Here is a 72,089-nt window from a genome sequence, read left to right as displayed (position 1 = left end):
CCATTACCTGGCTATTGTAAATAGTGCTGCAACGAACATTGTGGTGAATGTGCCTTTTTGAAATACGGTTTTCTCTGGGTATATGCCCAGAAGTGGGATTGCTGGATCAGATGGTAATTCTATTTCTAGTTTTTTTAAGGAAACTCCATACTGTTCTCCATAGTGACTGTATCAATTTACATTCCCACCAATAGTGGAAGAGGGCTCCTTTTGTCCACACCCTCCCCAGAATTGGTTGTTTGTAGATTTTCTGATGATGCCGATTCTAACAGGTGTGAGGTGATACCTCATTGTAGTTTTGATTTGCATTTCTCTAATAATTAGTGCTGTTGAGCAGCTTTTCATGTGCGTCTTGGCCATCTCTGTGTCTCCTTTGAAGAAACGTCTCTTTAGATCTTCTGCCCATTTTTTGGGGGTTGTTTGTTTTTTTAATATTAAGCTGCATGAGCTGTTTATATATATTGGAGATTAAACCTGTGTCCATTGATTCGTTTGCAACGATTTTCACCCATCCTGAGGGATGCCTTTTTCCATTCCCGTTTTTTTTAACAAAAAAGGAAAGAAAGGAAAAGAAGCAGAACACTAATGTGCGTAAAATATGCCTTTTGAAACGGTCGTTTTGAAATATGGACGTCCTTTGAATTTTTTGGTCGATATGTGACCCCAGGATTTGTTTTCAGGGCAGGTGTCATTTACAGGCCTGCAATGATTTTGAATATCAACTGACCATTAGCGTTGGGATTAAAGCTGCTGTTGTGTGAAACGGCCACAAGGTGGCAGCAGTTCACCCTTACCAAATCTGGTTACTAGGGCAAGAGAGCCTCAGTGGAAGTGGTGTTCTAGATTGGAGTTTAGAATGGAATGTACCAGGAGAAAGCCCCTCACGTTTGTCTCACTACTTCTTGTTCGTGTTTTTAATTTAAGTTTTTATTTTTTATTACAGCAAGTTTGATTACAATGTTTGGCTTGTTGTAGGTGTGGAAGATGTGGTTCTTTTACACATATACAGATGACTGTTCTTCTTGGGATCCTTTTCCCATGTACGTTATGACAGAATGTTGAGTAGTCCTCTCTTGGTATTCTGTAGGTCTTTGGTGATTATATATGTCACCTGTGTTTGTATATGTCTGTTAACCCCGATATCGTAATGAAACCAATCCTCACACCTTTCCATTGGTGAACCATAAGTTTGTTTAATGAATCTGTGATTGCCCTTCTCCGTGGAAATATCTGCCCTGGTATCCATTTTTAGGTAACACCTATAAGTGATATGATATGATATGTGTCTTTCACTTTCTGACTTACTACAAGTCACATGATTACTTCTAGACTCATCTACGGTGCTGCAAATGGCATTGTGTCCTTTTTTCCCTTGGCTTCTCTTCTGCCTTAGCGGGGTCCATTTTCAACAATGTGATTCCCTGAGGGTTGTGGATTAGCTGACCTGGGCAGCCTTACCCTGCCGGCCCGCCCTCCCCAGGTGTGCCTCGTTGAGGTCAATATAAACAGCTTTCCAGGCAGCAGTAGCCTCTGAAGCTGTGCCTGACTCCATATTCTCTGCCCTGTCAGCAGTCTCGGGGCTGTGCTGGTGGGAGGGAGTGAGGGGCCACAGCTTTGTGGGTGGCCCGGTGTGAGTGGGGTTCTGCTGGCCTTTCTGCAGGAGTTGCCAGGCTGCCGCCTGTAAAGAAGAGGATGTGTCACCCATACCTTCCGCTGGAATTTCTCTCCGGACAGAGGTGAGGAAGGAAAAAAGCAGTGGGGGCCGGGACAGGATGCGTATCTCAGGCAGGGCAATGGAAAGCTTCTGGAAGAGCGCCGGGGCCAGGACCACGCTGGCTGGCCTGCAGGCACCAAGTTGGCCTGTGTGCTGTCGCTGGTGTGGCTCCACGGTCCTTCCTCTAGGCTTTCAAGCCCTTGTACATATTCAGGTGTTTTACCTGGAAAGGGTGGGAACAGTTCAGCAGCAGCTGGCCTGGGGCTCAGCTCACGTTTACTCACAGATGCCTCGGCACGGTCCCCCAGCTTTGCAATGAGGACGCTCCTTGCGTGGGGGGTGGGTTGCTGGCTGTATGGGAGATGGTTCCCCACCTCTGACCAATTTCAGAATTGTTTACCACTGGAGCAAGTGCCCTGATAGGGTTTTCCTCTGTATAACTCCTGGGTTCAGGTGTTTTTTTCTTTTATGGTTCAAGTTAGATTTTATTCCCCTTTTATGTATTTATAGATATAAGCATGGAAATAATACTTTCCTATAAATACATCTGTGTGATGGGAAGAATTTTTTCTGTTTTATTTTTAAATTTTATTTTTTAAAATTTTGAAATTTAATTTTATTTATTTTTTATACAGCACGTTATTATTAGTTATGTATTTTATGTATATACATGTATACAGGTCAATCCCAAACTCCCAACTCATCCCACCACCACCACCCCATGGCTTCCCACACTTGGTGTCCATACGTTTGTTCTCTACCTCTGTGTCTCTATTTCTTCCCTGCAAACCAGTTCATCTGTACCATTTTTAGGCTCCACATATATGCATTAATATACAATATTTGTTTTCCTCTTTCTGACTTACTTCATTCTGTATGACAGTCTCTCGATCCATCGATGTCTCTACAAATGACCCAGTTTCATTCCTTTTTATGGCCGAGTCATATTCCATTTTATATATGTACCACATCTTTATCCATTCATCTGTCTGTGGGCATTTAGGTTGCTTCCATTACCTGGCTATTGTAAATAGTGCTGCAACGAACATTGTGGTGAATGTGCCTTTTTGAAATACGGTTTTCTCTGGGTATATGCCCAGAAGTGGGATTGCTGGATCAGATGGTAATTCTATTTCTAGATTTTTTAAGGAAACTCCATACTGTTCTCCATAGTGACTGTATCAATTTACATTCCCACCAATAGTGGAAGAGGGCTCCTTTTGTCCACACCCTCCCCAGAATTGGTTGTTTGTAGATTTTCTGATGATGCCGATTCTAACAGGTGTGAGGTGATACCTCATTGTAGTTTTGATTTGCATTTCTCTAATAATTAGTGCTGTTGAGCAGCTTTTCATGTGTGTCTTGGCCATCTCTGTGTCTCCTTTGAAGAAACGTCTCTTTAGATCTTCTGCCCATGTTTTTTGGGTTGTTTGTTTTTTTAATATTAAGCTGCATGAGCAGTTTATATATATTGGAGATTAAACCTCTCTCCATTGATTCGTCTGCAACGATTTTCGCCCATTCTGAGGGATGCCTTTTTCCATTCCCGTGTTTTTTAACAAAAAAGGAAAGAAAGGAAAAGAAGCAGAACACTAATGTGCGTAAAATATGCCTTTTGAAACGGTCGTTTTGAAATATGGACGTCCTTTGAATTTTTTGGTCGATATGTGACCCCAGGATTTGTTTTCAGGGCAGGTGTCATTTACAGGCCTGCAATGATTTTGAATATCAACTGACCATTAGCGTTGGGATTAAAGCTGCTGTTGTGTGAAACGGCCACAAGGTGGCAGCAGTTCACCCTTACCAAATCTGGTTACTAAGGCAAGAGAGCCTCAGTGGAAGTGGTGTTCTAGATTGGAGTTTAGAATGGAATGTACCAGGAGAAAGCCCCTCACGTTTGTCTCACTACTTCTTGTTCGTGTTTTTAATTTAAGTTTTTATTTTTTATTACAGCAAGTTTGATTACAATGTTTGGCTTGTTGTAGGTGTGGAAGATGTGGTTCTTTTACACATATACAGATGACTGTTCTTCTTGGGATCCTTTTCCCATGTACGTTATGACAGAATGTTGAGTAGTCCTCTCTTGGTATTCTGTAGGTCTTTGGTGATTATATATGTCACCTGTGTTTGTATATGTCTGTTAACCCCGATATCGTAATGAAACCAATCCTCACACCTTTCCATTGGTGAACCATAAGTTTGTTTAATGAATCTGTGATTGCCCTTCTCCGTGGAAATATCTGCCCTGGTATCCATTTTTAGGTAACACCTATAAGTGATATGATATGATATGTGTCTTTCACTTTCTGACTTACTACAAGTCACGTGATTACTTCTAGACTCATCTACGGTGCTGCAAATGGCATTGTGTCCTTTTTTCCCTTGGCTTCTCTTCTGCCTTAGCGGGGTCCATTTTCAACAATGTGATTCCCTGAGGGTTGTGGATTAGCTGACCTGGGCAGCCTTACCCTGCCGGCCCGCCCTCCCCAGGTGTGCCTCGTTGAGGTCAATATAAACAGAGCTCCAGGCAGCAATAGCCCCTGAAGCTGTGCCTGACTCCATATTCTCTGCCCCGTCAGCAGTCTCGGGGCTGTGCTGGTGGGAGGGAGTGAGGGGCCACAGCTTTGTGGGTGGCCCGGTGTGAGTGGGGTTCTGCTGGCCTTTCTGCAGGAGTTGCCAGGCTGCCGCCTGTAAAGAAGAGGATGTGTCACCCATACCTTCAGCTGGAATTTCTCTCCGGACAGAGGTGAGGAAGGAAAAAAGTAGTGGGGGCCGGGAGAGGTGGGGTATCTCAGGCAGGGCAATGGAAAGCTTCTGGAATAGCGCCCGGGTCCAGGACCACGCTGGCTGGCCTGCAGGCACCAAGTTGGCCTGCGTGCTGTCGCTGGTGTGGCTCCACGGTCCTTCCTCTAGGCTTTCAAGCCCTTGTACATATTCAGGTGTTTTACCTGGAAAGGGTGGGAACAGATCAGAAGCAGCTGGCCTGGGGCTCAGCTCACGTTTACTCACAGATGCCTCGGCACGGTCCCCCAGCTTTTCAATGAGGACGCTCCTTGTGTGGGGGGTGGGTGGCTGGCTGTATGGGAGATGGTTCCCCACCTCTGACCAATTTCAGAATTGTTTACCGCTGGAGCAAGTGCCGTGATAGGTTTTTCCTCTGTATAACTCGTGGGTTCATTTTTTTTTTCTTTTTTGGTTCAAGTTAGATTTTATTCCTCTTTTATGTATTTATAAATATAAGCATGGAAATAATTCATTCCTATAAATACATCTGTGTGACGGGAAGAATTTTTTCTGTTTTATTTTTAAATTTTATGTTTTAAAATTTTGAAATTTAATTTTATTTATGTTTTTATACAGCACGTTATTATTAGTTATGTATTTTATGCATATACATGTATACAGGTCAATCCCAATCTCCCAACTCATCCCACCACCACCACCCCATGGCTTCCCACACTTGGTGTCCATACGTTTGTTCTCTACCTCTGTGTCCCTATTTCTTCCCTGCAAACCAGTTCATCTGTACCATTTTTAGGCTCCACATATATGCATTAATAGACAATATTTGTTTTCCTCTTTCTGACTTACTTCATTCTGTATGACAGTCTCTCGATCCATCGATGTCTCTACAAATGACCCAGTTTCATTCCTTTTTATGGCCGAGTCATATTCCATTTTATATATGTACCACATCTTTATCCATTCATCTGTCTGTGGGCATTTAGGTTGCTTCCATTACCTGGCTATTGTAAATAGTGCTGCAACGAACATTGTGGTGAATGTGCCTTTTTGAAATACGGTTTTCTCTGGGTATATGCCCAGAAGTGGGATTGCTGGATCAGATGGTAATTCTATTTCTAGTTTTTTTAAGGAAACTCCATACTGTTCTCCATAGTGACTGTATCAATTTACATTCCCACCAGTAGTGGAAGAGGGCTCCTTTTGTCCACACCCTCCCCAGAATTTGTTGTTTGTAGATTTTCTGATGATGCCGATTCTAACAGGTGTGAGGTGATACCTCATTGTAGTTTTGATTTGCATTTCTCTAATAATTAGTGCTGTTGAGCAGCTTTTCATGTGTGTCTTGGCCCTCTCTGTGTCTCCTTTGAAGAAACGTCTCTTTAGATCTTCTGCCCATTTTTTTTGGGTTGTTTGTTTTTTTAATATTAAGCTGCATGAGCTGTTTATATATATTGGAGATTAAACCTGTGTCCATTGATTCGTTTGCAACGATTTTCACCCATCCTGAGGGATGCCTTTTTCCATTCCCGTTTTTTTTTAACAAAAAAGGAAAGAAAGGAAAAGAAGCAGAACACTAATGTGCGTAAAATATGCTTTTTGAAACGGTCGTTTTGAAATATGGACGTCCTTTGAATTTTTTGGTCGATATGTGACCCCAGGATTTGTTTTCAGGGCAGGTGTCATTTACAGGCCTGCAATGATTTTGAATATCAACTGACCATTAGTGTTGGGATTAAAGCTGCTGTTGTGTGAAACGGCCACAAGGTGGCAGCAGTTCACCCTTACCAAATCTGGTTACTAGGGCAAGAGAGCCTCAGTGGAAGTGGTGTTCTAGATTGGAGTTTAGAATGGAATGTACCAGGAGAAAGCCCCTCACGTTTGTCTCACTACTTCTTGTTCGTGTTTTTAATTTAAGTTTTTATTTTTTATTACAGCAAGTTTGATTACAATGTTTGGCTTGTTGTAGGTGTGGAAGATGTGGTTCTTTTACACATATACAGATGACTGTTCTTCTTGGGATCCTTTTCCCATGTACGTTATGACAGAATGTTGAGTAGTCCTCTCTTGGTATTCTGTAGGTCTTTGGTGATTATATATGTCACCTGTGTTTGTATATGTCTGTTAACCCCGATATCGTAATGAAACCAATCCTCACACCTTTCCATTGGTGAACCATAAGTTTGTTTAATGAATCTGTGATTGCCCTTCTCCGTGGAAATATCTGCCCTGGTATCCATTTTTAGGTAACACCTATAAGTGATATGATATGATATGTGTCTTTCACTTTCTGACATACTACAAGTCACGTGATTACTTCTAGACTCATCTACGGTGCTGCAAATGGCATTGTGTCCTTTTTTCCCTTGGCTTCTCTTCTGCCTTAGCGGGGTCCATTTTCAACAATGTGATTCCCTGAGGGTTGTGGATTAGCTGACCTGGGCAGCCTTACCCTGCCGGCCCGCCCTCCCCGGTGTGCCTCGTTGAGGTCAATATAAACAGAGCTCCAGGCAGCAATAGCCCCTGAAGCTGTGCCTGACTCCATATTCTCTGCCCCGTCAGCAGTCTCGGGGCTGTGCTGGTGGGAGGGAGTGAGGGGCCACAGCTTTGTGGGTGGCCCGGTGTGAGTGGGGTTCTGCTGGCCTTTCTGCAGGAGTTGCCAGGCTGCCGCCTGTAAAGAAGAGGATGTGTCACCCATACCTTCCGCTGGAATTTCTCTCCGGACAGAGGTGAGGAAGGAAAAAAGCAGTGGGGGCCGGGACAGGAGGGGTATCTCAGGCAGGGCAATGGAAAGCTTCTGGAAGAGCGCCCGTGGCCAGGACCACGCTGGCTGGCCTGCAGGCACCAACTTGGCCTGCGTGCTGTCGCTGGTGTGGCTCCACGGTCCTTCCTCTAGGCTTTCAAGCCCTTGTACATATTCAGGTGTTTTACCTGGAAAGGGTGGGAACAGATCAGAAGCAGCTGGCCTGGGGCTCAGCTCACGTTTACTCACAGATGCCTCGGAACGGTCCCCCAGCTTTGCAATGAGGACGCTCCTTGTGTGGGGGGTGGGTGGCTGGCTGTATGGGAGATGGTTCCCCACCTCTGACCAATTTCAGAATTGTTTACCGCTGGAGCAAGTGCCGTGATAGGTTTTTCCTCTGTATAACTCGTGGGTTCAATTTTTTTTTCTTTTTTGGTTCAAGTTAGATTTTATTCCTCTTTTATGTATTTATAAATATAAGCATGGAAATAATTCATTCCTATAAATACATCTGTGTGACGGGAAGAATTTTTTCTGTTTTATTTTTAAATTTTATTTTTTTTAATTTTGAAATTTAATTTTATTTATGTTTTTATACAGCAAGTTATTATTAGTTATGTATTTTATGCATATATATGTATACAGGTCAATCCCAATCTCCCAACTCATCCCACCACCACCACCCCATGGCTTCCCACACTTGGTGTTCATACATTTGTTCTCTACCTCTGTGTCTCTATTTCTTCCCTGCAAACCAGTTCATCTGTACCATTTTTAGGCTCCACATATATGCATTAATATACAATATTTGTTTTCCTCTTTCTGACTTACTTCATTCTGTATGACAGTCTCTCGATCCATCGATGTCTCTACAAATGACCCAGGTTCATTCCTTTTTATGGCCGAGTAATATTCCATTTGATATATGTACCACATCTTTATCCATTCATCTGTCTGTGGGCATTTAGTTGGCTTCCATTACCTGGCTATTGTAAATAGTGCTGCAACGAACATTGTGGTGAATGTGCCTTTTTGAAATACGGTTTTCTCTGGGTATATGCCCAGAAGTGGGATTGCTGGATCAGATGGTAATTCTATTTCTAGATTTTTTAAGGAAACTCCATACTGTTCTCCATAGTGACTGTATCAATTTACATTCCCACCAATAGTGGAAGAGGGCTCCTTTTGTCCACACCCTCCCCAGAATTGGTTGTTTGTAGATTTTCTGATGATGCCGATTCTAACAGGTGTTAGGTGATACCTCATTGTAGTTTTGATTTGCATTTCTCTAATAATTAGTGCTGTTGAGCAGCTTTTCATGTGCGTCTTGGCCATCTCTGTGTCTCCTTTGAAGAAACGTCTCTTTAGATCTTCTGCCCATTTTTTTTGGGTTGTTTGTTTTTTTAATATTAAGCTGCATGAGCTGTTTATATATATTGGAGATTAAACCTGTGTCCATTGATTCGTTTGCAACGATTTTCACCCATCCTGAGGGATGCCTTTTTCCATTCCCGTTTTTTTTTAACAAAAAAGGAAAGAAAGGAAAAGAAGCAGAACACTAATGTGCGTAAAATATGCCTTTTGAAACGGTCGTTTTGAAATATGGACGTCCTTTGAAATTTTTGGTCGATATGTGACCCCAGGATTTGTTTTCAGGGCAGGTGTCATTTACAGGCCTGCAATGATTTTGAATATCAACTGGCCATTAGCGTTGGGATTAAAGCTGCTGTTGTGTGAAACGGCCACAAGGTGGCAGCAGTTCACCCTTACCAAATCTGGTTACTAGGGCAAGAGAGCCTCAGTGGAAGTGGTGTTCTAGATTGGAGTTTAGAATGGAATGTACCAGGAGAAAGCCCCTCACGTTTGTCTCACTACTTCTTGTTCGTGTTTTTAATTTAAGTTTTTATTTTTTATTACAGCAAGTTTGATTACAATGTTTGGCTTGTTGTAGGTGTGGAAGATGTGGTTCTTTTACACATATACAGATGACTGTTCTTCTTGGGATCCTTTTCCCATGTACGTTATGACAGATTGTTGAGTAGTCCTCTCTTGGTATTCTGTAGGTCTTTGGTGATTATATATGTCACCTGTGTTTGTATATGTCTGTTAACCCCGATATCGTAATGAAACCAATCCTCACACCTTTCCATTGGTGAACCATAAGTTTGTTTAATGAATCTGTGATTGCCCTTCTCCGTGGAAATATCTGCCCTGGTATCCATTTTTAGGTAACACCTACAAGTGATATGATATGATATGTGTCTTTCACTTTCTGACTTACTACAAGTCACGTGATTACTTCTAGACTCATCTACGGTGCTGCAAATGGCATTGTGTCCTTTTTTCCCTTGGCTTCTCTTCTGCCTTAGCGGGGTCCATTTTCAACAATGTGATTCCCTGAGGGTTGTGGATTAGCTGACCTGGGCAGCCTTACCCTGCCGGCCCGCCCTCCCCAGGTGTGCCTCGTTGAGGTCAATATAAACAGCGCTCCAGGCAGCAATAGCCCCTGAAGCTGTGCCTGACTCCATATTCTCTGCCCCGTCAGCAGTCTCGGGGCTGTGCTGGTGGGAGGGAGTGAGGGGCCACAGCTTTGTGGGTGGCCCGGTGTGAGTGGGGCTCTGCTGGCCTTTCTGCAGGAGTTGCCAGGCTGCCGCCTGTAAAGAAGAGGATGTGTCACCCATACCTTCCGCTGGAATTTCTCTCCAGACAGAGGTGAGGAAGGAAAAAAGCAGTGGGGTCCGGGACAGGAGGGGTATCTCAGGCAGGGCAATGGAAAGCTTCTGGAATAGCACCAGGGTCCAGGACAATGCTGGCTGGCCTTCAGGCGCCAAGTTGGCCTGCGTGCTGTCACTGGTGTGGCTCCACGGTCCTTCCTCTAGGCTTTCAAGCCCTTGTACATATTCAGGTGTTTTACCTGGAAAGGGTGGGAACAGTTCAGCAGCAGCTGGCCTGGGGCTCAGCTCACGTTTACTCACAGATGCCTCGGCACGGTCCCCCAGCTTTGCAATGAGGACGCTCCTTGCGTGGGGGGTGGGTTGCTGGCTGTATGGGAGATGGTTCCCCACCTCTGACCAATTTCAGAATTGTTTACCACTGGAGCAAGTGCCCTGATAGGGTTTTCCACTGTATAACTCCTGGGTTCAGGTTTTTATTTTCTTTTTTGGTTCAAGTTAGATTTTATTCCCCTTTTATGTATTTATAGATATAAGCATGGAAATAATTCATTCCTATAAATACATCTGTGTGACGGGAAGAATTTTTTCTGTTTTATTTTTAAATTTTATTTTTTTAAATTTTGAAATTTAATTTTATTTATGTTTTTATACAGCACGTTATTATTAGTTATGTATTTTATGCATATACATGTATACAGGTCAATCCCAATCTCCCAACTCATCCCACCACCACCACCCCATGGCTTCCCACACTTGGTGTCCATACGTTTGTTCTCTACCTCTGTGTCTCTATTTGTTCCCTGCAAACCAGTTCATCTGTACCATTTTTAGGCTCCACATATATGCATTAATATACAATATTTGTTTTCCTCTTTCTGACTTACTTCATTCTGTATGACAGTCTCTCGATCCATCGATGTCTCTACAAATGACCCAGTTTCATTCCTTTTTATGGCCGAGTAATATTCCATTTGATATATGTACCACATCTTTATCCATTCATCTGTCTGTGGGCATTTAGGTTGCTTCCATTACCTGGCTATTGTAAATAGTGCTGCAACGAACATTGTGGTGAATGTGCCTTTTTGAAATACGGTTTTCTCTGGGTATATGCCCAGAAGTGGGATTGCTGGATCAGATGGTAATTCTATTTCTAGATTTTTTAAGGAAACTCCATACTGTTCTCCATAGTGACTGTATCAATTTACATTCCCACCAATAGTGGAAGAGGGCTCCTTTTGTCCACACCCTCCCCAGAATTGGTTGTTTGTAGATTTTCTGATGATGCCGATTCTAACAGGTGTGAGGTGATACCTCATTGTAGTTTTGATTTGCATTTCTCTAATAATTAGTGCTGTTGAGCAGCTTTTCATGTGCGTCTTGGCCATCTCTGTGTCTCCTTTGAAGAAACGTCTCTTTAGATCTTCTGCCCATTTTTTTTGGGTTGTTTGTTTTTTTAATATTAAGCTGCATGAGCTGTTTATATATATTGGAGATTAAACCTGTGTCCATTGATTCGTTTGCAACGATTTTCACCCATCCTGAGGGATGCCTTTTTCCATTCCCGTTTTTTTTTAACAAAAAAGGAAAGAAAGGAAAAGAAGCAGAACACTAATGTGCGTAAAATATGCCTTTTGAAATGGTCGTTTTGAAATATGGACGTCCTTTGAAATTTTTGGTCGATATTTGACCCCAGGATTTGTTTTCAGGGCTGGTGTCATTTACAGGCCTGCAATGATTTTGAATATCAACTGACCATTAGCGTTGGGATTAAAGCTGCTGTTGTGTGAAACGGCCACAAGGTGGCAGCAGTTCACCCTTACCAAATCTGGTTACTAGGGCAAGAGAGCCTCAGTGGAAGTGGTGTTCTAGATTGGAGTTTAGAATGGAATGTACCAGGAGAAAGCCCCTCACGTTTGTCTCACTACTTCTTGTTCGTGTTTTTAATTTAAGTTTTTATTTTTTATTACAGCAAGTTTGATTACAATGTTTGGCTTGTTGTAGGTGTGGAAGATGTGGTTCTTTTACACATATACAGATGACTGTTCTTCTTGGGATCCTTTTCCCATGTACGTTATGACAGAATGTTGAGTAGTCCTCTCTTGGTATTCTGTAGGTCTTTGGTGATTATATATGTCACCTGTGTTTGTATATGTCTGTTAACCCCGATATCGTAATGAAACCAATCCTCACACCTTTCCATTGGTGAACCATAAGTTTGTTTAATGAATCTGTGATTGCCCTTCTCCGTGGAAATATCTGCCCTGGTATCCATTTTTAGGTAACACCTACAAGTGATATGATATGATATGTGTCTTTCACTTTCTGACTTACTACAAGTCACGTGATTACTTCTAGACTCATCTACGGTGCTGCAAATGGCATTGTGTCCTTTTTTCCCTTGGCTTCTCTTCTGCCTTAGCGGGGTCCATTTTCAACAATGTGATTCCCTGAGGGTTGTGGATTAGCTGACCTGGGCAGCCTTACCCTGCCGGCCCGCCCTCCCCAGGTGTGCCTCGTTGAGGTCAATATAAACAGCGCTCAAGGCAGCAATAGCCCCTGAAGCTGTGCCTGACTCCATATTCTCTGCCCCGTCAGCAGTCTCGGGGCTGTGCTGGTGGGAGGGAGTGAGGGGCCACAGCTTTGTGGGTGGCCCGGTGTGAGTGGGGTTCTGCTGGCCTTTCTGCAGGAGTTGCCAGGCTGCCGCCTGTAAAGAAAAGGATGTGTCACCCATACCTTCCACTGGAATTTCTCTCCGGACAGAGGTGAGGAAGGAAAAAAGCAGTGGGGGCCGGGACAGGAGGGGTATCTCAGGCAGGGCAATGGAAAGCTTCTGGAAGAGCGCCAGGGTGCAGGACCACGCTGGCTGGCCTGCAGGCACCAAGTTGGCCTGCGTGCTGTCACTGGTGTGGCTCCACGGTCCTTCCTCTAGGCTTTCAAGCCCTTGTACATATTCAGGTGTTTTACCTGGAAAGGGTGGGAACAGTTCAGCAGCAGCTGGCCTGGGGCTCAGCTCACGTTTACTCACAGATGCCTCGGCACGGTCCCCCAGCTTTGCAATGAGGACGCTCCTTGTGTGGGGGGTGGGTTGCTGGCTGTATGGGAGATGGTTCCCCACCTCTGGCCAATTTCAGAATTGTTTACCGCTGGAGCAAGTGCCGTGATAGGGTTTTCCTCTTTATAACTCGTGGGTTCAATTTTTTTTTCTTTTTTGGTTCAAGTTAGATTTTATTCCTCTTTTATGTATTTATAAATAAAAGCATGGAAAGAATTCATTCCTATAAATACATCTGTGTGACGGGAAGAATTTTTTCTGTTTTATTTTTAAATTTTATTTTTTAAAATTTTGAAATTTAATTTTATTTATGTTTTTATACAGCACGTTATTATTAGTTATGTATTTTATGCATATACATGTATACATGTCAATCCCAATCTCCCAACTCATCCCACCACCACCACCCCATGGCTTCCCACACTTGGTGTCCATACGTTTGTTCTCTACCTCTGTGTCTCTATTTCTTCCCTGCAAACTAGTTCATCTGTACCATTTTTAGGCTCCACATATATGCATTAATATACAATATTTGTTTTCCTCTTTCTGACTTACTTCATTCTGTATGACAGTCTCTCGATCTATCGATGTCTCTACAAATGACCCAGTTTCATTCCTTTTTATGGCCGAGTCATATTCCATTTTATATATGTACCACATCTTTATCCATTCATCTGTCTGTGGGCATTTAGGTTGCTTCCATTACCTGGCTATTGTAAATAGTGCTGCAACAAACATTGTGGTGAATGTGCCTTTTTGAAATACGGTTTTCTCTGGGTATATGCCCAGAAGTGGGATTGCTGGATCAGATGGTAATTCTATTTCTAGTTTTTTTAAGGAAACTCCATACTGTTCTCCATAGTGACTGTATCAATTTACATTCCCACCAATAGTGGAAGAGGGCTCCTTTTGTCCACACCCTCCCCAGAATTGGTTGTTTGTAGATTTTCTGATGATGCCGATTCTAACAGGTGTGAGGTGATACCTCATTGTAGTTTTGATTTGCATTTCTCTAATAATTAGTGCTGTTGAGCAGCTTTTCATGTGCGTCTTGGCCATCTCTGTGTCTCCTTTGAAGAAACGTCTCTTTAGATCTTCTGCCCATTTTTTTTGGGGTTGTTTGTTTTTTTAATATTAAGCTGCATGAGCTGTTTATATATATTGGAGATTAAACCTGTGTCCATTGATTCGTTTGCAACGATTTTCACCCATCCTGAGGGATGCCTTTTTCCATTCCCGTTTTTTTTAACAAAAAAGGAAAGAAAGGAAAAGAAGCAGAACACTAATGTGCGTAAAATATGCCTTTTGAAACGGTCGTTTTGAAATATGGACGTCCTTTGAATTTTTTGGTCGATATGTGACCCCAGGATTTGTTTTCAGGGAAGGTGTCATTTACAGGCCTGCAATGATTTTGAATATCAACTGACCATTAGCGTTGGGATTAAAGCTGCTGTTGTGTGAAACGGCCACAAGGTGGCAGCAGTTCACCCTTACCAAATCTGGTTACTAGGGCAAGAGAGCCTCAGTGGAAGTGGTGTTCTAGATTGGAGTTTAGAATGGAATGTACCAGGAGAAAGCCCCTCACGTTTGTCTCACTACTTCTTGTTCGTGTTTTTAATTTAAGTTTTTATTTTTTATTACAGCAAGTTTGATTACAATGTTTGGCTTGTTGTAGGTGTGGAAGATGTGGTTCTTTTACACATATACAGATGACTGTTCTTCTTGGGATCCTTTTCCCATGTACGTTATGACAGAATGTTGAGTAGTCCTCTCTTGGTATTCTGTAGGTCTTTGGTGATTATATATGTCACCTGTGTTTGTATATGTCTGTTAACCCCGATATCGTAATGAAACCAATCCTCACACATTTCCATTGGTGAACCATAAGTTTGTTTAATGAATCTGTGATTGCCCTTCTCCGTGGAAATATCTGCCCTGGTATCCATTTTTAGGTAACACCTACAAGTGATATGATATGATATGTGTCTTTCACTTTCTGACTTACTACAAGTCACGTGATTACTTCTAGACTCATCTACGGTGCTGCAAATGGCATTGTGTCCTTTTTTCCCTTGGCTTCTCTTCTGCCTTAGCGGGGTCCATTTTCAACAATGTGATTCCCTGAGGGTTGTGGATTAGCTGACCTGGGCAGCCTTACACTGCCGGCCCGCCCTCCCCAGGTGTGCCTCGTTGAGGTCAATATAAACAGCGCTCCAGGCAGCAATAGCCCCTGAAGCTGTGCCTGACTCCATATTCTCTGCCCCGTCAGCAGTCTCGGGGCTGTGCTGGTGGGAGGGAGTGAGGGGCCACAGCTTTGTGGGTGGCCCGGTGTGAGTGGGGCTCTGCTGGCCTTTCTGCAGGAGTTGCCAGGCTGCCGCCTGTAAAGAAGAGGATGTGTCACCCATACCTTCCGCTGGAATTTCTCTCCGGACAGAGGTGAGGAAGGAAAAAAGCAGTGGGGTCCGGGACAGGAGGGGTATTTCAGGCAGGGCAATGGAAAGCTTCTGGAATAGCACCAGGGTCCAGGACAATACTGGCTGGCCTTCAGGCACCAAGTTGGCCTGCGTGCTGTCACTGGTGTGGCTCCACGGTCCTTCCTCTAGGCTTTCAAGCCCTTGTACATATTCAGGTGTTTTACCTGGAAAGGGTGGGAACAGTTCAGCAGCAGCTGGCCTGGGGCTCAGCTCACGTTTACTCACAGATGCCTCGGCACGGTCCCCCAGCTTTGCAATGAGGACGCTCCTTGCATGGGGGGTGGGTTGCTGGCTGTATGGGAGATGGTTCCCCACCTCTGACCAATTTCAGAATTGTTTACCACTGGAGCAAGTGCCCTGATAGGGTTTTCCTCTGTATAACTCCTGGGTTCAGGTTTTTTTTTTCTTTTTTGGTTCAAGTTAGATTTTATTCCCCTTTTATGTATTTATAGATATAAGCATGGAAATAATTCATTCCTATAAATACATCTGTGTGACGGGAAGAATTTTTTCTGCTTTATTTTTAAATTTTATTTTTTAAAATTTTGAAATTTAATTTTATTTATGTTTTTATACAGCACTTTATTATTAGTTATGTATTTTATGCATATACATGTATACAGGTCAATCCCAATCTCCCAACTCATCCCACCACCACCACCCCATGGCTTCCCACACTTGGTGTCCATACGTTTGTTCTCTACCTCTGTGTCTCTATTTCTTCCCTGCCAACCAGTTCATCTGTACCATTTTTAGGCTCCACATATATGCATTAATATACAATATTTGTTTTCCTCTTTCTGACTTACTTCATTCTGTATGACAGTCTCTCGATCCATCGATGTCTCTACAAATGACCCAGTTTCATTCCTTTTTATGGCCGAGTCATATTCCATTTGATATATGTACCACATCTTTATCCATTCATCTGTCTGTGGGCATTTAGGTTGCTTCCATTACCTGGCTATTGTAAATAGTGCTGCAACGAACATTGTGGTGAATGTGCCTTTTTGAAATACGGTTTTCTCTGGGTATATGCCCAGAAGTGGGATTGCTGGATCAGATGGTAATTCTATTTCTAGATTTTTTAAGGAAACTCCATACTGTTCTCCATAGTGACTGTATCAATTTACATTCCCACCAATAGTGGAAGAGGGCTCCTTTTGTCCACACCCTCCCCAGAATTGGTTGTTTGTAGATTTTCTGATGATGCCGATTCTAACAGGTGTGAGGTGATACCTCATTGTAGTTTTGATTTGCATTTCTCTAATAATTAGTGCTGTTGAGCAGCTTTTCATGTGCGTCTTGGCCATCTCTGTGTCTCCTTTGAAGAAACGTCTCTTTAGATCTTCTGCCCATTTTTTTTGGGTTGTTTGTTTTTTTAATATTAAGCTGCATGAGCTGTTTATATATATTGGAGATTAAACCTGTGTCCATTGATTCTTTTGCAACGATTTTCACCCATCCTGAGGGATGCCTTTTTCCATTCCCGTTTTTTTTTAACAAAAAAGGAAAGAAAGGAAAAGAAGCAGAACACTAATGTGCGTAAAATATGCCTTTTGAAACGGTCGTTTTGAAATATGGACGTCCTTTGAAATTTTTGGTCGATATGTGACCCCAGGATTTGTTTTCAGGGCAGGTGTCATTTACAGGCCTGCAATGATTTTGAATATCAACTGGCCATTAGCGTTGGGATTAAAGCTGCTGTTGTGTGAAACGGCCACAAGGTGGCAGCAGTTCACCCTTACCAAATCTGGTTACTAGGGCAAGAGAGCCTCAGTGGAAGTGGTGTTCTAGATTGGAGTTTAGAATGGAATGTACCAGGAGAAAGCCCCTCACGTTTGTCTCACTACTTCTTGTTCGTGTTTTTAATTTAAGTTTTTATTTTTTATTACAGCAAGTTTGATTACAATGTTTGGCTTGTTGTAGGTGTGGAAGATGTGGTTCTTTTACACATATACAGATGACTGTTCTTCTTGGGATCCTTTTCCCATGTACGTTATGACAGAATGTTGAGTAGTCCTCTCTTGGTATTCTGTAGGTCTTTGGTGATTATATATGTCACCTGTGTTTGTATATGTCTGTTAACCCCGATATCGTAATGAAACCAATCCTCACACCTTTCCATTGGTGAACCATAAGTTTGTTTAATGAATCTGTGATTGCCCTTCTCCGTGGAAATATCTGCCCTGGTATCCATTTTTAGGTAACACCTACAAGTGATATGATATGATATGTGTCTTTCACTTTCTGACTTACTACAAGTCACGTGATTACTTCTAGACTCATCTACGGTGCTGCAAATGGCATTGTGTCCTTTTTTCCCTTGGCTTCTCTTCTGCCTTAGCGGGGTCCATTTTCAACAATGTGATTCCCTGAGGGTTGTGGATTAGCTGACCTGGGCAGCCTTACCCTGCCGGCCCGCCCTCCCCAGGTGTGCCTCGTTGAGGTCAATATAAACAGCGCTCCAGGCAGCAATAGCCCCTGAAGCTGTGCCTGACTGCATATTCTCTGCCCCGTCAGCAGTCTCGGGGCTGTGCTGGTGGGAGGGAGTGAGGGGCCACAGCTTTGTGGGTGGCCCGGTGTGAGTGGGGTTCTGCTGGCCTTTCTGCAGGAGTTGCCAGGCTGCCGCCTGTAAAGAAAAGGATGTGTCACCCATACCTTCCGCTGGAATTTCTCTCCGGACAGAGGTGAGGAAGGAAAAAAGCAGTGGGGGCCGGGACAGGAGGGGTATCTCAGGCAGGGCAATGGAAAGCTTCTGGAAGAGCGCCAGGGTGCAGGACCACGCTGGCTGGCCTGCAGGCACCAAGTTGGCCTGCGTGCTGTCACTGGTGTGGCTCCACGGTCCTTCCTCTAGGCTTTCAAGCCCTTGTACATATTCAGGTGTTTTACCTGGAAAGGGTGGGAACAGTTCAGCAGCAGCTGGCCTGGGGCTCAGCTCACGTTTACTCACAGATGCCTCGGCACGGTCCCCCAGCTTTGCAATGAGGACGCTCCTTGTGTGGGGGGTGGGTTGCTGGCTGTATGGGAGATGGTTCCCCACCTCTGACCAATTTCAGAATTGTTTACCGCTGGAGCAAGTGCCGTGATAGAGTTTTCCTCTGTATAACTCGTGGGTTCAATTTTTTTTTTCTTTTTTGGTTCAAGTTAGATTTTATTCCTCTTTTATGTATTTATAAATAAAAGCATGGAAAGAATTCATTCCTATAAATACATCTGTGTGACGGGAAGAATTTTTTCTGTTTTATTTTTAAATTTTATTTTTTAAAATTTTGAAATTTAATTTTATTTATGTTTTTATACAGCACGTTATTATTAGTTATGTATTTTATGCATATACATGTATAGATGTCAATCCCAATCTCCCAACTCATCCCACCACCACCACCCCATGGCTTCCCACACTTGGTGTCCATACGTTTGTTCTCTACCTCTGTGTCTCTATTTCTTCCCTGCAAACTAGTTCATCTCTACCATTTTTAGGCTCCACATATATGCATTAATATACAATATTTGTTTTCCTCTTTCTGACTTACTTCATTCTGTATGACAGTCTCTCGATCCATCGATGTCCTTACAAATGACCCAGTTTCTTTCCTTTTTATGGCCGAGTCATATTCCATTTGATATATGTACCACATCTTTATCCATTCATCTGTCTGTGGGCATTTAGGTTGCTTCCATTACCTGGCTATTGTAAATAGTGCTGCAACAAACATTGTGGTGAATGTGCCTTTTTGAAATACGGTTTTCTCTGGGTATATGCCCAGAAGTGGGATTGCTGGATCAGATGGTAATTCTATTTCTAGTTTTTTTTAAGGAAAATCCATACTGTTCTCCATAGTGACTGTATCAATTTACATTCCCACCAATAGTGGAAGAGGGCTCCTTTTGTCCACACCCTCCCCAGAATTGGTTGTTTGTAGATTTTCTGATGATGCCGATTCTAACAGGTGTGAGGTGATACCTCATTGTAGTTTTGATTTGCATTTCTCTAATAATTAGTGCTGTTGAGCAGCTTTTCATGTGCGTCTTGGCCATCTCTGTGTCTCCTTTGAAGAAACGTCTCTTTAGATCTTCTGCCCATTTCTTTTGGGATGTTTGTTTTTTTTAATATTAAGCTGCATGAGCTTTTTATATATATTGGAGATTAAACCTGTGTCCATTGATTCGTTTGCAACGATTTTCACCCATCCTGAGGGATGCCTTTTTCCATTCCCGTTTTTTTTAACAAAAAAGGAAAGAAAGGAAAAGAAGCAGAACACTAATGTGCGTAAAATATGCCTTTTGAAACGGTCGTTTTGAAATATGGACGTCCTTTGAAATTTTTGGTCGATATGTGACCCCAGGATTTGTTTTCAGGGCAGGTGTCATTTACAGGCCTGCAATGATTTTGAATATCAACTGACCATTAGCGTTGGGATTAAAGCTGCTGTTGTGTGAAACGGCCACAAGGTGGCAGCAGTTCACCCTTACCAAATCTGGTTACTAGGGCAAGAGAGCCTCAGTGGAAGTGGTGTTCTAGATTGGAGTTTAGAATGGAATGTACCAGGAGAAAGCCCCTCACGTTTGTCTCACTACTTCTTGTTCGTGTTTTTAATTTAAGTTTTTATTTTTTATTACTGCAAGTTTGATTACAATGTTTGGCTTGTTGTAGGTGTGGAAGATGTGGTTCTTTTACACATATACAGATGACTGTTCTTCTTGGGATCCTTTTCCCATGTACGTTATGACAGAATGTTGAGTAGTCCTCTCTTGGTATTCTGTAGGTCTTTGGTGATTATATATGTCACCTGTGTTTGTATATGTCTGTTAACCCCAATATCGTAATGAAACCAATCCTCACACCTTTCCATTGGTGAACCATAAGTTTGTTTAATGAATCTGTGATTGCCCTTCTCCGTGGAAATATCTGCCCTGGTATCCATTTTTAGGTAACACCTACAAGTGATATGATATGATATGTGTCTTTCACTTTCTGACTTACTACAAGTCACGTGATTACTTCTAGACTCATCTACGGTGCTGCAAATGGCATTGTGTCCTTTTTTCCGTTGGCTTCTCTTCTGCCTTAGCGGGGTCCATTTTCAACAATGTGATTCCCTGAGGGTTGTGGATTAGCTGACCTGGGCAGCCTTACCCTGCCGGCCCGCCCTCCCCAGGTGTGCCTCGTTGAGGTCAATATAAACAGCGCTCCAGGCAGCAATAGCCCCTGAAGCTGTGCCTGACTCCATATTCTCTGCCCCGTCAGCAGTCTCGGGGCTGTGCTGGTGGGAGGGAGTGAGGGGCCACAGCTTTGTGGGTGGCCCGGTGTGAGTGGGGCTCTGCTGGCCTTTCTGCAGGAGTTGCCAGGCTGCCGCCTGTAAAGAAGAGGATGTGTCACCCATACCTTCCGCTGGAATTTCTCTCCGGACAGAGGTGAGGAAGGAAAAAAGCAGTGGGGTCCGGGACAGGAGGGGTATCTCAGGCAGGGCAATGGAAAGCTTCTGGAATAGCACCAGGGTCCAGGACAATGCTGGCTGGCCTTCAGGCACCAAGTTGGCCTGCGTGCTGTCACTGGTGTGGATCCACGGTCCTTCCTCTAGGCTTTCAAGACCTTGTACATATTCAGGTGTTTTATCTGGAAAGGGTGGGAACAGTTCAGCAGCAGCTGGCCTGGGGCTCAGCTCACGTTTACTCACAGATGCCTCGGCACGGTCCCCCAGCTTTGCAATGAGGACGCTCCTTGCGTGGGAGGTGGGTTGCTGGCTGTATGGGAGATGGTTCCCCACCTCTGACCAATTTCAGAATTGTTTACCACTGGAGCAAGTGCCCTGATAGGGTTTTCCTCTGTATAACTCCTGGGTTCAGGTTTTTTTTTTTCTTTTTTGGTTCAAGTTAGATTTTATTCCCCTTTTATGTATTTATAGATATAAGCATGGAAATAATTCATTCCTATAAATACATCTGTGTGACGGGAAGAATTTTTTCTGTTTTATTTTTAAATTTTATTTTTTAAAATTTTGAAATTTAATTTTATTTATGTTTTTATACAGCACGTTATTATTAGTTATGTATTTTATGCATATACATGTATACAGGTCAATCCCAATCTCCCAACTCATCCCACCACCACCACCCCATGGCTTCCCACACTTGGTGTCCATACGTTTGTTCTCTACCTCTGTGTCTCTATTTCTTCCCTGCAAACCAGTTCATCTGTACCATTTTTAGGCTCCACATATATGCATTAATATACAATATTTGTTTTCCTCTTTCTGACTTACTTCATTCTGTATGACAGTCTCTCGATCCATCGATGTCTCTACAAATGACCCAGTTTCATTCCTTTTTATGGCCGAGTCATATTCCATTTTATATATGTACCACATCTTTATCCATTCATCTGTCTGTGGGCATTTAGGTGGCTTCCATTACCTGGCTATTGTAAATAGTGCTGCAACGAACATTGTGGTGAATGTGCCTTTTTGAAATACGGTTTTCTCTGTGTATATGCCCAGAAGTGGGATTGCTGGATCAGATGGTAATTCTATTTCTAGATTTTTTAAGGAAACTCCATACTGTTCTCCATAGTGACTGTATCAATTTACATTCCCACCAATAGTGGAAGAGGGCTCCTTTTGTCCACACCCCCCCCAGAATTGGTTGTTTGTAGATTTTCTGATGATGCCGATTCTAACAGGTGTGAGGTGATACCTCATTGTAGTTTTGATTTGCATTTCTCTAATAATTAGTGCTGTTGAGCAGCTTTTCATGTGCGTCTTGGCCATCTCTGTGTCTCCTTTGAAGAAACGTCTCTTTAGATCTTCTGCCCATTTTTTTTGGGTTGTTTGTTTTTTTAATATTAAGCTGCATGAGCTGTTTATATATATTGGAGATTAAACCTGTGTCCATTGATTCGTTTGCAACGATTTTCACCCATCCTGAGGGATGCCTTTTTCCATTCCCGTTTTTTTTTAACAAAAAAGGAAAGAAAGGAAAAGAAGCAGAACACTAATGTGCGTAAAATATGCCTTTTGAAACGGTCGTTTTGAAATATGGACGTCCTTTGAAATTTTTGGTCGATATGTGACCCCAGGATTTGTTTTCAGGGCAGGTGTCATTTACAGGCCTGCAATGATTTTGAATATCAACTGACCATTAGCGTTGGGATTAAAGCTGCTGTTGTGTGAAACGGCCACAAGGTGGCAGCAGTTCACCCTTACCAAATCTGGTTACTAGGGCAAGAGAGCCTCAGTGGAAGTGGTGTTCTAGATTGGAGTTTAGAATGGAATGTACCAGGAGAAAGCCCCTCACGTTTGTCTCACTACTTCTTGTTCGTGTTTTTAATTTAAGTTTTTATTTTTTATTACTGCAAGTTTGATTACAATGTTTGGCTTGTTGTAGGTGTGGAAGATGTGGTTCTTTTACACATATACAGATGACTGTTCTTCTTGGGATCCTTTTCCCATGTACGTTATGACAGAATGTTGAGTAGTCCTCTCTTGGTATTCTGTAGGTCTTTGGTGATTATATATGTCACCTGTGTTTGTATATGTCTGTTAACCCCAATATCGTAATGAAACCAATCCTCACACCTTTCCATTGGTGAACCATAAGTTTGTTTAATGAATCTGTGATTGCCCTTCTCCGTGGAAATATCTGCCCTGGTATCCATTTTTAGGTAACACCTACAAGTGATATGATATGATATGTGTCTTTCACTTTCTGACTTACTACAAGTCACGTGATTACTTCTAGACTCATCTACGGTGCTGCAAATGGCATTGTGTCCTTTTTTCCGTTGGCTTCTCTTCTGCCTTAGCGGGGTCCATTTTCAACAATGTGATTCCCTGAGGGTTGTGGATTAGCTGACCTGGGCAGCCTTACCCTGCCGGCCCGCCCTCCCCAGGTGTGCCTCGTTGAGGTCAATATAAACAGCGCTCCAGGCAGCAATAGCCCCTGAAGCTGTGCCTGACTCCATATTCTCTGCCCCGTCAGCAGTCTCGGGGCTGTGCTGGTGGGAGGGAGTGAGGGGCCACAGCTTTGTGGGTGGCCCGGTGTGAGTGGGGCTCTGCTGGCCTTTCTGCAGGAGTTGCCAGGCTGCCGCCTGTAAAGAAGAGGATGTGTCACCCATACCTTCCGCTGGAATTTCTCTCCGGACAGAGGTGAGGAAGGAAAAAAGCAGTGGGGTTCGAGACAGGAGGGGTATCTCAGGCAGGGCAATTGAAAGCTTCTGGAAGAGCGCCAGGGTGCAGGACCACGCTGGCTGGCCTTCAGGCACCAAGTTTGACTGCGTGCTGTCACTGGTGTGGCTCCACGGTCCTTCCTCTAGGCTTTCAAGCCCTTGTACATATTCAGGTGTTTTACCTGGAAAGGGTGGGAACAGTTCAGCAGCACCTGGCCTGGGGCTCAGCTCACGTTTACTCACAGATGCCTCGGCACGGTCCCCCAGCTTTGCAATGAGGACGCTCCTTGTGTGGGGGGTGGGTGGCTGGCTGTATGGGAGATGGTTCCCCACCTCTGACCAATTTCAGAATTGTTTACCGCTGGAGCAAGTGCCGTGATAGGTTTTTCCTCTGTATAACTCGTGGGTTCAATTTTTTTTTCTTTTTTGGTTCAAGTTAGATTTTATTCCTCTTTTATGTATTTATAAATATAAGCATGGAAATAATTCATTCCTATAAATACATCTGTGTGACGGGAAGAATTTTTTCTGTTTTATTTTTAAATTTTATTTTTTAAAATTTTGAAATTTAATTTTATTTATGTTTTTATACAGCACGTTATTATTAGTTATGTATTTTATGCATATACATGTATACAGGTCAATCCCAATCTCCCAACTCATCCCACCACCACCACCCCATGGCTTCCCACACTTGGTGTCCATACGTTTGTTCTCTACCTCTGTGTCTCTATTTCTTCCCTGCAAACCAGTTCATCTGTACCATTTTTAGGCTCCACATATATGCATTAATATACAATATTTGTTTTCCTCTTTCTGACTTACTTCATTCTGTATGACAGTCTCTCGATCCATGGATGTCTCTACAAATGACCCAGTTTCATTCCTTTTTATGGCCGAGTCATATTCCATTTTATATATGTACCACATCTTTATCCATTCATCTGTCTGTGGGCATTTAGGTTGCTTCCATTACCTGCCTATTGTAAATAGTGCTGCAACGAACATTGTGGTGAATGTGCCATTTTGAAATACGGTTTTCTCTGGGTATATGCCCAGAAGTGGGATTGCTGGATCAGATGGTAATTCTATTTCTAGTTTTTTTAAGGAAACTCCATACTGTTCTCCATAGTGACTGTATCAATTTACATTCCCACCAATAGTGGAAGAGGGCTCCTTTTGTCCACACCCTCCCCAGAATTGGTTGTTTGTAGATTTTCTGATGATGCGGATTCTAACAGGTGTGAGGTGATACCTCATTGTAGTTTTGATTTGCATTTCTATAATAATTAGTGCTGTTGAGCAGCTTTTCATGTGCGTCTTGGCCATCTCTGTGTCTCCTTTGAAGAAACGTCTCTTTAGATCTTCTGCCCATTTTTTGGGGGGTTGTTTTTTTAATATTAAGCTGCATGAGCTGTTTATATATATTGGAGATTAAACCTGTGTCCAGTGATTCGTTTGCAACGATTTTCACCCATCCTGAGGGATGCCTTTTTCCATTCCCGTTTTTTTTAACAAAAAAGGAAAGAAAGGAAAAGAAGCAGAACACTAATGTGCGTAAAATATGCCTTTTGAAACGGTCGTTTTGAAATATGGACGTCCTTTGAATTTTTTGGTCGATATGTGACCCCAGGATTTGTTTTCAGGGCAGGTGTCATTTACAGGCCTGCAATGATTTTGAATATCAACTGACCATTAGCGTTGGGATTAAAGCTGCTGTTGTGTGAAACGGCCACAAGGTGGCAGCAGTTCACCCTTACCAAATCTGGTTACTAGGGCAAGAGAGCCTCAGTGGAAGTGGTGTTCTAGATTGGAGTTTAGAATGGAATGTACCAGGAGAAAGCCCCTCACGTTTGTCTCACTACTTCTTGTTCGTGTTTTTAATTTAAGTTTTTATTTTTTATTACAGCAAGTTTGATTACAATGTTTGGCTTGTTGTAGGTGTGGAAGATGTGGTTCTTTTACACATATACAGATGACTGTTCTTCTTGGGATCCTTTTCCCATGTACGTTATGACAGAATGTTGAGTAGTCCTCTCTTGGTATTCTGTAGGTCTTTGGTGATTATATATGTCACCTGTGTTTGTATATGTCTGTTAACCCCGATATCGTAATGAAACCAATCCTCACACCTTTCCATTGGTGAACCATAAGTTTGTTTAATGAATCTGTGATTGCCCTTCTCCGTGGAAATATCTGCCCTGGTATCCATTTTTAGGTAACACCTACAAGTGATATGATATGATATGTGTCTTTCACTTTCTGACTTACTACAAGTCACGTGATTACTTCTAGACTCATCTACGGTGCTGCAAATGGCATTGTGTCCTTTTTTCCCTTGGCTTCTCTTCTGCCTTAGTGGGGTCCATTTTCAACAATGTGATTCCCTGAGGGTTGTGGATTAGCTGACCTGGGCAGCCTTACACTGCCGGCCCGCCCTCCCCAGGTGTGCCTCGTTGAGGTCAATATAAACAGCGCTCCAGGCAGCAATAGCCCCTGAAGCTGTGCCTGACTCCATATTCTCTGCCCCGTCAGCAGTCTCGGGGCTGTGCTGGTGGGAGGGAGTGAGGGGCCACAGCTTTGTGGGTGGCCCGGTGTGAGTGGGCTCTGCTGGCCTTTCTGCAGGAGTTGCCAGGCTGCCGCCTGTAAAGAAGAGGATGTGTCACCCATACCTTCCGCTGGAATTTCTCTCCAGACAGAGTTGAGGAAGGAAAAAAGCAGTGGGGTCCGGGACAGGAGAGGTATCTCAGGCAGGGCAATGGAAAGCTTCTGGAATAGCACCAGGTTCCAGGACAATGCTGGCTGGCCTTCAGGCACCAAATTGGCCTGCGTGCTGTCACTGGTGTGGCTCCACGGTCCTTCCTCTAGGCTTTCAAGCCCTTGTACATATTCAGGTGTTTTACCTGGAAAGGGTGGGAACAGTTCAGCAGCAGCTGGCCTGGGGCTCAGCTCACGTTTACTCACAGATGCCTCGGCACGGTCCCCCAGCTTTGCAATGAGGACGCTCCTTGCGTGGGGGGTGGGTTGCTGGCTGTATGGGAGATGGTTCCCCACCTCTGACCAATTTCAGAATTGTTTACCACTGGAGCAAGTGCCCTGATAGGGTTTTCCTCTGTATAACTCCTGGGTTCAGGTTTTTATTTTCTTTTTTGGTTCAAGTTAGATTTTATTCCCCTTTTATGTATTTATAGATATAATCATGGAAATAATTCATTCCTATAAATACATCTGTGTGACGGGAAGAATTTTTTCTGTTTTATTTTTAAATTTTATTTTTTAAAATTTTGAAATTTAATTTTATTTATGTTTTTATACAGCACGTTATTATTAGTTATGTATTTTATGCATATACATGTATACAGGTCAATCCCAATCTCCCAACTCATCCCACCACCACCACCCCATGGCTTCCCACACTTGGTGTCCATACGTTTGTTCTCTACCTCTGTGTCTCTATTTCTTCCCTGCAAACCAGTTCATCTGTACCATTTTTAGGCTCCACATATATGCATTAATATACAATATTTGTTTTCCTCTTTCTGACTTACTTCATTCTGTATGACAGTCTCTCGATCCATCGATGTCTCTACAAATGACCCAGTTTCATTCCTTTTTATGGCCGAGTAATATTCCATTTGATATATGTACCACATCTTTATCCATTCATCTGTCTGTGGGCATTTAGGTGGCTTCCATTACCTGGCTATTGTAAATAGTGCTGCAACGAACATTGTGGTGAATGTGCCTTTTTGAAATACGGTTTTCTCTGGGTATATGACCAGAAGTGGGATTGCTGGATCAGATGGTAATTCTATTTCTAGTTTTTATAAGGAAACTCCATACTGTTCTCCATAGTGACTGTATCAATTTACATTCCCACCAATAGTGGAAGAGGGCTCCTTTTGTCCACACCCTCCCCAGAATTGGTTGTTTGTAGATTTTCTGATGATGCCGATTCTAACAGGTGTGAGGTGATACCTCATTGTAGTTTTGATTTGCATTTCTCTAATAATTAGTGCTGTTGAGCAGCTTTTCATGTGCGTCTTGGCCATCTCTGTGTCTCCTTTGAAGAAACGTCTCTTTAGATCTTCTGCCCACTTTTTTTGGGTTGTTTGTTTTTTTAATATTAAGCTGCATGAGCTGTTTATATATATTGGAGATTAAACCTGTGTCCATTGATTCGTTTGCAACGATTTTCACCCATCCTGAGGGATGCCTTTTTCCATTCCCGTTTTTTTTTAACAAAAAAGGAAAGAAAGGAAAAGAAGCAGAACACTAATGTGCGTAAAATATGCCTTTTGAAACGGTCGTTTTGAAATATGGACGTCCTTTGAAATTTTTGGTCGATATGTGACCCCAGGATTTGTTTTCAGGGCAGGTGTCATTTACAGGCCTGCAATGATTTTGAATATCAACTGACCATTAGCGTTGGGATTAAAGCTGCTGTTGTGTGAAACGGCCACAAGGTGGCAGCAGTTCACCCTTACCAAATCTGGTTACTAGGGCAAGAGAGCCTCAGTGGAAGTGGTGTTCTAGATTGGAGTTTAGAATGGAATGTACCAGGAGAAAGCCCCTCACGTTTGTCTCACTACTTCTTGTTCGTGTTTTTAATTTAAGTTTTTATTTTTTATTACAGCAAGTTTGATTACAATGTTTGGCTTGTTGTAGGTGTGGAAGATGTGGTTCTTTTACACATATACAGATGACTGTTCTTCTTGGGATCCTTTTCCCATGTACGTTATGACAGAATGTTGAGTAGTCCTCTCTTGGTATTCTGTAGGTCTTTGGTGATTATATATGTCACCTGTGTTTGTATATGTCTGTTAACCCCGATATCGTAATGAAACCAATCCTCACACCTTTCCATTGGTGAAAAATAAGTTTGTTTAATGAATCTGTGATTGCCCTTCTCCGTGGAAATATCTACCCTGGTATCCATTTTTAGGTAACACCTACAAGTGATATGATATGATATGTGTCTTTCACTTTCTGACTTACTACAAGTCACGTGATTACTTCTAGACTCATCTACGGTGCTGCAAATGGCATTGTGTCCTTTTTTCCCTTGGCTTCTCTTCTGCCTTAGCGGGGTCCATTTTCAACAATGTGATTCCCTGAGGGTTGTGGATTAGCTGACCTGGGCAGCCTTACCCTGCCGGCCCGCCCTCCCCAGGTGTGCCTCGTTGAGGTCAATATAAACAGCGCTCCAGGCAGCAATAGCCCCTGAAGCTGTGCCTGACTCCATATTCTCTGCCCCGTCAGCAGTCTCGGGGCTGTGCTGGTGGGAGGGAGTGAGGGGCCACAGCTTTGTGGGTGGCCCGGTGTGAGTGGGGCTCTGCTGGCCTTTCTGCAGGAGTTGCCAGGCTGCCGCCTGTAAAGAAGAGGATGTGTCACCCATACCTTCCGCTGGAATTTCTCTCCGGACAGAGGTGAGGAAGGAAAAAAGCAGTGGGGGCCGGGACAGGAGGGGTATCTCAGGCAGGGCAATGGAAAGCTTCTGGAAGAGCGCCAGGGTGCAGTACCACGCTGGCTGGCCTGCAGGCACCAAGTTGGCCTGCGTGCTGTCACTGGTGTGACTCCACGGTCCTTCCTCTAGGCTTTCAAGCCCTTGTACATATTCAGGTGTTTTACCTGGAAAGGGTGGGAACAGTTCAGCAGCAGCTGGCCTGGGGCTCAGCTCACGTTTACTCACAGATGCCTCGGCACGGTCCCCCAGCTTTGCAATGTGGACGCTCCTTGTGTGGGGGGTGGGTTGCTGGCTGTATGGGAGATGGTTCCCCACCTCTGACCAAATTCAGAATTGTTTACCGCTGGAGCAAGTGCCGTGATAGGGTTTTCCTCTGTATAACTCGTGGGTTCAATTTTTTTTTTCTTTTTTGGTTCAAGTTAGATTTTATTCCTCTTTTATGTATTTATAAATAAAAGCATGGAAATAATTCATTCCTATAAATACATCTGTGTGACGGGAAGAATTTTTTCTGTTTTATTTTTAAATTTTATTTTTTAAAATTTTGAAATTTAAATTTATTTATGTTTTTATACAGCACGTTATTATTAGTTATGTATTTTATGCATATACATGTATACAGGTCAATCCCAATCTCCCAACTCATCCCACCACCACCACCCCATGGCTTCCCACACTTGGTGTCCATACGTTTGTTCTCTACCTCTGTGTCTCTATTTCTTCCCTGCAAACTAGTTCATCTGTACCATTTTTAGGCTCCACATATATGCATTAATATACAATATTTGTTTTCCTCTTTCTGACTTACTTCATTCTGTATGACAGTCTCTCAATCCATCGATGTCTCTACAAATGACCCGGTTTCATTCCTTTTTATGGCCGAGTCATATTCCATTTTATATATGTACCACATCTTTATCCATTCATCTGTCTGTGGGCATTTAGGTTGCTTCCATTACCTGGCTATTGTAAATAGTGCTGCAACAAACATTGTGGTGAATGTGCCTTTTTGAAATACGGTTTTCTCTGGGTATATGCCCAGAAGTGGGATTGCTGGATCAGATGGTAATTCTATTTCTAGTTTTTTTAAGGAAACTCCATACTGTTCTCCATAGTGACTGTATCAATTTACATTCCCACCAATAGTGGAAGAGGGCTCCTTTTGTCCACACCCTCCCCAGAATTGGTTGTTTGTAGATTTTCTGATGATGCCGATTCTAACAGGTGTGAGGTGATACCTCATTGTAGTTTTGATTTGCATTTCTCTAATAATTAGTGCTGTTGAGCAGCTTTTCATGTGCGTCTTGGCCATCTCTGTGTCTCCTTTGAAGAAACGTCTCTTTAGATCTTCTGCCCACTTTTTTTGGGTTGTTTGTTTTTTTAATATTAAGCTGCATGAGCTGTTTATATATATTGGAGATTAAACCTGTGTCCATTGATTCGTTTGCAACGATTTTCACCCATCCTGAGGGATGCCTTTTTCCATTCCCGTTTTTTTTTTAACAAAAAAGGAAAGAAAGGAAAAGAAGCAGAACACTAATGTGCGTAAAATATGCCTTTTGAAACGGTCGTTTTGAAATATGGACGTCCTTTGAAATTTTTGGTCGATATGTGACCCCAGGATTTGTTTTCAGGGCAGGTGTCATTTACAGGCCTGCAATGATTTTGAATATCAACTGACCATTAGCGTTGGGATTAAAGCTGCTGTTGTGTGAAACGGCCACAAGGTGTCAGCAGTTCACCCTTACCAAATCTGGTTACTAGGGCAAGAGAGCCTCAGTGGAAGTGGTGTTCTAGATTGGAGTTTAGAATGGAATGTACCAGGAGAAAGCCCCTCACGTTTGTCTCACTACTTCTTGTTCGTGTTTTTAATTTAAGTTTTTATTTTTTATTACAGCAAGTTTGATTACAATGTTTGGCTTGTTGTAGGTGTGGAAGATGTGGTTCTTTTACACATATACAGATGACTGTTCTTCTTGGGATCCTTTTCCCATGTACGTTATGACGGAATGTTGAGTAGTCCTCTCTTGGTATTCTGTAGGTCTTTGGTGATTATATATGTCACCTGTGTTTGTATATGTCTGTTAACCCCAATATCGTAATGAAACCAATCCTCACACCTTTCCATTGGTGAACCATAAGTTTGTTTAATGAATCTGTGATTGCCCTTCTCCGTGGAAATATCTGCCCTGGTATCCATTTTTAGGTAACACCTACAAGTGATATGATATGATATGTGTCTTTCACTTTCTGACTTACTACAAGTCACGTGATTACTTCTAGACTCATCTACGGTGCTGCAAATGGCATTGTGTCCTTTTTTCCCTTGGCTTCTCTTCTGCCTTAGCGGGGTCCATTTTCAACAATGTGATTCCCTGAGGGTTGTGGATTAGCTGACCTGGGCAGCCTTACCCTGCCGGCCCGCCCTCCCCAGGTGTGCCTCGTTGAGGTCAATATAAACAGCGCTCCAGGCAGCAATAGCCCCTGAAGCTGTGCCTGACTCCATATTCTCTGCCCCGTCAGCAGTCTCGGGGCTGTGCTGGTGGGAGGGAGTGAGGGGCCACAGCTTTGTGGGTGGCCCGGTGTGAGTGGGGCTCTGCTGGCCTTTCTGCAGGAGTTGCCAGGCTGCCGCCTGTAAAGAAGAGGATGTGTCACCCATACCTTCCGCTGGAATTTCTCTCCGGACAGATGTGAGGAAGGAAAAAAGCAGTGGGGTCCGGGACAGGAGGGGTATCTCAGGCAGGGCAATGGAAAGCTTCTGGAATAGCACCAGGGTCCAGGACAATGCTGGCTGGCCTTCAGGCACCAAGTTGGCCTGCGTGCTGTCACTGGTGTGGCTCCACGGTCCTTCCTCTAGGCTTTCAAGCCCTTGTACATATTCAGGTGTTTTACCTGGAAAGGGTGGGAACAGTTCAGCAGCAGCTGGCCTGGGGCTCAGCTCACGTTTACTCACAGATGCCTCGGCACGGTCCCCCAGCTTTGCAATGAGGACGCTCCTTGTGTGGGGTGTGGGTGGCTGGCTGTATGGAAGATGGTTCCCCACCTCTGACCAATTTCAGAATTGTTTACCGCTGGAGCAAGTGCCATGATAGGGTTTTCCTCTGTATAACTCGTGGGTTCAATTTTTTTTTCTTTTTTGGTTCAAGTTAGATTTTATTCCTCTTTTATGTATTTATAAATATAAGCATGGAAATAATTCATTCCTATAAATACATCTGTGTGACGGGAAGTATTTTTTCTGTTTTATTTTTAAATTTTATTTTTTAAAATTTTGAAATTTAATTTTATTTATGTTTTTATACAGCACGTTATTATTAGTTATGTATTTTATGCATATACATGTAAACAGGTCAATCCCAATCTCCCAACTCATCCCACCACCACCACCCCATGGCTTCCCACACTTGGTGTCCATACGTTTGTTCTCTACCTCTGTGTCTCTATTTCTTCCCTGCAAACCAGTTCATCTGTACCATTTTTAGGCTCCACATATATGCATTAATATACAATATTTGTTTTCCTCTTTCTGACTTACTTCATTCTGTATGACAGTCTCTCGATCCATCGATGTCTCTACAAATGACCCAGTTTCATTGCTTTTTACGGCCGAGTCATATTCCATTTTATATATGTACCACATCTTTATCCATTCATCTGTCTGTGGGCATTTAGGTTGCTTCCATTACCTGGCTATTGTAAATAGTGCTGCAACGAACATTGTGGTGAATGTGCCTTTTTGAAATACGGTTTTCTCTGGGTATATGCCCAGAAGTGGGATTGCTGGATCAGATGGTAATTCTATTTCTAGTTTTTTTAAGGAAACTCCATACTGTTCTCCATAGTGACTGTATCAATTTACATTCCCACCAATAGTGGAAGAGGGCTCCTTTTGTCCACACCCTCCCCAGAATTGGTTGTTTGTAGATTTTCTGATGATGCCGATTCTAACAGGTGTGAGGTGATACCTCATTGTAGTTTTGATTTGCATTTCTCTAATAATTAGTGCTGTTGAGCAGCTTTTCATGTGCGTCTTGGTCATCTCTGTGTCTCCTTTGAAGAAACGTCTCTTTAGATCTTCTGCCCATTTTTTTGGGTTGTTTGTTTTATTAATATTAAGCTGCATGAGCTGTTTATATATATTGGAGATTAAACCTCTGTCCATTGATTCGTCTGCAACGATTTTCGCCCATTCTGAGGGATGCCTTTTTCCATTCCCGTTTTTTTTTTAACAAAAAAGGAAAGAAAGGAAAAGAAGCAGAACACGAATGTGCGTAAAATATGCCTTTTGAAACGGTCGTTTTGAAATGTGGACGTCCTTTGAAATTTTTGGTCGATATGTGACCCCAGGATTTGTTTTCAGGGCAGGTGTCATTTACAGGCCTGCAATGATTTTGAATATCAACTGACCATTAGCGTTGGGATTAAAGCTGCTGTTGTGTGAAACGGCCACAAGGTGGCAGCAGTTCACCCTTACCAAATCTGGTTACTAGGGCAAGAGAGCCTCAGTGGAAGTGGTGTTCTAGATTGGAGTTTAGAATGGAATGTGCCAGGAGAAAGCCCCTCACGTTTGTCTCACTACTTCTTGTTCGTGTTTTTAATTTAAGTTTTTATTTTTTATTACAGCAAGTTTGATTACAATGTTTGGCTTGTTGTAGGTGTGGAAGATGTGGTTCTTTTACACATATACAGATGACTGTTCTTCTTGGGATCCTTTTCCCATGTACGTTATGACAGAATGTTGAGTAGTCCTCTCTTGGTATACTGTAGGTCTTTGGTGATTATATATGTCACCTGTGTTTGTATATGTCTGTTAACCCCGATATCGTAATGAAACCAATCCTCACACCTTTCCATTGGTGAACCATAAGTTTGTTTAATGAATCTGTGATTGCCCTTCTCCGTGGAAATATCTGCCCTGGTATCCATTTTTAGGTAACACCTATAAGTGATATGATATGATATGTGTCTTTCACTTTCTGACTTACTACAAGTCACGTGATTACTTCTAGACTCATCTACGGTGCTGCAAATGGCATTGTGTCCTTTTTTCCCTTGGCTACTCTTCTGCCTTAGCGGGGTCCATTTTCAACAATGTGATTCCCTGAGGGTTGTGGATTAGCTGACCTGGGCAGCCTTACCCTGCCGGCCCGCCCTCCCCAGGTGTGCCTCGTTGAGGTCAATATAAACAGAGCTCCAGGCAGCAATAGCCCCTGAAGCTGTGCCTGACTCCATATTCTCTGCCCCGTCAGCAGTCTCGGGGCTGTGCTGGTGGGAGGGAGTGAGGGGCCACAGCTTTGTGGTTGGCCCGGTGTGAGTGGGGTTCTGCTGGCCTTTCTGCAGGAGTTGCCAGGCTGCCGCCTGTAAAGAAGAGGATGTGTCACCCATACCTTCCGCTGGAATTTCTCTCCGGACAGAGGTGAGGAAGGAAAAAAGCAGTGGGGGCCGGGACAGGAGGGGTATCTCAGGCAGGGCAATGGAAAGCTTCTGGAAGAGTGCCAGGGTCCAGGACCACGCTGGCTGGCCTGCAGGCACCAAGTTGGCCTGCGTGCTGTCACTGGTGTGGCTCCACGGTCCTTCCTCTAGGCTTTCAAGCCCTTGTACATATTCAGGTGTTTTACCTGGAAAGGGTGGGAACAGTTCAGCAGCAGCTGGCCTGGGGCTCAGCTCACGTTTACTCACAGATGCCTCGGCACGGTCCCCCAGCTTTGCAATGAGGACGCTCCTTGCGTGGGGGTTGGGTTGCTGGCTGTATGGGAGATGGTTCCCCACCTCTGACCAATTTCAGAATTGTTTACCACTGGAGCCAGTGCCATGATAGGGTTTTCCTCTGTATAACTCGTGGGTTCACTTTTTTTTTCTTTTATGTTCCAAGTTAGATGTTATTCCTCTTTTATGTATTTATAGATATAAGCATGGAAATAATTCATTCCTATAAATACATCTGTGTGACGGGAAGAATTTTTTCTGTTTTATTTTTAAATTTTATTTTTTAAAATTTTGAAATTTTATTTATTTTTTTATACAGCACGTTATTATTAGTTATGTATTTTATGCATATACATGTATACAGGTCAATCCCAAACTCCCAACTCATCCCACCACCACCACCCCATGGCTTCCCACACTTGGTGTCCATACGTTTGTTCTCTACCTCTGTGTCTCTATTTCTTCCCTGCAAACCAGTTCATCTGTACCATTTTTAGGCTCCACATATATGCATTAATATACAATATATGTTTTCCTCTTTCTGACTTACTTCATTCTGTATGACAGTCTCTCGATCCATCGATGTCTCTACAGATGACCCAGTTTCATTCCTTTTTATGGCCGAGTAATATTCCATTTTATATATGTACCACATCTTTATCCATTCATCTGTCTGTGGGCATTTAGGTTGCTTCCATTACCTGGCTATTGTAAATAGTGCTGCAACGAACATTGTGGTGAATGTGCCTTTTTGAAATACGGTTTTCTCTGGGTATATGCCCAGAAGTGGGATTGCTGGATCAGATGGTAATTCTATTTCTAGTTTTTTTAAGGAAACTCCATACTGTTCTCCATAGTGACTGTATCAATTTACATTCCCACCAATAGTGGAAGAGGGCTCCTTTTGTCCACACCCTCCACAGAATTGGTTGTTTGTAGATTTTCTGATGATGCCGATTCTAACAGGTGTGAGGTGATACCTCATTGTAGTTTTGATTTGCATTTCTCTAATAATTAGTGCTGTTGAGCAGCTTTTCATGTGCGTCTTGGCCATCTCTGTGTCTCCTTTGAAGAAACGTCTCTTTAGATCTTCTGCCCATTTTTTTTGGGTTGTTTGTTTTTTTAATATTAAGCTGCATGAGCTGTTTATATATATTGGAGATTAAACCTCTGTCCATTGATTCGTCTGCAACGATTTTCGCCCATTCTGAGGGATGCCTTTTTCCATTCCTGTGTTTTTTAACAAAAAAGGAAAGAAAGGAAAAGAAGCAGAACACTAATGTGCGTAAAATATGCCTTTTGAAACGGTGGTTTTGAAATATGGACGTCCTTTGAAATTTTTGGTCGATATGTGACCCCAGGATTTGTTTTCAGGGCAGGTGTCATTTACAGGCCTGCAATGATTTTGAATATCAACTGACCATTAGCGTTGGGATTAAAGCTGCTGTTGTGTGAAACGGCCACAAGGTGGCAGCAGTTCACCCTTACCAAATCTGGTTACTAGGGCAAGAGAGCCTCAGTGGAAGTGGTGTTCTAGATTGGAGTTTAGAATGGAATGTACCAGGAGAAAGCCCCTCACGTTTGTCTCACTACTTCTTGTTCGTGTTTTTAATTTAAGTTTTTATTTTTTATTACAGCAAGTTTGATTACAATGTTTGGCTTGTTGTAGGTGTGGAAGATGTGGTTCTTTTACACATATACAGATGACTGTTCTTCCTGGGATCCTTTTCCCATGTACGTTATGACAGAATGTTGAGTAGTCCTCTCTTGGTATTCTGTAGGTCTTTGGTGATTATATATGTCACCTGTGTTTGTATATGTCTGTTAACCCCGATATCGTAATGAAACCTATCCTCACACCTTTCCATTGGTGAACCATAAGTTTGTTTAATGAATCTGTGATTGCCCTTCTCCGTGGAAATATCTGCCCTGGTATCCATTTTTAGGTAACACCTATAAGTGATATGATATGATATGTGTCTTTCACTTTCTGACTTACTACAAGTCACGTGATTACTTCTAGACTCATCTACGGTGCTGCAAATGGCATTGTGTCCTTTTTTCCCTTGGCTACTCTTCTGCCTTAGCGGGGTCCATTTTCAACAATGTGATTCCCTGAGGGTTGTGGATTAGCTGACCTGGGCAGCCTTACCCTGCCGGCCCGCCCTCCCCAGGTGTGCCTCGTTGAGGTCAATATAAACAGCGCTCCAGGCAGCAATAGCCCCTGAAGCTGTGCCTGACTCCATATTCTCTGCCCCGTCAGCAGTCTCGGGGCTGTGCTGGTGGGAGGGAGTGAGGGGCCACAGCTTTGTGGGTGGCCCGGTGTGAGTGGGGTTCTGCTGGCCTTTCTGCAGGAGTTGCCAGGCTGCCGCCTGTAAAGAAGAGGATGTGTCACCCATACCTTCCACTGGAATTTCTCTCTGGACAGAGGTGAGGAAGGAAAAAAAGCAGTGGGGGCCGGGACAGGAGGGGTATCTCAGGCAGGGCAATGGAAATCTTCTGGAAGAGCGCCAGGGTCCAGGACCACGCTGGCTGGCCTGCAGGCACCAAGTTGGCCTGCGTGCTGTCGCTGGTGTGGCTCCACGGTCCTTCCTCTAGGCTTTCAAGCCCTTGTACATATTCAGGTGTTTTACCTGGAAAGGGTGGGAACAGTTCAGCAGCAGCTGGCCTGGGGCTCAGCTCACGTTTACTCACAGATGCCTCGGCATGGTCCCCCAGCTTTGCAATGAGGATGCTCCTTGCGTGGGGGGTGGGTTGCTGGCTGTATGGGAGATGGTTCCCCACCTCTGACCAATTTCAGAAATGTTTACCACTGGAGCAAGTGCCCTGATAGTGTTTTCCTCTGTATAACTCCTGGGTTCAGGTTTTTTTTTCTTTTATGGTTCAAGTTAAATATTATTCCCCTTTTATGTATTTATAGATATAAGCATGGAAATAATTCTTTCCTATAAATACATCTGTGTGATGGGAAGAATTTTTTCTGTTTTATTTTTAAATTTTATTTTTTAAAATTTGAAATTTAATTTTATTTATTTTTTTTTATACAGCACGTTATTATTAGTTATGTATTTTATGTATATACATGTATACAGGTCAAGCCCAAACTCCCAACTCATCCCACCACCACCACCCCATGGCTTCCCACACTTGGTGTCCATACGTTTGTTCTCTACCTCTGTGTCTCTATTTCTTCGCTGCAAACCAGTTCATCTGTACCATTTTTTAGGTTCCACATATATGCCTTAATATACAGTATTTGGTTTCCTCTTTCTGACTTCATTCTGTATGACAGTCCCTTGATCCATCGATGTCTCTACAAATGACCCAGTTTCATTCCTTTTTATGGCCGAGTAATATTTCATTTTATATATGTACCACATCTTTATCCATTTATCTGTCTGTGGGCATTTAGGTGGCTTCTATTACCTGGCTATTGTAAATTGTGCTGCAACGAACTTTGTGGTGAATGTGCCTTTTTGATTTACGGTTTTCTCTGGGTATATGCCCAGAAGTGGGATTGCTGGATCAGATGGTAATTCTATTTCTAGTTTTTTTAAGGAAACTCCATACTGTTCTCCATAGTGACTGTATCAATTTACATTCCCACCAATAGTGGAAGAGGGCTCCTTTTGTCCACACCCTCCCCAGAATTGGTTGTTTGTAGATTTTCTGATGATGCCGATTCTAACAGGTGTGAGGTGATACCTCATTGTAGTTTTGATTTGCATTTCTCTAATAATTAGTGCTGTTGAGCAGCTTTTCATGGGCGTCTTGGCCATCTCTGTGTCTTCTTTGAAGAAACGCCTCTTTAGATCTTCTGCCCATTTTTGTATTGGGTTGTTTGTTTTTTTTAATATTAAGCTGCATGAGCTGTTTATATATATTGGAGATTAAACCTCTGTCCATTGATTCGTTTGCAACGCTTTTTGCCCATTCTGAGGGATGCCTTTTTCCATTCCCGTTTTTTTTTAACAAAAAAGGAAAGAAAGGAAAAGAAGCAGAACACTAATGTGCGTAAAATATGCCTTTTGAAACGGTCGTTTTGAAATATGGACGTCCTTTGAATTTTTTGGTCGATATGTGACCCCAGGAATTGTGTTCAGGTCAGGTGTCATTTACAGGCCTGCAATGATTTTGAATATCAACTGACCATTAGCGCTGGGATTAAAGCTGCTGTTGTGTGAAACGGCCACAAGGTGGCAGCAGTTCACCCTTACCAAATCTGGTTACTAGGGCAAGAGAGCCTCAGTGGTAGTGGTGTTCTAGATTGGAATTTAGAATGGAATGTGCCAGGAGAAAGCCCCTCAAGTTTGTCTCACTACTTCTTGTTCGTGTTTTTAATTTAATTTTTTTATTTTTTATTACAGCAAGTTTGATTACAATGTTTGGCTTGTTGTAGGTGTGGAAGATGTGGTTCTTTTACACATATACAGATGTCTGTTCTTCCTGGGATCCTTTTCCCATGTACGTTATGACAGAATGTTGAGTAGTCCTCTCTTGGTATTCTGTAGGTCTTTGGTGATTATATATGTCATCTGTGTTTGTATATGATTGTTAAGCCCGATATCGTAATGAAACCAAACCTCACACCTTTCCTTTCGTGAACCATAAGTTTGTTTAATGAATCTGTGATTGCCCTTCTCCGTGGAAATATCTGCCCTGGTATCCATTTTTAGGTAACACCTATAAGTGATAGGATATGGTATGTGTCTTTCACTTTCTGACTTACTACAAGTCACGTGATTACTTCTAGACTCATTTACGGTGCTGCAAATGGCATTGTGTCCTTTTTTTCCTTGGCTTCTCTTCTGCCTTAGCGAGGTCCATGTTCACCAATGTGATTCCCTGAGGGTTGTGGATTAGCTGACCTGGGCAGCCTTACCCTGCCGGCCCGCCCTCCCCAGGTGTGCCTCGTTGAGGTCAATATAAACAGCGCTCCAGGCAGCAATAGCCCCTGAAGCTGTGCCTGACTCCATATTCTCTGCCCCGTCAGCAGTCTCGGGGCTGTGCTGGTGGGTGGGAGTGAGGGGCCACAGCTTTGTGGGTGGCCCGGTGTGAGTCGGGCTCTGCTGGCCTTTCTGCAGGAGTTGCCAGGCTGACACCTGTAAAGAAGAGGATGTGTCACCCATAACTTCCACTGGAATTTCTCTCCGGACAGAGGTGAGGAAGGAAAAAAGCAGTGGGGGACAGGACAGGAGGCGTATCTCAGGCAGGGCAATGGAAAGCTTCCGGAAGAGCGCCCGGTGCCAGGACCACCCTGGCTGGCCTGCAGGCACCAAGTTGGCCTGCGTGCTGTCGCTGGTGTGGCTCGACGGCCCTTCCTCTAGGCTTTCAAGCCCTTGTACATATTCAGGTGTTTTACCTGGGAAGGGTGGGAACAGTTCAGCAGCAGCTGGCCTGGGGCTCAGCTCACGTTTACGCACAGATGCCTCGGCATAATCCCCCAGCTTTGCAATGAGGCCGCTCCTTGCGTGGGGGGTGGGGTGCTGGCTGTATGGGAGATGGTTCCCCACCTCTGACCAATTTCAGAATTGTTTACCGCTGGAGCAAGTGTCCAGATAGGGTTTTCCTCTGTATAAATGGTGGGTTCAGGGTTTTTTTTTCTTTTATGTTTCAAGTTAGATTTTATTCCTCTTTTATGTATTTATAGATATAAGCATGGAAATAATTCATTCCTATAAATACATCTGTGTGATGGGAAGAACTTTTTTCTCTCTTATTTTTAAATTTTATTTTTTGGAATTTTGAAATTAATTAATTTATTTTTTTATACAGCAGTTTATTATTAGTTATGTATTTTATGCATATACATGTATACAGGTCAATCCCAATCTCCCAACTCATCCCACCACCACCACCCCATGGCTTCCCACACTTGGTGTCCATACGTTTGTTCTCTACCTCTGTGTCTCTATTTCTTCGCTGCAAACCAGTTCATCTGTACCATTTTTTAGGTTCCACATATATGCCTTAATATACAGTATTTGGTTTCCTCTTTCTGACTTCATTCTGTATGACAGTCCCTTGATCCATCGATGTCTCTACAAATGACCCAGTTTCATTCCTTTTTATGGCCGAGTAATATTTCATTTTATATATGTACCACATCTTTATCCATTTATCTGTCTGTGGGCATTTAGGTGGCTTCCATTACCTGGCTATTGTAAATTGTGCTGCAACGAACTTTGTGGTGAATGTGCCTTTTTGATTTCCGGTTTTCTCTGGGTATATGCCCAGAAGTGGGATTGCTGGATCAGATGGTAATTCTATTTCTAGTTTTTTTAAGGAAACTCCATACTGTTCTCCATAGTGACTGTATCAATTTACATTCCCACCAATAGTGGAAGAGGGCTCCTTTTGTCCACACCCTCCCCAGAATTGGTTGTTTGTAGATTTTCTGATGATGCCGATTCTAACAGGTGTGAGGTGATACCTCATTGTAGTTTTGATTTGCATTTCTCTAATAATTAGTGCTGTTGAGCAGCTTTTCATGGGCGTCTTGGCCATCTCTGTGTCTTCTTTGAAGAAACGCCTCTTTAGATCTTCTGCCCATTTTTGTATTGGGTTGTTTGTTTTTTTAATATTAAGCTGCATGAGCTGTTTATATATATTGGAGATTAAACCTCTGTCCATTGATTCGTTTGCAACGATTTTTGCCCATTCTGAGGGATGCCTTTTTCCATTCCCGTTTTTTTTTAACAAAAAAGGAAAGAAAGGAAAAGAAGCAGAACACTAATGTGCGTAAAATATGCCTTTTGAAACGGTCGTTTTGAAATATGGACGTCCTTTGAATTTTTTGGTCGATATGTGACCCCAGGAATTGTGTTCAGGGCAGGTGTCATTTACAGGCCTGCAATGATTTTGAATATCAACTGACCATTAGCGCTGGGATTAAAGCTGCTGTTGTGTGAAACGGCCACAAGGTGGCAGCAGTTCACCCTTACCAAATCTGGTTACTAGGGCAAGAGAGCCTCAGTGGAAGTGGTGTTCTAGATTGGAGTTTAGAATGGAATGTGCCAGGAGAAAGCCCCTCACGTTTGTCTCACTACTTCTTGTTCGTGTTTTTAATTTATTTTTTTTAGTTTTTATTACAGCAAGTTTGATTACAATGTTTGGCTTGTTGTAGGTGTGGAAGATGTGGTTCTTTTACACATATACAGATGTCTGTTCTTCCTGGGATCCTTTTCCCATGTACGTTATGACAGAATGTTGAGTAGTCCTCTCTTGGTATTCTGTAGGTCTTTGGTGATTATATATGTCACCTGTGTTTGTATATGTCTGTTAACCCCTATATCGTAATGAAACCAATCCTCACACCTTTCCATTCGTGAACCATAAGTTTGTTTAATGAATCTGTGATTGCCCTTCTCCGTGGAAATATCTGCCCTGGTATCCATTTTTAGGTAACACCTATAAGTGATATGATATGGTATGTGTCTTTCACTTTCTGACTTACTACAAGTCACGTGATTACTTCTAGACTCATTTATGGTGCTGCAAATGGCATTGTGTCCTTTTTTTCTTGGCTTCTCTTCTGACTTAGCGAGGTCCATTTTCAACAATGTGATTCCCTGAGGGTTGTGGATTAGCTGACCTGGGCAGTCTTACCCTGCCGGCCCGCCCTCCCCAGGTGTGCCTCGTTGAGGTCAATATTAACAGCGCACCAGGCAGCAATAGCCCCTGAAGCTGTGCCTGACTCCACATTCTCTGCCCCGTCAGCAGTCTCGGGGCTGTGCTGGTGGGTGGGAGTGAGGGGCCACAGCTTTGTGGGTGGCCCGGTGTGAGTGGGGCTCTGCTGGCCTTTCTGCAGGAGTTGCCAGGCTGACACCTGTAAAGAAGAGGATGTGTCACCCATACCTTCCGCTGGAATTTCTCTCCGCACAGAGGTGAGGAAGGAAAAAAGCAGTGGGGGCCAGGACAGGAGGGGTATCTCAGGCAGGGCAATGGAAAGCTTCCGGAAGAGTGCCCGGGGCCAGGACCACCCTGGCTGGCCTGCAGGCACCAAGTTGGCCTGCGTGCTGTCGCTGGTGTGGCTCGACGGCCCTTCCTCTAGGCTTTCAAGCCCTTGTACATATTCAGGTGTTTTACCTGGGAAGGGTGGGAACAGTTCAGCAGCAGCTGGCCTGGGGCTCAGCTCACGTTTACGCACAGATGTCTCGGCACAATCCCCCAGCTTTGCAATGAGGACGCTCCTTGCGTGGGGGTTGGGGTGCTGGCTGTATGGGAGATGGTTCCCCACCTCTGACCAATTTCAGAATTGTTTACCGCTGGAGCAAGTGTCCAGATAGGGTTTTCCTCTGTATAAATGGTGGGTTCAGGGTTTTTTTTTCTTTTATGTTTCAAGTTAGATTTTATTCCTCTTTTATGTATTTATAGATATAAGCATGGAAATAATTCATTCCTATAAATACATCTGTGTGACGGGAAGAACTTTTTTCTCTTTTATTTTTAAATTTTATTTTTTAGAATTTTGAAATTAATTAATTTATTTTTTTATACAGCAGGTTATTATTAGTTATGTATTTTATGCATATACATGTATACAGGTCAATCCCAATCTCCCAACTCATCCCACCACCACCACCCCATGGCTTCCCACACTTGGTGTCCATACGTTTGTTCTCTACCTTTGTGTCTCTATTTCTTCGCTGCAAAACAGTTCATCTGTACCATTTTTTAGGTTCCACATATATGCCTTAATATACAGTAATTGGTTTCCTCTTTCTGACTTCATTCTGTATGACAGTCTCTTGATCCATCGATGTCTCTACAAATGACCCAGTTTCATTCCATTTTATGGCCGAGTAATATTTCATTTTATATATGTACCACATCTTTATCCATTCATCTGTCTGTGGGCATTTAGGTTGCTTCCATTATCTGGCTATTGTAAATAGTGCTGCAATGAATATTGTGGTGAATGTGCCTTTTTGATTTACGGTTTTCTCTGGGTATATGCCCAGAAGTGGGATTGCTGGATCAGATGGTAATTCTATTTCTAGTTTTTTTAAGGAAACTCCATACTGTTCTCCATAGTGACTGTATCAATTTACATTCCCACCAATAGTGGAAGAGGGCTCCTTTTGTCCACACCCTCCCCAGAATTGGTTGTTTGTAGATTTTCTGATGATGCCGATTCTAACAGGTGTGAGGTGATACCTCATTGTAGTTTTGATTTGCATTTCTCTAATAATTAGTGCTGTTGAGCAGCTTTTCATGAGCGTCTTGGCCATCTCTGTGTCTTCTTTGAAGAAACGCCTCTTTAGATCTTCTGCCCATTTTTGTATTGGGTTGTTTGATTTTTTAATATTAAGCTGCATGAGCTGTTTATATATATTGGAGATTAAACCTCTGTCCATTGATTCGTTTGCAACGATTTTTGCCCATTCTGAGGGATGCCTTTTTCCATTCCCGTTTTTTTTAACAAAAAAGGAAAGAAAGGAAAAGAAGCAGAACACTAATGTGCGTAAAATATGCCTTTTGAAACGGTCGTTTTGAAATATGGACGTCCTTTGAATTTTTTGGTCGATATGTGACCCCAGGAATTGTGTTCAGGGCAGGTGTCATTTACAGGCCTGCAATGATTTTGAATATCAACTGACCATTAGCGCTGGGATTAAAGCTGCTGTTGTGTGAAACGGCCACAAGGTGGCAGCAGTTCACCCTTACCAAATCTGGTTACTAGGGCAAGAGAGCCTCAGTGGAAGTGGTGTTCTAGATTGGAATTTAGAATGGGATGTGCCAGGAGAAAGCCCCTCAAGTTTGTCTCACTACTTCTTGTTCGTGTTTTTAATTTATTTTTTTTTATTTTTTATTACAGCAAGTTTGATTACAATGTTTGGCTTGTTGTAGGTGTGGAAGATGTGGTTCTTTTACACATATACAGATGTCTGTTCTTCCTGGGATCCTTTTCCCATGTACGTTATGACAGAATGTTGAGTAGTCCTCTCTTGGTATTCTGTAGGTCTTTGGTGATTATATATGTCATCTGTGTTTGTATATGATTGTTAACCCCGATATCGTAATGAAACCAAACCTCACACCTTTCCTTTCGTGAACCATAAGTTTGTTTAATGAATCTGTGATTGCCCTTCTCCGTGGAAATATCTGCCCTGGTATCCATTTTTAGGTAACACCTATAAGTGATATGATATGGTATGTGTCTTTCACTTTCTGACTTACTACAAGTCACGTGATTACTTCTAGACTCATTTACGGTGCTGCAAATGGCATTGTGTCCTTTTTTTCCTTGGCTTCTCTTCTGCCTTAGCGAGGTCCATTTTCAACAATGTGATTCCCTGAGGGTTGTGGATTAGCTGACCTGGGCAGCCTTACCCTGCCGGCCCGCCCTCCCCAGGTGTGCCTCGTTGAGGTCAATATAAACAGCGCTCCAGGCAGCAATAGCCCCTGAAGCTGTGCCTGACTCCATATTCTCTGCCCCGTCAGCAGTCTCGGGGCTGTGCTGGTGGGTGGGAGTGAGGGGCCACAGCTTTGTGGGTGGCCCGGTGTGAGTGGGGCTCTGCTGGCCTTTCTGCAGGAGTTGCCAGGCTGACACCTGTAAAGAAGAGGATGTGTCACCCATAACTTCCGCTGGAATTTCTCTCCGGACAGAGGTGAGGAAGGAAAAAAGCAGTGGGGGCCAGGACAGGAGGCGTATCTCAGGCAGGGCAATGGAAAGCTTCCGGAAGAGCGCCCGTGGCCAGGACCACCCTGGCTGGCCTGCAGGCACCAAGTTGGCCTGCGTGCTGTCACTGGTGTGGCTCGACGGCCCTTCCTCTAGGCTTTCAAGCCCTTGTACATATTCAGGTGTTTTAACTGGGAAGGGTGGGAACAGTTCAGCAGCAGCTGGCCTGGGGCTCAGCTCACTTTTACGCACAGATGCCTCGGCACAATCCCCCAGCTTTGCAATGAGGCCGCTCCTTGTGTGGGGTGTGGGGTGCTGGCTGTATGGGACATGGTTCCCCACCTCTGACCAATTTCAGAATTGTTTACCGCTGGAGCAAGTGTCCAGATAGGGTTTTCCTCTGTATAAATGGTGGGTTCAGGTTTTTTTTTTTTCTTTTATGTTTCAAGTTAGATTTTATTCCTCTTTTATGTATTTATAGATATAAGCATGGAAATAATTCATTCCTATAAATACATCTGTGTGATGGGAAGAACTTTTTTCTCTTTTATTTTTAAATTTTATTTTTTAGAATTTTGAAATTAATTTATTTTTTTATACAGCAGTTTATTATTAGTTATGTAATTTATGCATATACATGTATACAGGTCAATCCCAATCTCCCAACTCATCCCACCACCACCACCCCATGGCTTCCCACACTTGGTGTCCATCCGTTTGTTCTCTACCTCTGTGTCTCTATTTCTTCGCTGCAAACCAGTTCATCTGTACCATTTTTTAGGTTCCACATATATGCCTTAATATACAGTATTTGGTTTCCTCTTTCTGACTTCATTCTGTATGACAGTCCCTTGATCCATCGATGTCTCTACAAATGACCCAGTTTCATTCCTTTTTATGGCCGAGTAATATTTCATTTTATATATGTACCACATCTTTATCCATTTATCTGTCTGTGGGCATTTAGGTGGCTTCTATTACCTGGCTATTGTAAATTGTGCTGCAATGAATATTGTGGTGAATGTGCCTTTTTGATTTACGGTTTTCTCTGGGTATATGCCCAGAAGTGGGATTGCTGGATCAGATGGTAATTCTATTTCTAGTTTTTTTAAGGAAACTCCATACTGTTCTCCATAGTGACTGTATCAATTTACATTCCCACCAATAGTGGAAGAGGGCTCCTTTTGTCCACACCCTCCCCAGAATTGGTTGTTTGTAGATTTTCTGATGATGCCGATTCTAACAGGTGTGAGGGGATACCTCATTGTAGTTTTGATTTGCATTTCTCTAATAATTAGTGCTGTTGAGCAGCTTTTCATGGGCGTCTTGGCCATCTCTGTGTCTTCTTTGAAGAAACGCCTCTTTAGATCTTCTGCCCATTTTTGTATTGGGTTGTTTGATTTTTTAATATTAAGCTGCATGAGCTGTTTATATATATTGGAGATTAAACCTCTGTCCATTGATTCGTTTGCAACGATTTTTGCCCATTCTGAGGGATGCCTTTTTCCATTCCCGTTTTTTTTAACAAAAAAGGAAAGAAAGGAAAAGAAGCAGAACACTAATGTGCGTAAAATATGCCTTTTGAAACGGTCGTTTTGAAATATGGACGTCCTTTGAATTTTTTGGTCGATATGTGACCCCAGGAATTGTGTTCAGGGCAGGTGTCATTTACAGGCCTGCAATGATTTTGAATATCAACTGACCATTAGCGCTGGGATTAAAGCTGCTGTTGTGTGAAACGGCCACAAGGTGGCAGCAGTTCACCCTTACCAAATCTGGTTACTAGGGCAAGAGAGCCTCAGTGGAAGTGGTGTTCTAGATTGGAATTTAGAATGGAATGTGCCAGGAGAAAGCCCCTCAAGTTTGTCTCACTACTTCTTGTTCGTGTTTTTAATTTAATTTTTTTATTTTTTATTACAGCAAGTTTGATTACAATGTTTGGCTTGTTGTAGGTGTGGAAGATGTGGTTCTTTTACACATATACAGATGTCTGTTCTTCCTGGGATCCTTTTCCCATGTACGTTATGACAGAATGTTGAGTAGTCCTCTCTTGGTATTCTGTAGGTCTTTGGTGATTATATATGTCATCTGTGTTTGTATATGATTGTTAAGCCCGATATCGTAATGAAACCAAACCTCACACCTTTCCTTTCGTGAACCATAAGTTTGTTTAATGAATCTGTGATTGCCCTTCTCCGTGGAAATATCTGCCCTGGTATCCATTTTTAGGTAACACCTATAAGTGATATGATATGGTATGTGTCTTTCACTTTCTGACTTACTACAAGTCACGTGATTACTTCTAGACTCATTTACGGTGCTGCAAATGGCATTGTGTCCTTTTTTTCCTTGGCTTCTCTTCTGCCTTAGCGAGGTCCATTTTCAACAATGTGATTCCCTGAGGGTTGTGGATTAGCTGACCTGGGCAGCCTTACCCTGCCGGCCCGCCCTCCCCAGGTGTGCCTCGTTGAGGTCAATATAAACAGCGCTCCAGGCAGCAATAGCCCCTGAAGCTGTGCCTGACTCCATATTCTCTGCCCCGTCAGCAGTCTCGGGGCTGTGCTTGTGGGTGGGAGTGAGGGGCCACAGCTTTGTGGGTGGCCCGGTGTGAGTGGGGCTCTGCTGGCCTTTCTGCAGGAGTTGCCAGGCTGACACCTGTAAAGAAGAGGATGTGTCACCCATAACTTCCGCTGGAATTTCTCTCCGGACAGAGGTGAGGAAGGAAAAAAGCAGTGGGGGCCAGGACAGGAGGCGTATCTCAGGCAGGGCAATGGAAAGCTTCCTGAAGAGTGCCCGGGGCCAGGACCACCCTGGCTGGCCTGCAGGCACCAACTTGGCCTGCGTGCTGTCGCTGGTGTGGCTCGACGGCCCTTCCTCTAGGCTTTCAAGCCCTTGTACATATTCAGGTGTTTTACCTGGGAAGGGTGGGAACAGTTCAGCAGCAGCTGGCCTGGGGCTCAGCTCACGTTTACGCACAGATGCCTCGGCACAATCCCCCAGCTTTGCAATGAGGCCGCTCCTTGCGTGGGGGGTGGGGTGCTGGCTGTATGGGAGATGGTTCCCCACCTCTGACCAATTTCAGAATTGTTTACCGCTGGAGCAAGTGTCCAGATAGGGTTTTCCTCTGTATAAATGGTGGGTTCAGGTTTTTTTTTTCTTTTATGTTTCAAGTTAGATTTTATTCCTCTTTTATGTATTTATAGATATAAGCATGGAAATAATTCATTCCTATAAATACATCTGTGTGACGGGAAGAACTTTTTTCTCTTTAACTTTTAAATTTTATTTTTTAGAATTTTGAAATTAATTTATTTTTTTATACAGCAGTTTATTATTAGTTATGTAATTTATGCATATACATGTATACAGGTCAATCCCAATCTCCCAACTCATCCCACCACCACCACCCCATGGCTTCCCACACTTGGTGTCCATCCGTTTGTTCTCTACCTCTGTGTCTCTATTTCTTCGCTGCAAACCAGTTCATCTGTACCATTTTTTAGGTTCCACATATATGCCTTAATATACAGTATTTGGTTTCCTCTTTCTGACTTCATTCTGTATGACAGTCCCTTGATCCATCGATGTCTCTACAAATGACCCAGTTTCATTCCTTTTTATGGCCGAGTAATATTTCATTTTATATATGTACCACATCTTTATCCATTTATCTGTCTGTGGGCATTTAGGTGGCTTCTTTTACCTGGCTATTGTAAATTGTGCTGCAATGAATATTGTGGTGAATGTGCCTTTTTGATTTACGGTTTTCTCTGGGTATATGCCCAGAAGTGGGATTGCTGGATCAGATGGTAATTCTATTTCTAGTTTTTTTAAGGAAACTCCATACTGTTCTCCATAGTGACTGTATCAATTTACATTCCCACCAATAGAGGAAGAGGGCTCCTTTTGTCGACACCCTCCCCAGAATTGGTTGTTTGTAGATTTTCTGATGATGCCGATTCTAACAGGTGTGAGGTGATACCTCATTGTAGTTTTGATTTGCATTTCTCTAATAATTAGTGCTGTTGAGCAGCTTTTCATGGGCGTCTTGGCCATCTCTCTGTCTTCTTTGAAGAAACGCCTCTTTAGATCTTCTGCCCATTTTTGTATTGGGTTGTTTGTTTTTTTAATATTAAGCTGCATGAGCTGTTTATATATATTGGAGATTAAACCATTGTCCATTGATTCGTTTGCAACGATTTTTGCCCATTCTGAGGGATGCCTTTTTCCATTCCCGTTTTTTTTTAACAAAAAAGGAAAGAAAGGAAAAGAAGCAGAACACTAATGTGCGTAAAATATGCCTTTTGAAACGGTCGTTTTGAAATATGGACGTCCTTTGAATTTTTTGGTCGATATGTGACCCCAGGAATTGTGTTCAGGGCAGGTGTCATTTACAGGCCTGCAATGATTTTGAATATCAACTGACCATTAGCGTTGGGATTAAAGCTGCTGTTGTGTGAAACGGCCACAAGGTGGCAGCAGTTCACCCTTACCAAATCTGGTTACTAGGGCAAGAGTGCCTCAGTGGAAGTGGTGTTCTAGATTGGAATTTAGAATGGAATGTGCCAGGAGAAAGCCCCTCAAGTTTGTCTCACTACTTCTTGTTCGTGTTTTTAATTTAATTTTTTTATTTTTTATTACAGCAAGTTTGATTACAATGTTTGGCTTGTTGTAGGTGTGGAAGATGTGGTTCTTTTACACATATACAGATGTCTGTTCTTCCTGGGATCCTTTTCCCATGTACGTTATGACAGAATGTTGAGTACTCCTCTCTTGGTATTCTGTAGGTCTTTGGTGATTATATATGTCATCTGTGTTTGTATATGATTGTTAACCCCGATATCGTAATGAAACCAAACCTCACACCTTTCCTTTCGTGAACCATAAGTTTGTTTAATGAATCTGTGATTGCCCTTCTCCGTGGAAATATCTGCCCTGGTATCCATTTTTAGGTAACACCTATAAGTGATATGATATGGTATGTGTCTTTCACTTTCTGACTTACTACAAGTCACGTGATTACTTCTAGACTCATTTACGGTGCTGCAAATGGCATTGTGTCCTTTTTTTCCTTGGCTTCTCTTCTGCCTTAGCGAGGTCCATTTTCAACAATGTGATTCCCTGAGGGTTGTGGATTAGCTGACCTGGGCAGCCTTACCCTGCCGGCCCGCCCTCCCCAGGTGTGCCTCGTTGAGGTCAATATAAACAGCGCTCCAGGCAGCAATAGCCCCTGAAGCTGTGCCTGACTCCATATTCTCTGCCCCGTCAGCAGTCTCGGGGCTGTGCTGGTGGGTGGGAGTGAGGGGCCACAGCTTTGTGGGTGGCCCGGTGTGAGTGGGGCTCTGCTGGCCTTTCTGCAGGAGTTGCCAGGCTGACACCTGTAAAGAAGAGGATGTGTCACCCATACCTTCCGCTGGAATTTCTCTCCGGACAGAGGTGAGGAAGGAAAAAAGCAGTGGGGGCCAGGACAGGAGGCGTATCTCAGGCAGGGCAATGGAAAGCTTCCGGAAGAGCGCCCGGGGCCAGGACCACCCTGGCTGGCCTGCAGGCACCAAGTTGGCCTGCGTGCTGTCGCTGGTGTGGCTCGACGGCCCTTCCTCTAGGCTTTCAAGCCCTTGTACATATTCAGGTGTTTTACCTGGGAAGGGTGGGAACAGTTCAGCAGCAGCTGGCCTGGGGCTCAGCTCACGTTTACGCACAGATGCCTCGGCACAATCCCCCAGCTTTGCAATGAGGCCGCTCCTTGCGTGGGGGGTGGGGTGCTGGCTGTATGGGAGATGGTTCCCCACCTCTGACCAATTTCAGAATTGTTTACCGCTGGAGCAAGTGTCCAGATAGGGTTTTCCTCTGTATAAATGGTGGGTTCAGGTTTTTTTTTCTTTTATGTTTCAAGTTAGATTTTATTCCTCTTTTATGTATTTATAGATATAAGCATGGAAATAATTCATTCCTATAAATACATCTGTGTGATGGGAAGAACTTTTTTCTCTCTTATTTTTAAATTTTATTTTTTAGAATTTTGAAATTAATTAATTTATTTTTTTATACAGCAGTTTATTATTAGTTATGTATTTTATGCATATACATGTATACAGGTCAATCCCAATCTCCCAACTCATCCCACCACCACCACCCCATGGCTTCCCACACTTGGTGTCCATACGTTTGTTCTCTACCACTGTGTCTCTATTTCTTCGCTGCAAACCAGTTCATCTGTACCATTTTTTAGGTTCCCCATATATGCCTTAATATACAGTATTTGGTTTCCTCTTTCTGACTTCATTCTGTATGACAGTCTCTTGATCCATCGATGTCTCTACAAATGACCCAGTTTCATTCCATTTTATGGCCGAGTAATATTTCATTTTATATATGTACCACATCTTTATCCATTCATCTGTCTGTGGGCATTTAGCTTGCTTCCATTACCTGGCTATTGTAAATAGTGCTGCAATGAATATTGTGGTGAATGTGCCTTTTTGATTTACGGTTTTCTCTGGGTATATGCTCAGAAGTGGGATTGCTGGATCAGATGGTAATTCTATTTCTAGTTTTTTTAAGGAAACTCCATACTGTTCTCCATAGTGACTGTATCAATTTACATTCCCACCAATAGTGGAAGAGGGCTCCTTTTGTCCACACCCTCCCCAGAATTGGTTGTTTGTAGATTTTCTGATGATGCCGATTCTAACAGGTGTGAGGTGATACCTCATTGTAGTTTTGATTTGCATTTCTCTAATAATTAGTGCTGTTGAGCAGCTTTTCATGGGCGTCTTGGCCATCTCTGTGTCTTCTTTGAAGAAACGCCTCTTTAGATCTTCTGCCCATTTTTGTATTGGGTTGTTTGATTTTTTAATATTAAGCTGCATGAGCTGTTTATATATATTGGAGATTAAACCTCTGTCCATTGATTCGTTTGCAACGATTTTTGCCCATTCTGAGGGATGCCTTTTTCCATTCCCGTTTTTTTTTAACAAAAAAGGAAAGAAAGGAAAAGAAGCAGAACACTAATGTGCGTAAAATATGCCTTTTGAAACGGTCGTTTTGAAATATGGACGTCCTTTGAATTTTTTGGTCGATATGTGACCCCAGGAATTGTGTTCAGGGCAGGTGTCATTTACAGGCCTGCAATGATTTTGAATATCAACTGACCATTAGCGCTGGGATTAAAGCTGCTGTTGTGTGAAACGGCCACAAGGTGGCAGCAGTTCACCCTTACCAAATCTGGTTACTAGGGCAAGAGAGCCTCAGTGGAAGTGGTGTTCTAGATTGAATTTAGAATGGAATGTGCCAGGAGAAAGCCCTTCACGTTTGTCTCACTACTTCTTGTTCGTGTTTTTAATTTATTTTTTTTTATTTTTTATTACAGCAAGTTTGATTACAATGTTTGGCTTGTTGTAGGTGTGGAAGATGTGGTTCTTTTACACATATACAGATGTCTGTTCTTCCTGGGATCCTTTTCCCATGTACGTTATGACAGAATGTTGAGTAGTCCTCTCTTGGTATTCTGTAGGTCTTTGGTTATTATATATGTCATCTGTGTTTGTATATGATTGTTAACCCCGATATCGTAATGAAACCAAACCTCACACCTTTCCTTTCGTGAACCATAAGTTTGTTTAATGAATCTGTGATTGCCCTTCTCCGTGGAAATATCTGCCCTGGTATCCATTTTTAGGTAACACCTATAAGTGATATGATATGGTATGTGTCTTTCACTTTCTGACTTACTACAAGTCACGTGATTACTTCTAGACTCATTTACGGTGCTGCAAATGGCATTGTGTCCTTTTTTTCCTTGGCTTCTCTTCTGCCTTAGCGAGGTCCATTTTCAACAATGTGATTCCCTGTGGGTTGTTTATTAGCTGACCTGGGCAGCCTTAACCTGCCGGCCCGCCCTCCCCAGGTATGCCTCATTGAGGTCAATATAAACAGCGCTCCAGGCAGCAATAGCCCCTGAAACTGTGCCTGACTCCATATTCTCTGCCCCGTCAGCAGTCTCGGGGCTGTGCTGGTGGGTGGGAGTGAGGGGCCACAGCTTTGTGGGTGGCCCGGTGTGAGTGGGGCTCTGCTGGCCTTTCTGCAGGAGTTGCCAGGCTGACACCTGTAAAGAAGAGGATGTGTCACCCATACCTTCCGCTGGAATTTCTCTCCGGACAGAGGTAAGGAAGGAAAAAAGCAGTGGGGGCCAGGACAGGAGGGGTATCTCAGGCAGGGCAATGGAAAGCTTCCGGAAGAGCGCCCGGGGCCAGGACCACCCTGGCTGGCCTGCAGGCACCAAGTTGGCCTGCGTGCTGTCGCTGGTGTGGCTCGACGGCCCTTCCTCTAGGCTTTCAAGCCCTTGTACATATTCAGGTGTTTTACCTGGGAAGGGTGGGAACAGTTCAGCAGCAGCTGGCCTGGGGCTCAGCTCACGTTTACGCACAGATGCCTCGGCACAGTCCCCCAGCTATGCAATGAGGACGCTCCTTGTGTGGGGTGTGGGGTGCTGGCTGTATGGGAGATGGTTCCACACCTCTGACCAATTTCAGAATTGTTTACCGCTGGAGCAAGTGTCCAGATAGGGTTTTCCTCTGTATAAATGGTGGGTTCAGGCTTTTTTTTTCTTTTATGTTTCAAGTTAGATTTTATTCCTCTTTTATGTATTTATAGATATAAGCATGGAAATAATTCATTCCTATAAATACATCTGTGAGACGGGAACAACTTTTTTCTCTTTTATTTTTAAATTTTATTGTTTAGAATTTTGAAATTAATTAATTTATTTTTTTATACAGCAGTTTATTATTAGTTATGTAATTTATGCATATACATGTATACAGGTCAATCCCAATCTCCCAACTCATCCCACCACCACCACCCCATGGCTTCCCACACTTGGTGTCCATACGTTTGTTCTCTACCTCTGTGTCTCTATTTCTTCCCTGCAAACCAGTTCATCTGTACCATTTTTTAGGTTCCACATATATGCCTTAATATACAGTATTTGGTTTCCTCTTTCTGACTTCATTCTGTATGACAGTCCCTTGATCCATCGATGTCTCTACAAATGACCCAGTTTCATTCCTTTTTATGGCCGAGTAATATTTCATTTTATATATGTACCACATCTTTATGCATTTATCTGTCTGTGGGCATTTAGGTGGCTTCTATTACCTGGCTGCTGTAAATTGTGCTCCAACGAACTTTGTGGTGAATGTGCCTTTTTGATTTACGGTTTTCTCTGGGTATATGCCCAGAAGTGGGATTGCTGGATCAGATGGTAATTCTATTTCTAGTTTTTTTAAGGAAACTCCATACTGTTCTCCATAGTGACTGTATCAATTTACATTCCCACCAATAGTGGAAGAGGGCTCCTTTTGTCCACACCCTCCCCAGAATTGGTTGTTTGTAGATTTTCTGATGATGCCGATTCTAACAGGTGTGAGGTGATACCTCATTGTAGTTTTGATTTGCATTTCTCTAATAATTAGTGCTGTTGAGCAGCTTTTCATGGGCGTCTTGGCCATCTCTGTGTCTTCTTTGAAGAAACGCCTCTTTAGATCTTCTGCCCATTTTTGTATTGGGTTGTTTGTTTTTTTTAATATTAAGCTGCATGAGCTGTTTATATATATTGGAGATTAAACCTCTGTCCATTGATTCGTTTGCAACGATTTTGGCCCATTCTGAGGGATGCCTTTTTCCATTCCCGTTTTTTTTAACAAAAAAGGAAAGAAAGGAAAAGAAGCAGAACACTAATGTGCGTAAAATATGCCTTTTGAAACGGTCGTTTTGAAATATGGACATCCTTTGAATTTTTTGGTCGATATGTGACCCCAGGAATTGTGTTCAGGGCAGGTGTCATTTACAGGCCTGCAATGATTTTGAATATCAACTGACCATTAGCGCTGGGATTAAAGCTGCTGTTGTGTGAAACGGCCACAAGGTGGCAGCAGTTCACCCTTACCAAATCTGGTTACTAGGGCAAGAGAGCCTCAGTGGAAGTGGTGTTCTAGATTGGAATTTAGAATGGAATGTGCCAGGAGAAAGCCCCTCAAGTTTGTCTCACTACTTCTTGTTCGTGTTTTTAATTTATTTTTTTTATTTTTTATTACAGCAAGTTTGATTACAATGTTTGGCTTGTTGTAGGTGTGGAAGATGTGGTTCTTTTACACATATACAGATGTCTGTTCTTCCTGGGATCCTTTTCCCATGTACGTTATGACAGAATGTTGAGTAGTCCTCTCTTGGTATTCTGTAGGTCTTTGATGATTATATATGTCACCTGTGTTTGTATATGTCTGTTAACCCCTATATCGTAATGAAACCAATCCTCACACCTTTCCATTGGTGAACCATAAGTTTGTTTAATGAATCTGTGATTGCCCTTCTCCGTGGAAATATCTGCCCTGGTATCCATTTTTAGGTAACACCTATAAGTGATATGATATGGTATGTGTCTTTCACTTTCTGACTTACTACAAGTCACGTGATTACTTCTAGACTTATCTACGGTGCTGCAAATGGCATTGTGTCCTTTTTTCCCTTTGCTTCTCTTCTGCCTTAGCGGGGTCCATTTTCAACAATGTGATTCCCTGAGGGTTGTGGATTAGCTGACCTGGGCAGCCTTACCCTGCCGGCCCGCCCTCCCCAGGTGTGCCTCGTTGAGGTCAATATAAACAGAGCTCCAGGCAGCAATAGCCCCTGAAGCTGTGCCTGACTCCATATTCTCTGCCCCGTCAGCAGTCTCGGGGCTGTGCTGGTGGGAGGGAGTGAGGGGCCACAGCTTTGTGGGTGGCCCGGTGTGAGTGGGGTTCTGCTGGCCTTTCTGCAGGAGTTGCCAGGCTGCCGCCTGTAAAGAAGAGGATGTGTCACCCATACCTTCCGCTGGAATTTCTCTCTAGACAGAGGTGAGGAAGGAAAAAAGCAGTGGGGGCCGGGAGAGGAGGGGTAACTCAGGCAGGGCAATGGCGAGCTTCTGGAAGAGCACCCGGGGCCTGGACCACCCTGGCTGGACTGCAGGCACCAACTTGGCATGCGTGGTGTCGCTGGTGTGGCTCCACGGTCCTTCCTCTAGGCTTTCAAGCCCTTGTACATATTCAGGTGTTTTACCTGGAAAGGGTGGGAACAGTTCAGCAGCAGCTGGCCTGGGGCTCAGCTCACGTTTACTCACAGATGCCTCGGCACGGTCCCCCAGCTTTGCAATGAGGACGCTCCTTGCGTGGGGGGTGTGTTGCTGGCTGTATGGGAGATGGTTCCCCACCTCTGACCAATTTCAGAATTGTTTACCACTGGAGCAAGTGCCCTGATTGGGTTTTCCTCTGTATAACTCGTGGGTTCAGGTTTTTTTTTTCTTTTATGGTTCAAGTTAGATTTTATTCCTCTTTTATGTATTTATAGATATAAGCATGGAAATAATTCATTCCTATAAATACATCTGTGTGACGGGAAGAACTTTTTTCTGTTTTATTTTTAAATTTTATTTTTTAAAATTTTGAAATTTAATTTTATTTATTTTCTTATACAGCACGTTATTATTCGTTATGTAGTTTATGCATATACATGTATACAGGTCAATCCCAAACTCCCAACTCATCCCACCACCACCACCCCATGGCTTCCCACACTTGGTGTCCATACGTTTGTTCTCTACCTCTATGTCTCTATTTCTTCCCTGCAAACCAGTTCATCTGTACCATTTTTTTAGCTTCCACATATATGCATTAATATACAATATTTGTTTTCCTCTTTCTGACTTACTTCATTCTGTATGACAGTCTCTCAATCCATCAATGTCTCTACAAATGACCCAGTTTCATTCCTTTTGGTGGCCGAGTAATATTCCATTTCATATATGTACCACATCTTTATCCATTCATCTGTCTGTGGGCATTTAGGTTGCTTCCATTACCTGGCTATTGTAAATAGTGCTGTAATGAACATTGGGGTGAATGTGCCTTTTTGATTTACGGTTTTCTCTGGGTATATGCCCAGAAGTGGGATTGCTGGATCAGATGGTAATTCTATATCTAGTATTTTAAAGGAAACTCCATACTGTTCTCCATTGTGACTGTATCAATTTACATTCCCACCAATAGTGGAAGAGGGCTCCTTTTGTCCACACCCTCCCCAGAATTGGTTGTTTGTAGATTTTCTGATGATGCCGATTCTAACAGGTGTGTGGTGATACCTCATTGTAGTTTTGATTTGCATTTCTCTAATAATTAGTGCTGTTGAGCAGCTATTCATGTGTTTCTTGGCCATCTCTGTGTCTTCTTTGAAGAAACGTCTCTTTAGATCTTCTGCCCGTTTTTGTATTGGGTTGTTTGTTTTTTTAATATTAAGCTGCATGAGCTGTTTATATATATTGGAGATTAAACCTCTGTCCATTGATTCGTTTGCAACGATTTTCGCCCATTCTGAGGGATGCCTTTTTCCATTCCCGTGTTTTTTAACAAAAAAAGGAAAGAAAGGAAAAGAAGCAGAACACTAATGTGCGTAAAATATGCCTTTTGAAACGGTCGTTTTGAAATATGGACGTCCTTTGAATTTTTTGGTCGATATGTGACCCCAGGATTTGTTTTCAGGGCAGGTGTCATTTACAGGCCTGCAATGATTTTGAATATCTACTGACCATTAGTGCTGGGATTAAAGCTGCTGTTGTGTGAAACGGCCACAAGGTGGCAGCAGTTCTCCCTTACCAAATCTGGTTACTAGGGCAACAGAGCCTCAGTGGAAGTGGTTTTCTAGATGGGAATTTAGAACGGAATATGCCAGGAGAAAGCCCCTCAAGTTTGTCTCACTACTTCTTGTTCGTGTTTTTAATTTAATTTTTTATTTTTTATTACAACAAGTTTGATTACAATGTATGGCTTGTTGTAGGTGTGGAAGATGTGGTTCTTTTACACATATACAGATGTCTGTTCTTCCTGGGATCCTTTTCCCATGTACGTTATGACAGAATGTTGAGTAGTCCACTCTTGGTATTCTGTAGGTCTTTGGTGATTATATATGTCACCTGTGTTTGTATATGTGTGTTAACCCCGATATCGTAATGAAACCAATCCTCACACCTTTCCATTGGTGAACCATAAGTTTGTTTAGTGAATCTGTGATTGCCCTTCTCCGTGGAAATATCTGCCCGGGTATCCACTTTTAGGTAAGACCTATAAGTGATATGATATGATATGTGTCTTTCACTTTCTGAGTTACTACAAGTCACGTGATTAATTCTAGACTCATCTACGGTGCTGCAAATGGCATTGTGTCCTTTTTTCCCTTGGCTTCTATTCTGCGTTAGCGAGGTCCATTTTCAACAATGTGATTCCCTGAGGGTTGTGGATTAGCTGACCTGGGCAGCCTTACACTGCCGGCCCGCCCTCCCCAGGTGTGCCTCGTTGAGGTCAATATAAACAGAGCTCCAGGCAGCCATAGCCCCTGAAGCTGTGCCTGACTCCATATTCTCTGCCCCATCAACAGTCTCGGGCTGTGCTGGTGGGAGGGAGTGAGGGGCCACAGCTTTGTGGGTGGCCCGGTGTGAGTGGGGCTCTGCTGGCCTTTCTTCAGGAGTTGCCAGGCTGCCGCCTGTAAACAAGAGGATGTGTCAAGCAAACCTTCTGCTGGAATTTCTCTCCGGACTGAGTTGAGGAAGGAAAAAAGCAGTGGGTGCCGGGAGAGGAGGGCTATATCAGGCAGGGCAATGGAAAGCTTCCGGAAGAGCGTCCAGGGCCAGGACCACCCTGGCTGGACTGCAGGCACCAACTTGGCCTGCGTGCTGTTGCTGGTGTGGCTCGACGGCCCTTCCTCTAGGCTTTCAAGCCCTTGTACATATTCAGGTGTTTTACCTGGGAAGGGTGGGAACAGTTCAGCAGCAGCTGGCCTGGGGCTCAGCTCACGTTTACTCACAGATGCCTCGGCACGGTCCCCCAGCTTTGCAATGAGGACGCCCCTTGCGTGGGAGGTGGGTTGCTGGCTGTATGGGAGATGGTTCCCCACCTCTGACCAATTTCAGAATTGTTTACCGCTGGAGCAAGTGCCCTGATAGGTTTTTCGTCTGAATAACTCGTGGGTTCACTTTTTTTTTCTTTTATGGTTCAAATTAGGTTTTATTCCTCTTTTATGTATTTATAGATATAAGCATGGAAATAATTCATTCCTATAAATACATCTGTGTGATGGGAAGAACTTTTTTCTTTTATTTTTAAATTTTATTTTTTAAAATTTTGAAATTTAATTTTATTTATTTTTTTTATACAGCACGTTATTATTAGTTATGTATTTTATGCATATACATGTATTCAGGTCAATCCCAATCTCCCAACTCATCCCACCACCACCACCCCATGGCTTCCCACACTTGGTGTCCATACGTTTGTTCTCTACCTCTGGGTCTCTCTTTGTGTCCATACGTTTGTTCTCTACCTCTGTGTCTCTATTTCTTCCCTGCAAACCAGTTCATCTGTACCATTTTTTAGGCTCCACATATATGCATTAATATGCAATAGTTGTTTTCCTCTTTCTGACTTACTTCATTCTGTATGACAGTCTCTCGATCCATCGATGTCTCTACAAATGACCCAGTTTCATTCCTTTTTATGGCCGAGTAATATTCCATTTTATATATGTACCACATCTTTATCCATTCATCTGTCTGTGGGCATTTAGGTTGCTTCCATTACCTGGCTATTGTAAATAGTGCTGCAACGAACATTGTGGTGAATGTGCCTTTTTGATTTACGGTTTTCTCTGGGTATATGCCCAGAAGTGGGATTGCTGGATCAGATGGTAATTCTATTTCTAGTTTTTTTAAGGAAACTCCATACTGTTCTCCATAGTGACTGTATCAATTTACATTCCCTCCAATAGTGGAAGAGGGCTCCTTTTGTCCACACCCTCCCCAGAATTGGTTGTTTGTAGATTTTCTGATGATGCCGATTCTAACAGGTGTGAGGGGATACCTCATTGTAGTTTTGATTTGCATTTCTCTAAAAATTAGTGCTGTTGAGCAGCTTTTCATGTGCGTCTTGGCCATCTCAGTGTCTCCTTTGAAGAAACGTCTCTTTAGATCTTCTGCCCATTTTTGTATCGGTTGTTTTTTTTTTAATATTAAGCTGCATGAGCTGTTTAATTATATTGGAGATTAAACCTCTGTCCATTGATTCGTTTGCAACGATTTTTGTCCATTCTGAGGGATGCCTTTTTCCATTCCCGTTTTTTTTTAACAAAAAAGGAAAGAAAGGAAAAGAAGCAGAACACGAATGTGCGTAAAATATGCCTTTTGAAACGGTCGTTTTTAAATATGGACGTCCTTCGAAATTTTTGGTCGATATGTGACCCCAGGATTTGTTTTCAGGGCAGGTGTCATTTAGAGGCCTGCAATGATTTTGAATATCAACTGACCATTAGCGCTGGGATTAAAGCTGATGTTGTGTGAAACGGCCACAAGGTGGCAGCAGTTCACCCTTACCAAATCTGGTTACTAGGGCAAGAGAGCCTCAGTGGAAGTGGTGTTCTAGATTGGAGTTTAGAATGGAATGTGCCAGGAGAAAGCCCCTCACGTTTGTCTCACTACTTCTTGTTCGTGTTTTTAATTTATTTTTTTATTTTTTATTACAGCAAGTTTGATTACAATGTTTGGCTTGTTGTAGCTGTGGAAGATGTGGTTCTTTTACACATATACAGATGACTGTTCTTCCTGGGATCCTTTTCCCATGTATGTTATGACAGAATGTTGAGTAGTCCTCTCTTGGTATTCTGAAGGTCTTTGGTGATTATATATGTCACCTGTGTTTGTATATGTGTGTTAACACCGATATCGTAATGAAACCAATCCTCACACCTTTCCATTGGTGAACCATAAGTTTGTTTAATGAATCTGTGATTGCCCTTCTCCGTGGAAATATCTGCCCTGGTATCCATTTTTAGGTAACACCTATAAGTGATATGATATGATATGTGTCTTTCACTTTCTGACTTACTACAAGTCACGTGATTACTTCTAGACTCATCTACGGTGCTGCAAATGGCATTGTGTCCTTTTTTCCCTTGGCTTCTCTTCTGCCTTAGCGAGGTCCATTTTCAACAATGTGATTCCCTGAGGGTTGTGGATTAGCTGACCTGGGCAACCTTACCCTGCCGGCCCGCCCTCCCCAGGTGTGCCTCGTTGAGGTCAATATAAACAGAGCTCCAGGCAGCAATAGCCCCTGAAGCTGTGCCTGACTCCATATTCTCTGCCCCGTCAGCAGTCTCGGGGCTGTGCTGATGGGAGGGAGTGAGGGGCCACAGCTTTTTGTGTGGCCTGGTGTGAGTGGGGCTCTGCTGGCCTTTCTGCAGGAGTTGCCAGGCTGCCGCCTGTAAAGAAGAGGATGTGTCACCCATACCTTCCGCTGGAATTTCTCTCCGGACAGAGGTGAGAAAGGAAAAAAGCAGTGGGGGCCGGGACAGGAGGGGTATCTCAGGCAGGGCAATGGAAAGCTTCTGGAAGAGATCCCGGGGCCACGACGACTGTGGCTGGCCTGCAGGCAGCAAGTTGGCCTGCGTGCTGTCGCTGGTGTGGCTCCACGGTCCTTCCTCTAGGCTTTCAAGCCCTTGTACATATTCAGGTGTTTTACCTGGGAATGGTGGGAACAGTTCAGCAGCAGCTGGCCTGGGGCTCAGCTCACGTTTACTCACAGATGCCTCGGCATTGTCCCCCAGCTTTGCAATGAGGACGCTCCTTGCGTGGGGGGTGGGTTGCTGGCTCTATGGGAGATGGTTCCCCACCTCAGACCAATTTCAGAATTGTTTACCGCTGGAGCAAGTGCCCAGATAGGATTTTCCTCTGTAAAACTCGTGAGTTCAGGTTTTTTTTTTCTTTTATGGTTCAAGTTAGATTTTATTCCTCTTTTATGTATTTATAGATATAAGCATGGAAGTAATTCATTCCTATAAATACATCTGTGTGACGGGAAGAACTTTTTTCTGTTTTATTTTTATATTTTATTTTTTAAAATTTTGAAATTTTATTTATTTTTTTATACAGCACGTTATTATTAGTTATGTATTTTATGCATATACATGTATACAGGTCAATCCCAAACTCCCAACTCATCCCACCACCACCACCCCATGGCTTCCCACACTTGGTGTCCATACGTTTGTTCTCTACCTCTGTGTCTCTATTTCTTCCCTGCAAACCAGTTCATCTGTACCATTTTTAGCCTCCACATATATGCATTATTATACAATATTTGTTTTCCTCTTTCTGACTTACTTCATTCTGTATGACAGTCTCTCGATCCATCGATGTCTCTACGGATGACCCAGTTTCATTCCTTTTTATGGCCGAGTAATATTCCATTTATATATGTACCACATCTTTATCCATTCATCTGTCTGTGGGCATTTAGGTTGCTTCCATTACCTGGCTATTGTAAATAGTGCTGCAACGAACATTGTGGTGAATGTGCCTTTTTGAAATACGGTTTTCTCTGGGTATATGCCCAGAAGTGGTATTGCTGGATCAGATGGTAATTCTATTTCTAGTTTTTTTAAGGAAACTCCATACTGTTCTCCATAGGGACTGTATCAATTTACATTCCCACCAATAGTGGAAGAGGGCTCCTTTTGTCCACACCCTCCCCAGAATTGGTTGTTTGTAGATTTTCTGATGATGCCGATTCTAACAGGTGTGAGGTGATACCTCATTGTAGTTTTGATTTGCATTTCTCTAATAATTAGTGCTGTTGAGCAGCTTTTCATGTGCGTCTTGGCCATCTCTGTGTCTCCTTTGAAGAAACGTCTCTTTAGATCTTCTGCCCATTTTTTTTGGGTTGTTTGTTTTTTTAATATTAAGCTGCATGAGCTGTTTATATATATTGGAGATTACACCTCTGTCCATTGATTCGTCTGCAACGATTTTCGCCCATTCTGAGGGATGCCTTTTTCCATTCCCGTGTTTTTTAACAAAAAAGGAAAGAATGGAAAAGAAGCAGAATACTAATGTGCGTAAAATATGCCTTTTGAAACGGTCGTTTTGAAATATGGACGTCCTTTGAATTTTTTGTCGATATGTGACCCCAGGAATTGTGTTCAGGGCAGGTGTCATTCACAAGCCTGCAATGATTTTGAATATCAACTGACCATTAGCGCTGGGATTAAAGCTGCTGTTGTGTGAAACGGCCACAAGGTGGCAGCAGTTCACCCTTACCAAATCTGGTTACTAGGGCAAGAGAGCCTCAGTGGAAGTGGTGTTCTAGATTGGAGTTTAGAATGGAATGTGCCAGGAGAAAGCCCCTCACGTGTGTCTCACTACTTCGTGTTCGTGTTTTTAAGTTAATTTTTTATTTTTTATTACAGCAAGTTTGATTACAATGTTTGGCTTGTTGTAGGTGTGGAAGATGTGGTTCTTTTACACATATACAGATGACTGTTCTTCTTGGGATCCTTTTCCCATGTACGTTATGACAGAATGTTGAGTAGTCCTCTCTTGGTAGTCTGTAGGTCTTTGGTGATTATATATGTCACCTGTGTTTGTATATGTCTGTTAACCCTGATATCGTAATGAAACCAATCCTCACACCTTTCCATTGGTGAACCATAAGTTTGTTTAATGAATCTGTGATTGCCCTTCTCCGTGGAAATATCTGCCCTGGTATCCATTTTTAGGTAACACCTATAAGTGATATGATATATGTGTCTTTCACTTTCTGAGTTACTACAAGTCACGTGATTACTTCTAGACTCATCTACGGTGCTGCAAATGGCATTGTGTCCTTTTTTCCCTTGGCTTCTCTTCTGCCTTAGCGGGGTCCATTTTCAAAAATGTGATTCCCTGAGGGTTGTGGATTAGCTGACCTGGGCAGCCTTACCCTGCCGGCCCGCCCTCCCCAGGTGTGCCTCGTTGAGTTCAATATAAACAGAGCTCCAGGCAGCAATAGCCCCTGAAGCTGTTCCTGACTCCATATTCTCTGCCCCATCAGCAGTCTCGGGGCTGTGCTGGTGGGAGGGAGTGAGGGGCCACAGCTTTGTGGGTGGCCCGGTGTGAGTGGGGTTCTGCTGGCCTTTCTGCAGGAGTTGCCAGGCTGCCGCCTGTAAATAAGAGGATGTGTCACCCATACCTTCTGCTGGAATTTCTCTCCGGACAGAGGTGAGGAAGGAAAAATGCAGTGGGGGCCGGGACAGGAGGGGTATCTCAGGCAGGGCAATGGAAAGCTTCTGGAAGAGTGCCAGGGTCCAGGACCACGCTGGCTGGCCTGCAGGCACCAAGTTGGCCTGCGTGCTGTCGCTGGTGTGGCTCCAAGGTCCTTCCTCTAGGCTTTCAAGCCCTTGTACATATTCAGGTGTTTTACCTGGAAAGGGTGGGAACAGTTCAGCAGCAGCTGGCCTGGGGCTCAGCTCACGTTTACTCACAGATGCCTCGGCACGGTCCCCCAGCTTTGCAATGAGGACGCTCCTTGCGTGGGGGTTGGGTTGCTGGCTGTATGGGAGATGGTTCCCCACCACTGACCAATTTCAGAATTGTTTACCACTGGAGCAAGTGCCGTGATAGGGTTTTCCTCTGTATAACTCGTGGGTTCACTTTTTTTTTCTTTTATGTTTCAAGTTAGATGTTATTCCTCTTTTATGTATTTATAGATATAAGCATGGAAATAATTCATTCCTATAAATACATCTGTGTGACGGGAAGAACTTTTTTCTGTTTTATTTTTAAATTTTATTTTTTAAAATTTTGAAATATTATTTATTTTTTTATACAGCACGTTATTATTAGTTATGTATTTTATGCATATACATGTATACAGGTCAATCCCAAACTCCCAACTCATCCCACCACCACCACCCCATGGCTTCCCACAATTGTTGTCCATATGTTTGTTCTCTACCTCTGTGTCTCTATTTCTTCCCTGCAAACCAGTTCATCTGTACCATTTTTTTAGTTTCCACATATATGCATTAATATACAATATTTGTTTTCCTCTTTCTGACTTACTTCATTCTGTATGACAGTCTCTCGATCCATCGATGTCTCTACAAATGACCCAGTTTCATTCCTTTTTATGGCCGAATAATATTCCATTTCATATATGTACCACATCTTTATCCATTCATCTGTCTGTGGGCATTTAGTTTGCTTCCATTACCTTGCTATTGTAAATAGTGCTGCAACGAACATTGTGGTGAATGTGCCTTTTTGAAATACGGTTTTCTCTGGGTATATGCCCAGAAGTGGGATTGCTGGATCAGATGGTAATTCTATTTCTAGTTTTTTTAAGGAAACTCCATACTGTTCTCCATAGAGACTCTATCAATTTACATTCCCACCAATAGTGGAAGAGGGCTCCTTTTGTCCACACCCTCCCCAGAATTGGTTGTTTGTAGATTTTCTGAATATGCCGATTCTAACAGGTGTGAGGTGATACCTCATTGTAGTTTTCTACTGAATATATTCAGGAGAAAACGCATACGCCCTTTTTGGCCAAGTGCATCATTGTCGAAGTTGTGCCCCTCTTCCTGTGCTTTACAGGCGATTCCAACGTACCTCTTGAAATCTGTTTCCTGCTATTCTGCCTCGCTTTCAAGTCCGCCTCGTTGCCTTCCCTCAACAGATTTTTGGACGATAGTTGGCCTAGATTACTCTGCCAGTTTGTGAATTGCTGTGCCCCTGAGCTCCATTTTTCAACTCGTTTCTTGTGAGCTGAACGCAAGTCCAAACTTTTGGTTCAGGACCTATACTGGTTCCCGGTGCGTGGCTGAGACTTTGGTTAATTCTTCTTCCTGCCGGGAAATTAGAGTGACATGTGCCCATCCAAATGCCTAACAGCTACTCTCTCATTGGTTCTCCCTCTTCCCTTTCCTCCTCTGCCAAATTGGCAACCTGTGTGAACCAGGAGCTTAAAGGGGCTGTCTCTCCAAGTTGGGAGATTGATAGTAAAGCTGTTGGAAAGTCAAACCGGAGCACCAGGAGAGGAACTCTTCGTTGAGTTTTAGAAACCTTTCGTATTCACAGTGTGTCCATTCTCTAGGTTTCCCGTTCATGTTATAGCTGTAGTAATATTCCCTTCAACCTGGAGAGTTGGGACCCATGGAATGGTTGCCATGCATTATTGCTTTAAAGGGTCTGCATTTGCTCACCCAATCTCACCAATCCTCTCAGTCCCAAGTGTCCAGCCTTATGCCACATCCAGCTGTCATTGTAGATAGGGTCATTCCAGGTTGCATCAGAGACCCTGAAGGAATTGTAAAGAATTTCCCTATTTCTCTGTTCTGTTTTTGAAATTCCTTTTTAGAGTGGGTTTGAGCTGATTCTCGCTGCCATGTTTATGCCAGTCTAGACACACTTGATTCCCTTTCGGAGACATATCAATACATAGGTTTTAAGATTCTTACTAGTCAGATCTATTCCTCTGCGGGAAATATGGGGTTTTGAGTCCCTTTCACTGAGGAAGGAGTAGGTCTTGTCTATTCCATAGTTGGTTTTTGGAATGGTCCCTGTGCTTATATCAAACTCTGGTTTGATGCATCACCCCACCTCTCCTTCCCCCTTAAGCAGGCATAAGAGTGTTTTCTAAATGTGAGACTCTGTTCTCTTGCCTAACTCAGGTCATGTGTAGCCATGTTTACAGGATCTTCCTAAGTGATATCTTATGATAAGTTTCTTTTCCTGTGTGACTTCTTTCACTTAGAATCATCGTACCTGAATCCACTCATTTTGCTGCTACTGGTCTTATGACATTGATTTCGTGGCTGAGGGATATTCCATCGTGCGTAAGTTCCACGATGTTTGGAACCATTTTTATATTTCCTGGGATATTTCAGGTGTACCCACGTTGAGGTTCCTGTAAGCAGTGCAGCCCTCAATTTGGGGGTGGCTCTGTCTTATGGATTTTCAGTTTTCCCAATGTATATTCCCTAGACTGGACGTGCCATTGGCTCTGTAGCTCTGTTGTTTACTTGTTTTAGGGAACACAATGCACTCCTCCAGGGAGGCAGTTGGCAACTTACATCCCGCCCATCAGCATAACAAGGCTCCCTTTTCACCAGGGCCTGTCTTGCCTTTCTGGTTTTTACACATTTTGTGGATGTCCCTTTTGACCGGTGGGAAGTGATACTTCTTTGTAGTGCTGATTTGCATTGCCCGCTTGCTTGCTTGGCCAAAAAGGGCGTATGCGTTTTCTCCTGAATATATTCAGGAGAAAACGCATACGCCCTTTTTGGCCAAGTGCGTCATTGTCGAAGTTGTGCCCCTCTTCCTGTGCTTTACAGGCGATTCCAAAGTACCTCTTGAAATCTGTTTCCTGCTATTCTGCCTCGCTTTCAAGTCCGCCGCGTTGCCTTCCCTCAACAGATTTTTGGACGATAGATGGCCTTGATTACTCTGCCAGTTTGTGAATTGCTGTGCCCCTGAGCTCCATTTTTCAACTCGCTTTTTGTGAGCTGAACGCAAGTCCAAACTTTTGGTTCAGGACCTATACTGGTTCCCGGTGGGTGGCTGAGACTTTGGTTAATTCTTCTTCCTGCCGGGAAATTAGAGTGACATGTGCCCATCCAAATGCCTAACAGCTACTCTCTCATTGGTTCTCCCTCTTCCCTTTCATCCTCTGCCAGATTGGCAACCTGTGCGAACCAGGAGCTTAAAGGGGCTGTCTCTCCAAGTTGGGAGATTGATAGGAAAGCATTGGAAAGTCAAACCGCAGCACCAGGAGAGGGACACTTCGTTGAGTTTTAGAAACCTTTCCTATTCACAGTGTGTCCATTCTCTAGGTTTCCCGTACATGTTATAGCTGTAGTAATATTCCCTTCCACCTGGAGAGTTGGGACCCATGGAATGGGTGCCATGCATTATTGCTTTAAAGGGTCTGCATTTTCTCACCCAATCTCACCAATCCTCTCAGTCCCAAGTGTCCAGCCTCATGCCACATCCAGCTGTCATTGTAGATAGGGTCATTCCAGGTTTCATCAGAGACCCTTAAAGAATTGTAAAGAATTTCCCTGTTTCTTTGTTCTGTTTTTGAAATTCCTTTTTAGAGTGGGTTTGAGCTGATTCTCGCTGCCATGTTTATGCCAGTCTAGACACACTTGATTCCCTTACGGAGACATATCAATACATAGGTTTTAAGATTCTTACTAGTCAGATCTATTCCTCTGCGGGAAATATGGGGTTTTGAGTCCCTTTCATTGAGGAAGGTGTAGGTCTTGTCTATTCCATAGTTGGTTTTTGGAACAGTACCTGTGCTTATATCAAACTCTGGTTTGATGCATCACCCCACCTCTCCTTCCCCCTTAAGCAGGCATAAGAGTGTTTTCTAAATGTGAGGCTCTGTTCTCTTTCCTAACTCAGTTCATGTGTAGCCATGTTTACAGGATCTTCCTAAGTGATATCTTATGATAAGTTTCTTTTCCTGTGTGACTTCTTTCCCTTAGAATCATCGTACCTGAATCCACTCATTTTGCTGCTACTGGTCTTATGACATTGATTTCGTGGCTGAGGGATATTCCATCGTACGTAAGTTCCACAATGTTTGGAACCATTTTTATATTTCCTGGGATATTTCAGGTGTACCCAGGTTGAGGTTCTTGTAAGCAGTGCAGCCCTCAATTTGGGGGTGGCTCTGTCTTATGGATTTTCAGTTTTCCCAAGGTATATTCCCTAGACTGGAAGTGCCCTTGGCTCTGTAGCTCTGTTGTTTACTTGTTTTAGGGAACACAATGCACTCCTCCAGTGAGGCAGTTGGCAACTTACATCCCGCCCATCAGCATAAAAAGGCTCCCTGTTCTCCAGGGCCAGTCTTGCCTTTCTGGTTTTTACACATTTTGTGGATGTCCCTTTTGACCGGTGGGAAGTGATACTTCTTTGAGGTGCAGATTTGCATTGCCCGCTTGCTTGCTTGGCCAAAAAGGGCGTATGCGTTTTCTCCTGAATATATTCAGGAGAAAACGCATACGCCCTTTTTGGCCAAGTGCATCATTGTCGAAGTTGTGCCCCTCTTCCTGTGCTTTACAGGCGATTCTAACGTACCTCTTGAAATCTGTTTCCTGCTATTCTGCCTCGCATTCAAGTCCGCCTCGTTGCCTTCCCTCAACAGATTTTTGGACGATAGTTGGCCTTGATTACTCTGCCAGTTTGTGAATTGCTGTGCCCCTGAGCTCCATTTTTCAACTCGTTTTTTGTGAGCTGAACGCAAGTCCAAACATTTGGTTCAGGACCTATACTGGTTCCCGGTGGGTGGCTGAGACTTTGGTGAATTCTTCTTCCTGCCGGGAAATTAGAGTGACATGTGCCCATCCAAATGCCTAACAGCTACTCTCTCATTGGTTCTCCCTCTTCCCTTTCCTCCTCTGCCAAATGGGCAACCTGTGTGAACCAGGAGCTTAAAGGGGCTGTCTCTCCAAGTTGGGAGATTGATAGTAAAGCTGTTGGAAAGTCAAACCGGAGCACCAGGAGAGGGACTCTTCGTTGAGTTTTAGAAACCTTTCGTATTCACAGTGTGTCCATTCTCTAGGTTTCCCGTACATGTTATAGCTGTAGTAATATTCCCTTCAACCTGGAGAGGTGGGACCCATGGAATGGTTGCCATGCATTATTGCTTTAAAGGGTCTGCATTTGCTCACCCAATCTCACCAATCCTCTCAGTCCCAAGTGTCCAGCCTCATGCCACATCCAGCTGTCATCGTAGATAGGGTCATTCCAGGTTGCATCAGAGACCCTGAAGGAATTGTAAAGAATTTCCCTGTTTCTTTGTTCTGTTTTTGAAATTCCTTTTTAGAGTGGGTTTGAGCTGATTCTCGCTGCCATGTTTATGCCAGTCTAGACACACTTGATTCCCTTACGGAGACATATCAATACATAGGTTTTAAGATTCTTACTAGTCAGATCTATTCCTCTGCGGGAAATATGGGGTTTTGAGTCCCTTTCACTGAGGAAGGTGTAGGTCTTGTCTATTCCATAGTTGGTTTTTGGAACAGTACCTGTGCTTATATCAAACTCTGGTTTGATGCATCACCCCACCTCTCCTTCCCCCTTAAGCAGGCATAAGAGTGTTTTCTAAATGTGAGGCTCTGTTCTCTTTCCTAACTCAGTTCATGTGTAGCCATGTTTACAGGATCTTCCTAAGTGATATCTTATGATAAGTTTCTTTTCCTGTGTGACTTCTTTCCCTTAGAATCATCGTACCTGAATCCACTCATTTTGCTGCTACTGGTCTTATGACATTGATTTCGTGGCTGAGGGATATTCCATCGTACGTAAGTTCCACAATGTTTGGGACCATTTTTATATTTCCTGGGATATTTCAGGTGTACCCAGGTTGAGGTTCTTGTAAGCAGTGCAGCCCTCAATTTGGGGGTGGCTCTGTCTTATGGATTTTCAGTTTTCCCAAGGTATATTCCCTAGACTGGAAGTGCCCTTGGCTCTGTAGCTCTGTTGTTTACTTGTTTTAGGGAACACAATGCACTCCTCCAGTGAGGCAGTTGGCAACTTACATCCCGCCCATCAGCATAACAAGGCTCCCTGTTCTCCAGGGCCTGTCTTGCCTTTCTGGTTTTTACACATTTTGTGGATGTCCATTTTGACGGTTGGGAAGTGATACTTCTTTGAGGTGCAGATTTGCATTGCCCGCTTGCTTGCTTGGCCAAAAAGGGCGTATGCGTTTTCTCCTGAATATATTCAGGAGAAAACGCATACACCCTTTTTGGCCAAGTGCATCATTGTCGAAGTTGTGCCCCTCTTCCTGTGCTTTACAGGCGATTCTAACGTACCTCTTGAAATCTGTTTCCTGCTATTCTGCCTCGCATTCAAGTCCGCCTCGTTGCCTTCCCTCAACAGATTTTTGGACGATAGTTGGCCTTGATTACTCTGCCAGTTTGTGAATTGCTGTGCCCCTGAGCTCCATTTTTCAACTCGTTTTTTGTGAGCTGAACGCAAGTCCAAACATTTGGTTCAGGACCTATACTGGTTCCCGGTGGGTGGCTGAGACTTTGGTGAATTCTTCTTCCTGCCGGGAAATTAGAGTGACATGTGCCCATCCAAATGCCTAACAGCTACTCTCTCATTGGTTCTCCCTCTTCCCTTTCCTCCTCTGCCAAATGGGCAACCTGTGTGAACCAGGAGCTTAAAGGGGCTGTCTCTCCAAGTTGGGAGATTGATAGTAAAGCTGTTGGAAAGTCAAACCGGAGCACCAGGAGAGGGACTCTTCGTTGAGTTTTAGAAACCTTTCGTATTCACAGTGTGTCCATTCTCTAGGTTTCCCGTACATGTTATAGCTGTAGTAATATTCCCTTCAACCTGGAGAGGTGGGACCCATGGAATGGTTGCCATGCATTATTGCTTTAAAGGGTCTGCATTTGCTCACCCAATCTCACCAATCCTCTCAGTCCCAAGTGTCCAGCCTCATGCCACATCCAGCTGTCATCGTAGATAGGGTCATTCCAGGTTGCATCAGAGACCCTGAAGGAATTGTAAAGAATTTCCCTGTTTCTTTGTTCTGTTTTTGAAATTCCTTTTTAGAGTGGGTTTGAGCTGATTCTCGCTGCCATGTTTATGCCAGTCTAGACACACTTGATTCCCTTACGGAGACATATCAATACATAGGTTTTAAGATTCTTACTAGTCAGATCTATTCCTCTGCGGGAAATATGGGGTTTTGAGTCCCTTTCACTGAGGAAGGTGTAGGTCTTGTCTATTCCATAGTTGGTTTTTGGAACAGTACCTGTGCTTATATCAAACTCTGGTTTGATGCATCACCCCACCTCTCCTTCCCCCTTAAGC

This window comes from Mesoplodon mirus, assembly GCF_964341445.2.
Source record: "Mesoplodon mirus genome assembly, contig: SUPER_7_unloc_1, whole genome shotgun sequence".
NCBI classification, from domain to species: domain Eukaryota; kingdom Metazoa; phylum Chordata; class Mammalia; order Artiodactyla; family Ziphiidae; genus Mesoplodon; species Mesoplodon mirus.
Note: the sequence above shows the minus strand (reverse complement) of the source record.